Source organism: Schistosoma haematobium, chromosome 4, assembly GCF_000699445.3.
Source record: "Schistosoma haematobium chromosome 4, whole genome shotgun sequence".
NCBI lineage: Eukaryota > Metazoa > Platyhelminthes > Trematoda > Strigeidida > Schistosomatidae > Schistosoma > Schistosoma haematobium.
This window is the reverse complement of record NC_067199.1, coordinates 12,526,213-12,585,536: the sequence shown is the minus strand read 5'-3', so window position 1 is coordinate 12,585,536 and position 59,324 is coordinate 12,526,213. Positions and strand designations below refer to the sequence as shown.

The 59,324-nt window shown below is 35.7% G+C and overlaps 1 protein-coding gene across 1 annotated transcript; it reads right to left on the bottom strand.

Annotated features, from left to right (window-relative positions):
- Positions 1-10,874: 10,874 nt before the first annotated feature.
- On the bottom strand, positions 10,875-51,584 carry WC2_13 (blue light receptor). The gene is made up of 6 exons (XM_051215686.1): positions 49,333-51,584; positions 31,910-31,962; positions 29,005-30,437; positions 15,835-20,666; positions 14,281-14,426; positions 10,875-13,279 (listed from the first exon to the last, which is right to left on the bottom strand). Exons 1-3 carry the CDS (start codon positions 51,125-51,127, stop codon positions 30,207-30,209), a joined length of 2,079 nt encoding a protein of 692 aa, XP_051066216.1. The 5' UTR covers positions 51,128-51,584; the 3' UTR covers positions 10,875-13,279; positions 14,281-14,426; positions 15,835-20,666; positions 29,005-30,206.
- Positions 51,585-59,324: the final 7,740 nt, after the last annotated feature.

The following is a 59,324-nucleotide window of genomic DNA, read 5'->3' as shown; positions in this document are numbered from 1 at the left end:
GCTAAATTACCTTTCCATGTATGGTACTAGTTAACTGATAAATTAGTGTTGAGTGATCAAACTTTTTGATTGAAAAAAGACAATAGAAACGTTGATACTTACCGACTGGCAATCAAAGTACACATTGACACAGATTTTATCTATCAAGGTGTAAATCAGTTAAACTATCAGAGGTCACACGAAATCAGTCGACAACAGAACTGAAAGAACAAATGAATACAACAAAAACTATTAAAACAACTTGTTTTAAACAGAGCAATCCAAACGAACTGGTTTAACACTTCTGGAATAACTGGAAAGTTCATCTCTATATTAAGCATACTCTGACGATATTGCCCAAAACGACAATTAAAGCTAAGCGATTAAACTATATGACCCATAAAACACAAACCTATCGGAATTTCAAACGAAGTATTCCCATTGAACTTTCTATTTTTCTGAATGATGTATTTAGCTAAATACTAGACTTATTTCATCATCAATATGCGCCAATGTAACAAATACTCATTTATCCTCAGGTTCGAATGTCAATTTGTAAATGTTTTTCAGTGAAATAAAAAGCCATTTAAGACTTTCGTTGACTTTGACAATAACAGAAAATACGCTTTGTTTGTAAGATGTGAAGAACGAAAATATCAAGTCCCACAATTCTGTTAGCTCCTTACATTAGGTATAATATAACAAAATACCTAGTCACTAAACGGAAATAAAATCCAATTAGCCTCAGTAACTGGGTATTAACTAATATCTGAATTCGCAACCAAATGATTCTAACGAGTAGTTACCAAACACAAATCTCATGAAAACCTTCGATTTCTACTCAAAGAAACTTCCTGAAACATTTAGATACTGAGCAGTGTGTTTTTGTTGTGAAATGAAGTCATATTATTCGGGATAAAGAAATTGGAATTAAGTAAAGATATATCTTTAAAGTTGGTTTTGACTATATATTCATATCTGCTGCCAGGTCATCATAAATCAGTGAACATTGTACAGATAAGACTCGTTATCAGTATGCATTCTCACTACCAGACACTGAACCCTGAACATTCATATTTCATAACGAGTGTAATACATTTAGATTAATTCGACCATTTCTTGATTTGATGACACATCATTTAATAATATTAGAAAACTACTCAATCACTCCCAACTTTTGTCGAACTTCACAGTAAAATTGAGTCCATAAAATTCAATTCCTGAGAAGGAAACAATTGTATGACACAACAAAAAAGCTCGTTGGAAATTATCGTAAACCAGAGCGACTAGTGGGATGAAGAACAAGTACAAACAGACTGGAAAGAAGGACACCTCATCAAGATACAAATGAAAGGCAATCTCAGCAACTGTGATAACTACAGAGGCATCACTCTTCTCTCAATACCAGGAAAAGTTCTCCACATGGTATTGTTAAACAGAATGAAGGACGCTGTAGACACCCAACTTCGAGACTAACAGGCTGGATTAGGTAAGGATAGATCGTGTACAGACCAAATCGCAACCCTATGGATCATTGTGGAACCATTAATTCAATGGAATTCATCACTCTACATCAACTTCATTAACTACGAGAAAGCATTTGATAGCGTGGACTGGACAACATTATGGAGGCTTCTTCGACACTACGGCGTGCCTCAGAAGATAGAAAATATTCATACAGAATTCCTATGATGGATTAAACTCCAAAATTGTGCATGAAGGATAGCTGACAGACTCGTTAGAAGTAAAGATCGGTGTCAGGCAAGGTCGCTTACTCTCACCCTTTCTCTTTCTCCTGGTGATCGACTGTATCATGAAGACGTCGACATCTGAGGGGAAGCATGGGATACAGTGGACAGCTAGGTTACAGCTTGACCATCTAGACTTCTCAGATGATCTGGCTCTTCTATCGCACACGCGACAACAAATTCAGGAGAAGGCGACCAGTGTAGCAGCAGCCTTAGCAGCAGTAGACCTCAACATACAGAAAGGGAGAAGCAAGCATCCAACAATCGAATCACACTTAACGGAGAAGATTTGGAAGATGTAAAATCCTTTACATATCTGGGCAGCATCATTGACGAGCGCGGTGGATCTGATGCAGATGTGAAGGCGTGGATCGGCAAAGCAAGAGCACCATATCTACAACTGAAGAACATCTGGAACTCAAAACATCTGTTAACCAACACCATGGTCAGGATTTTCTACACAAATGTCAAGACATTTCTACTTTATGGGGCGGAAGATACAAGTGTTTATTAAAAGCTGTCTACGTAAAACACTTGGGATCCGTTGGCCAGACACTATCAGCAACAACCTAATATGGGAGAAAACAAACCAGATCCCAGTGGAGGAAAAAATCAGGAAGAAGTGAGGAAAGCATCCAACTGCGTCACATGGCAAGCCCCTCACTTGGAATCCTCAAGGCCAAAGGAAAAGGGGAAGACTGAAGAACACATTACTCCGAGAAATGGAGAGGGACATGACAAAAATGAACAAGAATCGGATGGAATTAGAAAAGAAGGCCCAGGACAGAGTAGGTTGGAGAATGCTGGTCGGAGGCCTATTCTCTATTGGGAGTAACAGGCCTAAATAGTAAAAGTAGTAAATTGACCACTGTCAATTGTCAAATGTTTACTTATAAGTAGTATAATAATTTTCTTTTCAGTTTCCCTTGCACTAAAAAGTTGAAAAATTAGAATTTTGTGAGTTAGTGTATTATATTTTCCGTTGCGTAATAATATACAAATGATTGAAAACCCGCCTGGTTTATTTTTAATTGGTAAAGAATTGGATTTCATCAAACATTGTATTATTAAACATATACTATAACAAAGTGACGTTCACTACAGTTCACATGATAAGATGATTTGAAAATGTATGAAGAGTCCACAACAAAGGATAAATTCTTATTTAAACTCGTAACAAAGTTTTTTTAAGATCGAAGCTTCGAAAGTAAGAGAATATCATAAGAGAAGAAGAGTAAAGTCTATATGATAATAATGTAAGGAACAATTGAATTCACCTACATTGTTGCAAACATAAATTGGGATAAAAATATTCCGCTGAACAAAATGAATATTTGTTTTTTTTTCATATAGGAGTCGGGTACAAAACGTATACATGTCTTTACCTGACATTGCATAGTGATATAACACAGAAATATTTATACTATATCGTTGGTATTAAGCCATGAAAACCACTTGTTTCTAACATTAATTTTTTTCTGAATTATATGGATTTTATGCTCATTGGACGAAGTGAAGCTTCGAAGTCACAAGATCATTTTGAAATCACTATTAACATATTTCTACATTACAGTTGTACCGGGTTTACCCCTTCATTGCATTTACTACTTTTTATCAAAGCATATTACTTATAAGTAAGTAAACGTTTATTAAAAAATATTCTCGATCGGCATCTAAGTAGTCAATCGGTCAATTGATTATAAATAGGACTAGATCAGCTATATTAAACTGCACACTTTCTTATTTTTCACCGTTCTCATAAAGTGACTTCTGTTGATCTTATCAAATCGAATGTGAGTTTTTGATTTGAACAAATCTTTTACGTTTACGTAAATAAACAGACGGAATCTCTCATCATTATTCAACATCCAGTATGAGTTTATTCGAAAAAAAATTGACAGGAATTGGCTGTTATGAAATTCAAAAAATTTCTCAGTCATCTTGAGCGGATAGTGATAAATGCAATCGTTCACATATGTCCAATAATGTAAAAATCTAGAGTCACCGTTTTTAAATCAACGTACATTACATTCTTCGGTCAAAACAGAAGAAGCTGATTCTTTTGTAAAGGTAATCTAATCCAACAAACAATAATGAAAAAAAAAAGAATATTATTTAAATACTGGGTGAAGTGTACTCATAGAAATTAGTTAAACAACATTTATTGAAGTTTAAAGCTCTTCTAAGTGGTATACACTCGGAATATGGATAGACAGATATTCATTGATCACTGACTTTCAATTACGTTCCAGTTGGCATCTGTCAGTGACGAAAGCTACTTACAACACTCACTTTTTATCTCGTAAAGAGGATGTTTTGATCAACGGAATCTTCTTTAAACAAGGTGGTAGTAAAGCAATTACATTACCCAACATTCTTTGTACAGTTTGTACTACTTAATCATAAATTAATATAAAGTATTTAATTGACATACAAAGGAATAAATAAATCTGGATTTTCCATAGTTGGCTGTAAAACACTATTCTCCACATTATCAATAATAAAAAAGTTGGTAAAAAATACAAAATTCTCACAGCCAACCAAATTTTCTCTTTAGAAACTCATTATATTATCATAAGTACAATCGTTTAAAAAATCCTAAAACATTGAACGCTCGTTTCGTCCCAATGTGAGACTCCTCAGCAGTGAGCATTTACGACTCCACACGCGAGATTTGAACCCAGGACTTTCGATTTCATGCCCGAACGCTTAATCTATAGACCACTGGGCCGGTATCCTACGATGTTAATGTCTATCTTCAATCGGCCGATGATATCACGCCACCCTTCATCAATTGTCTGAAGTGGATAATTATCGCCACCCGACACTGATTGGACTCTACTGTTCACAACTTCTCACTAGAACTTCAAGAAATTCATCTTGAAGCTAGCTACTAATGAGCACATGATAATTATCAGAACGGGGATTTGTGGAGATTGTTAAACTATCTAAAGTTGAAATTTCATGAAATACTTTTGAACTGATAATACTGTAACATTTTAAAAAAAAAAAGAATAAACATACCAAGAGAAAAATGCATTCTATCACCTATTGTACAACACAGAAAAACATTAATAACCTTGCTTGTAATAATTTTTTACTTGTTGAAAAATAGTGTGATTATTACATTTTTTTCGTTACATACTCTACATATTTACCTTTTATGTTTAAAATAGATATCATTGGATCATTTGTGTTATTAATACTTAAAAATCATGTAATGGACTATAATTACAAGTAATTAATGACTGGTACTAATCATAAAGTCGAATACCTGATCAACCTTTTACATATAAAAGGTAATCGTTTAAATTAATTTGTATATATGTATATGATAATGGTGGCGGAAATTAGTTTTAATGAGAAAAACTCTAAATGTTATTCATTTTATGACCCCAGTTAATACTCTAATCCATTAAAAAGAGTATAAATTACAATAGGGATTTGAATGAAAAGATTACAAATGAACATTTCCAATAGTCTTTTTTCTTCTCTGCTTCTTTTTATTTAGTCATATACTTTATCGTATAGATGACTTAACATATCACTGTGTGTATTAGACTAATTACATTGAGTACTCGTTCTTATCTATAATGAGTTAATTATCATACTTAAATGGCTCGTGTCGTTAATAACAGTTTAATAAATAATGTTTGTTAGAAAACACTTTCTTGAGGTTTAACACTTCTAATTATTGAATTATTAAAAGAAAGGTTTAAATAATTAACATTAGGTTTTTATAGTTTACATCACAAACTTCATTTAGTTGGATAATAATTGAAAACTACCAACGGAATCGAAAGATAGTTGTGAGATATCGTTCATTAAAGTTAGGCAAGTAAACCACTGGATCCCGGGTCAGCAGTTTAAGGATTGACCTCTCTGAGACTTAAAGTCCTAGGTTCGACCGCTGAGGAAGTCGTGGATTCGCATTGCTGAAGAGTCCCACACTAGGATGAAATAGTTATCCAGTGCTTCCTGGTTGTTAATATTTGTCTAATTAGGATCAGTTCCTTATGTAAACCATGAAATTCAACAGTTTTTAAAAAGCCCCTAGAATTGTAGGCTTTCATATATTATGTTCAATATTGTCTCCACTTAGATAGGTTTCAAAATTTAGATAGCGTCGTTAGTTGTAATACAATAATTTTAATGTAAAGGTTAATAATTATCAAAATCCAAGACTAGAATTTGTACAACGTGATTCATCCAATCAGTCATAACCAACGTACAAACTGACACAAATGTACATTGCCTCAATTCGCTATACTATATGAGCACAACATGATATGTTAACGTATGACTATCGGTTGCACTAGTTGTTTAATAAATGCCCTTTCAATCTGTGGTTACATATTTGACATTTATTAAGTAAAACGCGATCATGTTGTTTTAGTAATATTAAAGGTTTATTTGATTAAGATTATGGACATTCAGTTAATTGATACATTTTTGACATTCACTTGATTAGAGGTGATGGTGTTTGACTGAATAAACGTCGGTCTAGTTGATCATATCAGTCAAGTAATTATAAATCATCAGCAATATAAGTACTTAATTGAGAAATAGCTTCGTCAGAAAAAGATAAATTGCATAGGAAAGCCATCCAAATATACTACTTTAAAAAAGTTGGCCAGTTAACTCAAAGTACATGAGATACAGAACAGTGAAACCAAAACGATTTGATTCAAGTAGGGTAATAAGTACTGATACACTGCTAACGATGAAGTAGACTAAACAAAATTGATGACCACCATTTATTGACATAAGTAAGGCTGAACTATTGACATTATTCAGTAATAGAGCTTCTTCATTTTTATTTATACTTTGAGTCATTTATACCATAAGATAGGGAAATTATTTGATATTTGTTAGATTGTTTAAGAGATTAAAACTAACTCAAATTAATTCATCAATCAAAACCGAATAGCCTCAATTTCCTCAGCTTATACCTAGTTCTAAAGATAATAATACGATTAAAATATATCGAATAACATAATTTGATGATGTAGAGTAGTGCATAATCAAGTGGAAAGAAAACACCAGATAATTCAAGAAGGATGTCAGTCAGTCAGTCAGTAACAACGTAGAACTTCGTACGTACGTGCATCAGTTCGAGTTGCCACACCACATTAGCATAGAGATGCAGTGGTCGATTTAAATCTCGTAGTAGTAGAAGTAATAAGAGTATAAGCAGTAATCGGGAAGATTAGTGTTTGGAGATGTTATTCAAAGAGTATAATCCAGTGAAATAAATCTGAGAAGAGAAAAAAACGAGACAAGGAGGAATAAGGAGATCAAAATTTGGGAGAACACAAAGAGTGTATGCACCTGCGCCATTGCAAACGATTTTGAGCCATGTCATTCAGGGTCTCTAACCATCGGTTGCTATTGTCTCGCGGTCCCCGACCAGGTAGTCTACACCTACCAACATGACTCAGACCACTTGTCAGTGTCTTCATGGACTTGTGCCATGTTTTGGTCTGGCCGCCCCTAGCTTACTTCCAATCTACTCTTATACAACAAAACATCGCACATCGAGGCAGTCGGTGGTTGGGCATACGTAACACATGTCCAAGCCATCTCAACTGATGAAGTTTCACTACGTCATCAATTGATTTGCCATCCTTACCTAGTACCCGTTTCCTAACAACTGCATTACTTACTCGATGGTCCCACGATATACGAGCAATATTTCGAAGACACCTATGATCAAATACTAGTAACCTACGAATATCCTCTACTCTAACCGACCATGTTTCACAGCCAATAAGTAGGACGGAACGAACTGCTGCGCAGTAAACCCGTCCTTTGGTTGATAGACGGATATCTCGCCTACACCATAAATGACGCAAGTTGGTAAAAGCTAGTCGAGCCTTCTGTATCCGTGCTGAGATTTCGTCACACACCAGACCACAGGGGCTGATGAGACTTCCAAGATAAGTGAAGCGATCGACACGCTCAATTACTTCACTCCCTATCATTAGTTCGGGTGTCGATGCAACCCAATCCTGAAGCAACATTTTGCATTTCGAGGGGGAGAATCGCATCCCGAACATGCTTGCACTGTTGCTTAGAATGGTCAGAAGACTCTGCATTTTGTCAGCGTCTTCACCAAATAAAACTATGTCATCTGCATATTCCAAGTCAACAAGTGAATCTCCTGGTAGAAGTTCAACCCTTGGAAATTTAGATGAGGAGAGTGTTATCTCTAAAAGTACGTCAACGACAAAGTTAAGCAAGAGTAGAGAGAGTGGACAGCCCTGACGAACACCACTTGAGGTAATCAATTCTGATGACAGTTCCCCATAAGCTCTCATTCTACCAGTTGTGTTCGAGTAGAGAACCTTTATAAGGTTAATGTACTTCTTTGGTACTCCTTTCAGTGACAAACACTGCCATAGAACCTTACGATCAACAGAGTCAAATGCCGCCTTAAGGTCGAGAAATACTACCATTAAGGGGCGTCTGAAAGTATGTCTGTGTTCTAGAACCTGACGTAGTGTGAATATCTGATCTATACAACCACGTCCAGGTCGAAAACCAGCCTGATTTTCTCTAGTCTGCTCTTCACGAGCTTTCGTTAGGCGTCGAAGTATTATTGAAGCTAATATTTTAGACACTATATTAGTCAAACTGATTCCTCTGTGATTGTCACAAGAGGACTTTTGTCCTTTCTTAAAAACTGGCACAATCAGTGATTAAGACCAGTCAGATGGGATTACGTCCAGTTCCCAAATTCTACCTAAGACCTCAGTTAATCTCACTGCTAATACTGAACCACCATCCTTAAAAATCTCAGGAGTAAACCTGTCAGAGCCTGCTGCTCTCCCTCGCTTCAGATTTCCTATGGCTTTTTCAACTTCGTAAAGGGACGGAGGACCTACATTAACTTGCCATTCAGGTTGACTGGAGATCGTGGGAAACCGAAGTGTGGCTGAGGGCCAGTTGAACTGATCACTGAAGTGTTCTGCCCATCGATCCAATCTCCTCGATTGAGAATGTATAATATGTCCACCTTTCTCTGAGATTGTTTCGCTAACGGTCGGGTTCCTAATTCCGGTTTTCTTAACGAGTCTGAACAATTGTCTGCTATTACCTATTGCCGCTGCCTTTTCCATCTCTCTTGCTTTCGCTACCCACCACTGTTCACGATCATTGCGTAGACTTCTTGTCAGCTTGCGCTTAAGCTGACTCCGCTCTTCATTATGTTCAGAGCCAGGTGGAATGAGTTTCCGAGCATCAATCAGTGCGATAGATGCTGCTGAGATCCAGTGTTGCTCCTTAACCTTACGGGTTACCTTACTGGCAGATATCACTGCTGTTTCCACAGCTTTTCGGATATCATTCCATGCTGCCTCGGGGTGGGCATCACATACATGGCTGCCTAACTGTTTGCCTAGTTGTTCCTGAAATATACTCTTAGCTTGACTATCATTAAGTAGGGCCCTAAGAGGTTTCCTTGCAGCGTCTTTCCTACGTCCAGTAAGACGCAGACAGATACGCGCTCGTACTAGAGCATGATCTGAATCTAGGCATGTGCTCCAGAATGAGCGACAGTCTTCTATCGAGCCCCTCCATCGGTGGCTGATAGCGATGTGATCTATTTGGGTCCAACGTTGGGACGAATTAGGGGGTCGCCATGTTAAAAGATGTTTTTCCTTATGCTTAAAGTTAGTATTTGCAAGGAACAGGCGGTTATCTGAGCATAGCTGCAACAGACGGTCGCCATTATCTGTTCTTTGAGCCACGACACCATAAGATCCACCCAGGTGTCTTTCCCTATAGCTTAGTTTACCTACTTGAGCATTAAAGTCACCGGCCATTATTACTACATCCGAACGCCTAGCTTTAAGGAGGAGGTCGAAGAGCTTTCTGTAAAACTCATCTTTTACATCATCTGCGCTGCAGTCAGTGGGAAAATAGGCAGAGTCGACGAAGAGGCAACCACGAGTGTCCCTATCTTTCCGGATTCTTACTGTTCCGTCCAGTCGGACAGCGCACAAACGACTGTCTACTGGGATCCACTCTAAGAGAGCTAGTTCTGCCCTAGGACTCAATGCTATACCTACGCCGGCGAGGCCGCGGGAAGCAGAATCTGGGCTTCCAGATACACGAAGTGTGAATCGAGTCGGTTCTTTCTTTTGGCATGGTGAGGTCAAATAGATGACGCTACTCGGATCCTGTATGCGCGTTTCGGAGACGCAACACACATCGATGGCGCGGGATTCTAAAGTCCTAGCTAAGGAAGCCTGTCGTCCTAATTGGTACAGTGTTCGGACGTTAAAAGCTCCTACGTGTAGTTTAGAGCGTGGTTTCAGGAGACCAGGAATAGCGTTCCACGTACTCGAGTCGTTTGCCCTAGCGGTGCGAGATAATAAAGAGGCGTGAGAAGGGTTAGTCGTGGAGATAAGAGAGGTATTAGGAGGTGTAGGAAGGATTCGAATGTGACCAACTTGTTCTCTTGTGCTGTTACGGGTATGAGGGCTGATATCACTTCCCGGCTGCCCACACTGTGGAAGGGTATTTCTTGAGGAACCTGAAAAGGAAATTGGATTAGTGTTGGTCTTAACGACCTGGGAGCGTGACCGCAGTGCCCAAGGGACAACTGCTTGAGGCCGGTCGCGCACGGCCTTTTCGTGGAAGGTTTTTAATGTGTTAGCTCCGTTCTTCAAAGGGCCTTACCGCCGGAGACGGAAATCCGTGAGGTAAGGTGAGGTGTGACACTTTTTGGGGTCGACCTTTTCTAACCCCACCCCTCCTTGTGGAAGGCAGCATCGCTGTCATGCTGGTTGTCCGAGGGAAACATCTTACTGTTGTCACACCCCTCTACAGTCAGCAGTACGACTTCGCCCTCAGACCTTGAGTTGCTGCTTTTAGTCTTACCGTTCTCCAATCGACCTGCCTGGCATGGTAGGACCTACAGAAACATATGTTCCAGCCAATATAGCTCGGTTGGGTCATCACGATAGGCAAGCACGACCACCGCGTCAAGGTAGCAGCTTCGGTCGGGTCAAGAAGGATGACTGCTGAAAAACTGAGATACAAGAAAAGATATATCGTGGTCAGAGCGTAACTCTTGACAAAAGTAGAAATAATTCCTAATATGAATTATACAAATAAGCGCATGACTTAAAAACAAAATTTCAGACGTTGAATTAATTGTACAATACAACCGATAGCCAATATATCAGTCACTTATTTTTAAATTCCATTAAACTATGAATATATCCTAGTTTCGTCATTAAATATGCTCATATTTTTGTTTTCTACTGTGAATTCTCAAGCAACGATTGATTAAAGTGATTTACTCTTGTGTTACGATCAAAATTCTCATTAGTTGTAAGTGTATGCTACTCATTTTGACAGATATAAGTAATATGCAACACCAATCAGAAGTGGAATGACTGATAGGAGATCGAATTAAAGAGAACAGGAAGGAAAACAGAGAGCGATTGTAATAACAACAGAATTGAAATAATTATGAAGCATGTAAAAAACAACTGATGGGAGATGTGCAAATAATGTATCTAATGTATGATTTTCATATTTTAGGGAAGCGCTCTAATTCTGCATTAAAAAAAGAGACTGGTTATCCCCACCAAGTCTTCGTTCACTACAGTTATTATATTCTGCCGCCTAATTAGTCAATTCGGATCGTTGCATTATAAAACTTTCTGCTCAATGATAACTTGTTTACATCCTCATGAGATTGATTCAAAGCTATTCTCAAAATTCTAAAATAAAGTGAAGAGAACTTTTCAGTTCCTCAATAGTTCACCAACGAATCCAAAGCCCATATCCCAAAACTGGAAAAAAAATACTGGAAACCCCATTATTTCATTTTGAAAATATTGGAAAAACAATACTTGTCTCATAAAATATTTATTTGCTTCCTAGATTTTTTTCAAGGTGAAATAGAGAAATAAGATCAAATTTCAACACAACAAACAAATAAACAATTTAAGGTATTCTTAAAACAGGACAATAAAAAGCGAACAGCATTATAAGAGAAAAAAATGTATGTATGCATTTGTAAAGGGTACAGCATTATTCTTTTCCCACAGAAAAAAAGGATTGTACACAGGTAAAATGTCTCGTGTATTGTGCATTTCAGCCTATAATATGGATAAATAATGTATTAAACAGGTTAAAATCAGTAGTATGTGAACAATTCACGCACGTACTATCAACTCTTACAAGTATGATTCACAAGTTTCTAAAACGTGTACAAAAAGATGATCACTTGTTTTTATGTAACAACAGAAAGAAGCATACACGAACACGGATGCACACACACACATACATACATACACAAATAAACAAACATACACAATAAATGTGAATGAAGGTTTTTTTTCTAAGGGGAATCAAAAATCAAATTGATACTATATGCCCTACTAGTATTGTTTTCAGAAAAAGAACAAAAAATTATGCAAAAAGCTAAGAAAGGCAAATTTATTTACAATCTCTAATCACTGATAATAATAATAATAATAATAATAATAATAATAATAATAATAATAATAATAATAATTTCAATGGCAACAAAATTCAACTAGGGTAGTTCAAAGGTAACGACGAACTCTGTTATCCATTAGCCAAACAAACACGACCAACTAGTCACAGTTACTCACACTTTGCAAGTTCAGCACAAAATAAAAATACGCTTGTTTTTATTTCTCGAAAAAAACAATGTCAAACATTTACCACCATGAAATACACACACCGCACACAGAAATAGAACGATACACTCAAAACTAATTAAGGTTGTGCATACATGAGAAGTAGGAAAAAATATGTAGTAACAAATTATTCAAACAGAAAACGTATTGAAAAAGCAAGTCGAATAAGTGAATTAGATTTCTGTTAACAAAGAGTGATGGTAATAATAATAATAAACAGGTGGGGATATATACTACTGACAGTACACACACAGTTGATTAATTATAGTAAATAATCGTACTGATAGTGGTATTCATAGAAAAAAGTTTCACTAAACCCATTGAACAATAAAGTGAAATCACTAAGATAAGGGAATATAGAATGAATAAAAATACTGAATCCAAATATGATGATTGATGTGAATTTCTTTTCTGAAATTATCATCAATATAGAAACTCTCATCAATTCATAAGTGAAAAGGGATACACCTAAATGATTACAAATTAAAACGACTATAGTTAATGAGAACAATGACAATTACAATGTCCACTAGGTAACTGATTATCTTCAGTAGTTTGTTCCAGTGCATATGGATGTGAATGTGAATAGTATCTTGAATAGATAGGTCCATTAGCAGTGGTATTAGTAGTAGGAGTAGTAGTATTACTGTCTACTGGTGAAAAAACCCCAGTAACTTCGTTTGACTCATGAAAATGAGAGTGGTGATGATGATGAACGTGATTCGTAATTACTAATTGTTTCATACGTTGTTCTAGTTGATTACGCAACAAATTATATTGATATAGAATAGCATTACGATATTCACATTCCTCTTTATCAAGTATACGTAGGAAATTTGTTAATTCTGCTGTCGTAAAGTCTTTCCACTGTAAAAGGGTAAGAGAAATGAGAATTAAATAACAGGCATATATATATATATATTCAGGGGCCAGATATGCAAATAGACCAATGAGAACATGTCAATAGGATCCGTTCTATACTATCATGATTTATTACATAAGCTGTAGTTCAAACTTAAGAGGTTACAGAGTTCTAGAAATCAATCTAGATGATATACCTTTGGATCCCGAAGAGATATCTAATATTTATGGAATTATCTTATCCAACTTAGTTCAAGTAATGACTGATTGTTTGAAATCAAATACAACATTCATTAATTTTATTTAAAATAAAATTCAAAATACTCTTTACCGTATGAAGTACTTTACAAGCAAGCTGAATTTTTTACAGTAACTGATCATTTGATAATGATCAACATCGTATTTGTTTAATTCATAGAGCGATCGATCAAGATGCAAAATAGCTATTAAATTGAACGACATAAGACATTGTGATACACATTATTTGATATTATGTGGTTACGCGTCACGTAATTACATAATTAGCATTAATTGGTTAATACTAGTTATTTGAAATCTTGAATTCTATTAACAAGAAACTTATCTAATTAAGAACCCATATTTAGTATGAGAAATACAACAAATTGAGGTTCATATACTCGGCTTCTCTCTGAAATGATCAATAACATTACTCAGTTAGTGAGACTGAAGTAAGTGGAGCAAGATTGGAATCTATAATCTAATGAATAACATTCCAGGGTTAGAAGAATGAAACAATTCATAATTGTAGAGATTTGTAGCTCAGAGGGATAATTTTGGTGAAACTTCGTTCTCTGAGCTGAATGTTTTATTCGTGAACCTTTCATTGTTTTCCTGAACTCCTACCTGAATTTTGTGCTGCTATTGTTCAGAAGAACAATGAAAGTTTAAAGAATGAACCATCCAGCTCTGAGAAAGAAAATTCACCAAAAAAAATAATGGTAAAAGTTTAAAAAAAGGTGAATCGAATAATAAAATAAACCACTTACCTCTATATCACAAGCATCATTTTCTTGTAGTACAATACGTTTTTGTTTCAACAACTCTAAGAATTGTTCACGATTTGTACTTATACGTACCCAATTTAATAATAATAGAAGAGGACATTCAGTTGTAGTAAGTTTTCGAGCGCTAACTACAAAAATTAACAAAATAGAAAAATATCTATACATTTAAAAAGAGATCCCTTCTCCTAAATCAAAAATGTCTAATAAGTTTAAATCTGAAATTCCTTTTAAACAAAAATATTTCAATAGTTATTGAAGATAAGGATGTTGAAAACAAAGAAAAATCGTATCGTATGGAATCATCTAACCATTTTTCTCTCAGCGTACAAATTTGACAGTTGAAATGATTAAAGTTATTCAAAGCTGTTTAATTGTTATAGATTAATAAATACAATGTGATAATTTCAATAGTCTCACTGTCTGAGCTGGATAGGGGTTTAGTCATGGAGCATTCATTGTTCTTCTGAACAACATCATCAGGTGAAGTATTTGAATTTCTTCACATAATGTTGTGAACGAGGACACCGTTGGGGACAGCCAACACATTTTAAATACAAAATTACAGAATATCTTGGTAAAATATAAGAACCACACATTGAATACTTCATTTTCGAATTTCCACCACATGTTCTTCACAGTTTGTATGATTCTTCCAGTTCACAGTCCTTATCTATTTTTTTCAACTCGATCTTCTTAGTCTTCTGCTGCCAGGTTTTCCACTTCCAATCGGTGTTACATACTACCTATGTCGCAAGTAGCATACATCAAAATATGACTAACAGATTGTTCTGTTGACCTAGATCTTGATTAGTTATTGTTGACCTTTAATTTGTCTGCGTTTGCATTTTTAATTTTGATCATCTCTCCATATGATCTCATATTCTTGATCCTATATTTGCTTATGATGTTATTCAGAAGAACAATGAAAACTCGACGACTAAACAATCTAGCTCAGAGAACGAAACTCAACGAAAATCACCCAACTCCGTTAAAATTCATGAATCACAGCTAGTTGTCATAAGAATATAGACAGGTAGATTAATACTAGGTATTGACTGTCTGAACTATGTTAAAAGATTTAGATTTCCTTATCAGAGCTCACGCAACAGGTGATGAGATGTAAAATTAGTCATAGTGGTGGAGTTCCATTCATTCGCTATCTTTATATAAATCTCCAGTTTAATATTATTGACCAATGCTTTTGATTCTTTGTCCATTCACTAACCTCAGATCTCGCATGTTTAGCTGTTCTCACGGTAGTTGATATTATTTACTCTTATTTGTTTCTCTTTTTGTTAATTCCCTTTACCTCTGTAATATGTAAGGTAAAAACAACTTAGAGTGAAATAAATTTATGTCAGAACCTGTAGAGACAATATTGAAAGATCAAAAGACAATTTTCGATTATAGTTCTATATTTAAAAAGTATCATAGAAGAAAACTTTTTAGATCATTGGAAAATCAATTAGGAAAATCACTACATACAGAAACGAAGTATTAAAAAAACCATTTAAAAATATATATCACTCAACTCACTTGAACTATCTTCTAAAGTATGTTCATACAAGGCGAATTTACGAGCAGATTCTTGTATATGAAATCGATCTAACAACGATTGAATAGCATTAGCTGAAGTCGTAGAACTGAAACAAATAAATAATGAGTAAATGTGTTCACAGTTTAAACCAAGAGGTAAATGTAATTAAACAATCATTGAAAACAGGAAAAAATCAAACAATTGGTCTTGTTGTAATATAAAGCATCACCTTATCAATCATCGTCCTTAAATCAACCATAAGTCCAACCCACGACATCCAAGTCTCACATTTGTACCAAGCTCTGTGGTGACCGTGTTTTTTAATTAATTATTTAAACACATAAACATTGGGACAAGGAAACAACAAATATATATGCGACACACAAATCATTCGATTCGTTTGAAGGCTGGAATACTGATCAGGTGCACAAATCGAAGCAGGTCGTTCTCTTACAGCACCACATCCACAGCCTTACATCTAAAGGTCTAATCCATAAGGCTGTGGAACAACGTTCGAAGATGAAGTCTCATGGTAGTAGTCAGTGACCAACAATAGGTTCATCATACACGGTTTGTTCCCCCCTCTGGATTATGGAATCCATATGAACCACAGGTTTGGAATTAGGGTTTTCCAACTCCTCTAGGTGGATCCTCCATATCCACCAACACAGTTAAAGCGTCAGACATTGGCTTTTCGTTCGATTGATTTCGTAACACCCTCGTCGTGAGAAGTCAGTGAGTAAGACTTCCCTGAGAGTGGCTGTATCTGTGTGGCCATGTGAGAGCGTTTGGAGAGGGATATGTGACTTTCCCCACCCTCAGCCGTACCAGGACATTTGGGGGCATGACTGAGTCAATCGATGCAATATATGATGTAATTACAACATATATCATGTTTGTATTATAGGCAACAGTAAACACACTAAAATTCAAAAGTAGCTGAAAAGTATACACATAAACCATTTTAAATCATCTTTAATGACAAGACAAAATATTTTCTTAAAGATATTAATTGAATTTTTAATATGGTTGCTACAGTAATCAAGAATTTATACATATATATATATATATATCATAAAATATGTATGTACTATAGTCTACTAATTACACCCTTTTGTGCATTGAAAGAAGACAGATTGTGTACAATTACAACTCAGCTGTTCGCTAATGCAGTGTCAATAAGAATATGTCAAAGATTAGCTTTAACAATCCTAAGAAAAGTTTTAATAATTAGTCTACACATCGTATTGAAAGTAGAATATAATGACTATAAAGTCAAACTAGTTGAAATTTATCAGTCATAACATTTTATGATTATTGTTAAGAAGACTTCAACCATGAATAGGAAGATTCAGTTTTAAAACTAGACGACGTTAGAAAATTGAGGTTTAAAAATAAGCAAATCATTCGGCAATAAGTTAAGTCTATCATTAAAATCTTGTTTAACGAAGGTGATACAAATCAAAAGTACTGATGAACTATTAATGAGTTCACCAGAGCAAAAACGTGGAACCTTTCCTGAGTATCTTGTATATGCATATACTCAAATGCAGATATCAAAGACACGTACATTTCAATTATATACATATAGTCATAGATGGTCGCGGTTGCTAATATGAGTTACATGCAATCATAGAATGGGCGAACGAGTCCACTCATCCCACAAGTACATATAGGCATATAGGATTTCGCTCGCAAGTATACGATACATGTACATATAGAACGCATAAACCGAGGCTCATACACTCCTTAAGATACATGTAGGTATAGATGTGATCACCTCAGAGCGTATCCCCGAAGTATTTTCCCTGAATGAATATCAAGTACTCAAATCAGTACGTAAATAAGTTATCATAGACAATGTGTTCAATTCACGCTCATACTACAAGCAAGTTTAATGTCAACCCCTGGACAGTTGTTGTGGCACATTTTATGGCCTACGCTCTGGCCAGCCCTTATTAGCCCTTCCAGACAAAGTCAGTCCAAGCACTAAAAGGAAGTTTCACTCAGTGCCGCAATCGCGCTCTCAATTTAAAATCAACCTCTCTCCTCTTGTAATCCAAAATTAAGACGGAGTGGATGATTAGCCTGATTTCCATATTTGATAGAGTAGGTGATGAGCCCGGTCTCCACCTGACTTGTACAGACTGGGTAATCAGTTCCGTCTCTGCTGTGTCGCTTGCGTTAGTTCATGAGGAGAAAGATCACCCTCAATCCAGGAAGCACCACGCGGAAGTGAAAGTCAGACTTCGTCTTCGGAGTAAACGAGTACATGAAATAATTCCATCCAACTCAATCTGTATTTGGCTTCTTGTTACCGCTGTCGCACAAACGAGGTTAGCTTAGGTGTAATATACAGAGTTAAAATGGTAGATTTATGCTCATGACATATCCATTCGTTCCTCTAAATTGAAGTCAGATCAACGGGCCACAATCCTTTCCACTTTCGTGGCACAAGTACCTGAGGTTCCATAATTTAAAGTTTGTTCCTTGGTGATTAACAACCACAATCGACGTATAGAATGAATTATTCTTTCTCATAGCCCACCTCTGTGACTAAATGATGGTACGTTAAAATGTCATTGGATTTACTTTAAGGGTAATTTTTTATTTATATTCCACTGTTGTTCGAACTGATATAGTTCAAAGATTGCTCCCACAAAGTTTAACTTGTTGTTACTTGGTATCTTGGATGTCCTTCTCCTCTGAATGACATGTAGCAATTCCATAATGAACAAATATGTGGTTAGACTCCACGTCATTCCAATAGGCGCAGTTCGTGTTTGAAAGCACGTGAACAGGAATCTGTATCCCTTTTCTAATAAATCTCCCCGCCGAACTACAGAAGGATCAAAGTAGTTGAGCTTACCTTTAAGCATTCGACAGTTTCGCTTTATTATTTATTCTTAATCTAAACTGTAGGAGGATTTAATCATTCTAGTCGAAGCTCACATTATAGCTGCAACCTGAGGCTGAGTGATATAGTTGGAAATCCATAATAGCATTCGTTAATTATCTAAATCTTGCATTATTTTCATCTTACACATTTCATTCTTAATTCTCATTCGTTGCTTTTGGAACTACATTTTCTGATATTCAACTTATCAATAAACACATTATTATTATTACTTTCATTTTTTTCCTTTTCATCTTATTAATCGTCAGACCTCCAGTACGTTATCCCAAGACTGATCAGCCATTGAGTTCGTTCAGACATATCTGAACTCTTGTTGATGAAAATGTACTTTCCATATTAGACAGTCGGTTCAATAGACTACTTCATGTTCTCACCATTAAACGAATGATATTCGATGTGAAATGCTTTTTTGTGAAAAGTTGAAAAGATGCAGTAAATTCATTGGATGTAAATGATAAATCTTTTGACTGGACGCTTGAATCAGTTTCCTAAGCTCTTCCAATAACCAATCTACACGACAAACTGAACATGAGAGAAAAGGCACGAAATATGGAAGGAACGATTTCCTCTAAAATTAGTTGATGTACAGGAAAGTGAGGGTATTTATGGCATTTCAGATGATCTTTGGTTTTTGGAAGGTTCTGGAACCCTATTAAACATAGTAGCGGGATAGGTAACCATCAAATCAGAAATGGGACAGGTGACTTTACTTTATAGATGTTTCTGACAAACTCCCATTCAATGCTGATTGAATAAAATGCTTCCCAGCACTTTTCAGGGCACCTTTGGGCTCTTTTCGTGGGCTATTGTGGGTCTCCTCAACAAAAAACAAATGAAAAAAGTTCGGTAATTTCATGCCATGCATAAAAAATTTCAACTGTTCAACTTTTAAATTGTAAGCACCATATGTTTTATGTAATTGATTAATTAACCACAAGAAATTTCAGAAATATAACTGAAATAATTTGGGCATAATCGGTTTCCACTTGAAGCAAACAATTTACCATATATATTGCGTGCATAAAGATTAATCCAAGGATCCGTAACTTTGTGTATTTCTTTCTAAATCAATGAGAACAAAGACTAACCATCTGTATAAAATTAGTAATATCAACAACCAGCTGACCAAATTGGAGTAGGTGGGGTCGATTTCGAACATGAGGCTTATGTGTTAAAAGTCAAGTGTAAACTTTAGAAAAGCACTAAGGATAGATAAATGATTTTCGTAAATTGAATTATGAACCGACCTTATCTAAACCACCATTCCAAAACTAGAGGCACTGGACAGACGATTCGTCCCAGTATGGGACTACTACTTAAGTCTCTATCCCCCCCAGCCGGTGACTGGTCTCGCACGAAAACGTTTAATATCTAAACCACTGAACCAATGCTTCCTTGTTTAACTTCAACTAATTCATGATATCGCGCAATCATCTTTCAGTGCACTTAATGGATACCTCTTCACGCTCAACATGGATACAAATTCTCACTAGAACTCCTGAAATTGTCTCTTGAGATAAGTCACTAGCGAGTACATGATTAACTACTCTAGGGGTTTATGGAGATTGATTTCGGCTTTATAGATAATACCGCATAGACGTGTACTACTGAGGAGTCTCATAATAGGTCGAAACGGCCGTCTAGTGCAAAAGAAAAATGCACTTACCTTGTCACATAAACTACTTTTGAAGTACCTCTTGGTAGAAAAAATGAAACTAAACGTGGTGGTGTTGGTACAGCATTATTCTCATCCCCATTCTCATTTAAATTCAATTTAGTTGGACTATTTGGTTCAGGTGACGCTGTTGCACTTGATGGAAACATATCCAATGTACGTCTTAAAGACATTTTCACCGGTTTAATAAGATTAATATAAATGCGTAGAGTGCCAGCAAGTCGACAAGAATCATCCACCTTTAGGTATAACACAGTGAAGTGTAAAATTATCAAAATATAAGTTAATTCAAAAATAGTTGCGAAAAATACCAACTGGTCGTACGTAAAAAAAAGTCTAAGAAAGTTTGTAGAGTATGACACCATCTAATAATCGAACTCATCAAAAGCTCAGATACTTTATCACTTTTACGATACTTCAATCAAATTTGTAGCACTTTATGGACGATTGTATTAGATGTGAATCCAATGACTGCCATGCTCATGACTAAAATTAATACTCAACGTAAACTACACACATTTAAACCATTTATCAGTAGTAATAAATGGAGAAATTACTAAATGTTTCTTGGACGCGCAACCTTAAAATCATCCACGGTGATAAATAAATGGTCAAATCCCAGCCTTCTGAAGTATGATGAAGCTATGGCTATTAAGTGTCAGAAACTTGATTTATATGTTCCAAAGGAGATAGTTGTTAATCCCTCTATCTTCGATCACATAAAAGTTCCCTTATTACATAGTGAAATTTAATATAATTCTTTTTTTCAATTATTCACATTACGTACTTTTTAGAATGTTTTCTAGATTGGTAATTTTATTTTAATTAACTAAACTTTACTCATTTTATCCTTAAGTATTATCAGTGTCTACTCATTATGTAACCACATGTTTGTAGTTCTGTGGACCTTTGTTACTATCAATGCGATAGAATTTTCTTATATATAAGATACATCTTACAATATTTTATTCAATCTATTGAAAATTGTTTACATCTTTGCTATACTACACTGATATGTCTTCAAAGTAACTTTCAAATAAACTCTTTCCTATAAACAATTGAAACCTATTCTGTAACTATAGTTTTTAAATATTACAAGTTGTAAGCAACTGATGAGAACCAAATAAAATAAAATGTGAATTTATATTATTCTGCTTAAATGCTTGTTCTTACTGTTTTCAATAGTAATCACTGCAACTATTTACATGAATAAAACAAGTTTCCAAATAACATTCATAAATTAAAATATTAATTATTGTCAGGAGGTGATCAAATTAATTAATCAATTTAAATGGACGGCAATAATTAGTTAGAATAAATGTAAAGAATAACCTTTATGCAAATAAATGTATTCCAAAAAAAAAACTTGTAAAAAGCCTCTTATACAATCACTAGTCGGAGAGAAAAAATTACTAGAAATTCATATGTATAATTCTACAAGTCTACAATTAAAGTAAATATCGTGAGATTCTCGTCAGTAGTACTGTAGGTTACAAAAAACTAGTATTTTTTTAAAATTACACTCAATGAATGAAAATAAACTATCTGATTATCAGTTCGAATCTTGTATCACTGTGATTTGGCAATAAATCAACCAGATTAGTTTGAATTTGACAAGATGACGATTATACACAGTCTAATAATAGATTAAATTCCTTTAGCAATTTATTGTGGCATATCTTTGAAACTGGAGCAAAAGCAGAGTCACACCTCTGAAAAGTTCCCCGTGGATAGTGGAACTTTATTTCATGAATTAACACAAGCCGCTAGAAATAGATCGGGGTGCACTTCCACTCTGCCTACACTGATGAAGACTGGACCAATCCTCCCATCCTATCGTAAACATTAACTGTCTTAAAAGACAGTCAGATACAGAAAAATGTAACGTGAATAATTGGGGTAAGAAATTTTTCTATTGGTGCTTGACTGGATTATCTTTAAGAAGGCCTATGGGGTCTGATATAAACCTGAGCGGCTATAAACTGTCAAGTAACCAGTAAACAAGGGTTGACACGGGATTTATTTGCGATATCAACGTGAAAGAGTTGATTGTCAGTAGACGACTTTACAACCAAAGATTTGAAGGCAAGTAATTCATTCAGTTAATAATGCTACTGGAACCCAGTAAGGGGAAACAAGACTACGTCGCATCAATATCTCTGTGTACACCATTGAGTGTATATACCTTGGTCTATTCATAAATCCATGTGATTTATATTTGGGACAGCGCGCACCTGTGTTTGTGTGTACTGTAAGGTGTATTGGTCCTTATATGTGTGTTTTTTATTGATCACAATGCTCCCAAATGCTCTGGTACGGCTAAAGGTGGGGAAACTCACATATCCCTCTCGAAACGCTCTCACATGGCCACGAAGATACAGCCACTCTCAGGGAAGTCTTACTCACTGACTTCTCACGACGAGGGTGTTATTTACGAAATCAATCGAACGAAAAGCCAATGTCTGACGCTTTAACTGTGTTGGTGGATATGGAGGATCTACCTAGACGAGTTGGAAAACCCTAATTCCAAACCTGTGGTTCATATGGATTCCATAATCCAGAGGGGGGAACAAACCGTGTATGATGAACCTATTGTTGGTCACTGACTACTACCATGAGACTTCATCTTCGAACGTTGTTCCACAGCCTTATGGATTAGACCTTTAGATGTAAGGCTGTGGATGTGGTGCTGTAAGAGAACGACCTGCTTCGATTTGTGCACCTGATCAGTATTCCAGCCTTCAAACGAATCGAATGATTTGTGTGTCGCATATATATTTGTTGTTTCCTTGTCCCAATGTTTATGTGTTTAAATAAATTAAATAGATCGCAATGCATTTGGGTCATTACAATGTTTGGGCATAGAAAAGTGCAACGGTTAACGAGTCATTCTGCTTCACATAAAATATAGTTAAATCGAAATCCCCACTGATACACGAATTGTATCAAATTAAACTGGCTAACGTGTCCGTTTAGTTCGACTTCCTCAGTGATCCCAGTTATACATATCTTTATCAAAGCTCTTTTTTTCCCGAAAAGTCAATCAACTTTCCTAATTAGTTGGTTGGGTAGGCTAAACAAACGTGTTGTTTTTGAAAAAGATTATCTCCAATATTCATAATACAAAAATTCTAAATTCATTAATGAGACAATTTTCATGAATTGACCAAAACAAAATGAATCATGTCTTTACAAGAGAATAAAAAGGGACATGAACATAACAATGACTCATTTAGCTTATGATTCATAAGCATATGAGATAGATGAATCTATTGTAAGATAATAAAAAAAGTACGAACTTTTTGCAAGTAATTCATGTTGACTATCAAATAGTTTACGTGTTATGGGACGTAAACTAAATTACTTTTTTCCTTATGTCTAATGTGAATTATTAGAAGGGGGTTTTGTGGAGATTTTACTAATTTTATAATTGAATTCATGAAGCCAGACCACCATGGAAAACCTGGATGCAATGGACGGCCGTTTCGTCCTAGTATGGGACTCCTCCTTAACAGTGCTCATCCACAATCCCGCCCCGCAAGATTCGAAGACAATGGTGAACGATGGCTCAATTTCGTGGATTCGTTGAAGTTAGACATTAACACCGTTGGATGCCGACTTAGTGGTCTAGAGGTTAAGCGTTCGTGTGCGAGACTGATTGGTTCTGGGTTCAAATCTCACGGGGGCGGGGTCGTGGATGAGAACTGTTGAGGAGTCCCATACTAGGATGGAACGGCCGTGCATTGCATCCAGGTTTTCCATGGTGGTCTAGCTTCAATAGACTCATGAATTCATCTAATATGAATAATATATATTTAATGTATGAGAAGAGAATCACAACCGGTTTACCAAATCGTAGACATTCTACAGATTAGAAGTATAATCTCCTAGTTCCATTGGATCTACTTCTAAGAAAATGTTTGTAAATACAATTAAGAACTACATTCTTAAATAGACATGGGAGAACTCTCTTGTAAACATAAGATAATAGGTTCATATTTAGTGCAACGGTCAAAAAAAGTCTATTTTTATCGGATATATTGATGACATTCAATCTTATATTGGATTGAACATATGTGACTAGATATGTAATTCAGTTATATTATCTTGATTACAATCTTTTTGAAGCTTACCATGGTACTGTAAGTGCTTGTAGAGCTCTAAATTCAAGAGATGAAACCAAATAACAGGACTGAATAATAATCGACATCTGCCACAGTTCCATATTACAAGACGATACTCTGATAGAGACCTTATCGCTCGGTGACGTGGTTGTATGAGAAGGCTCTCCTCAGTGGTTATGAGTTCACAACCACTTAGATCTTGTCTGAAGGGTGGGTAAATATTCTTACAGCTATCTGTTCGAGAATACTGCCTAGTCATTGCACTTCTTTCTAACTTCTATCGTATAATTAGGTCTTACTAAATGAGACTTCTTAGAGCAACATGGGGGCTAATGATAACTACCCGGTTGCAAAAACAGAAGTGAAGAGTTTGAACTTGGAAATTAGTGGCTGAAAGTTGAACAATTTAATCACACTAAGCTGCATCTCTAACATAAATTAATAGTCAGAAGAAAACTACGTGACAATTAAATGTCACTTTTGCTAGACGATGACTATACCAGAAAAAAAACAAGACATTTAAAATATTGTTTCCCTCGGACAAATTTAGTCAAAGAATAACAATACTTATTAAATACAATAAACTCATTGTATTTCATGGCTTTCCCTTCAGATATATACAATCAATCAGTTAGTTATGATGAACGTAGCATCTGACCCACGTTACCATATCACAATACTACAAACAGATGAAATTAACAAAGATGAACAGCAAATGAGTTGAAATCATCATAGTGGCAATTATAGAAGAAAAAAAAGAAAGAAGGACAGGATATTGAGAATATGATTGGAAAAGAGAGTATCTATGAAAAGATACTGAAAGATAACAAGTGGATGCATCTATGCCACTGTGATCAATTCTGGGCTATATCACCCAACATCTACAACCACTGATTGTGACTATCGAGCAGACACCATAACCAAGTATTTAGCATCTACCAACATTGATTAAAATAGGTATTATCAATTTCAAATCTAAATTAACTGAAATTATAAATATCTATAAAACTGAGAAAACAACGTAATACAGTAAATTCATAGTATTCTACATGACGTATGCAACAGGGACTATTATTGTGTTGAATAAAAGTTTCTATTATACCAACTTTTCCAGATATAGAAGTTCATCAAAAAATCGATCTGTTTATAAATCATGTTTATTTTGTAATTCAATCAACCACATGTTATGGAAATAAAGCAACATACATATCAATAAATCGTCGATAGTTGCTAAGATACACACTAGATGTTATTGTGAGTTTAAACATGTACGCAAAGTGTTTTTTTTGTAAGTTAACAAAAACACTTTTTTGTAATTGATCATCACACATACTTATTAGCGTTGTCGGGATTCAACCTGAAATGGCAACCATCATGATTTGAAGATAATTTTCCATGACAAGCTCAAGCCAGTTAAGGGAAGTTTTAGAAAAATAAACTATTATTTCACCTTAGTTCGAAATATATTTTATAATAAAAATCAATTTCATTATCTAATATACAGAAATTAAGTTTAACACGGATACTTCTATAACAACTTATCCACTAGTAAGTTTTCATTTGTGTAGATTGCATGACGAAAAACTTTAGTTAGAAAATGAAAGAGTACTGGAAAACGATTTTATCCTAGTTTGAGAGCCCTGAGCAGTGTGTATCCACGCCTCCCCTTTGGGGATCGAAAGCTAGAACCTACTGGTCTCGTAGGGATAACCTGACATTTAGGTTACCAGGTCAGGATTCAATGGTTTACATTTCTAACTTCAGTTAAATAATCATATTACGCAACCGTCTTCTAATATCATTGGTGAGTAACTGTCTCATCCGACATATTTGAACTACAATGGTCACAGTAGTTCACTGAAACTCCAGTAATTATCGCTCAAAATTAATAACTAGTGAACACATGGTTATCATTAGCGCAAGAGATTCATGGAGATCGCTGAATTGTATAGTTTACATTCCGAACTAATTTGCGACTGTTTATATTCCAAGTTGTGATGTTATGATACAGTTTCAAAAAATTTGCTCCGAACCACAGTGTAAGTATTTGAAGATGAAATTATTCGAGTTCACAGTTTCATAGATTTGACTGTATTAGAAAGTTATTCATTACAAGCCTTTGACATCAGTCAAAGAACAGTTATTAAGAGAGTAATAGGTAGATGTTGTAGAAGAATAAACTGATATGACAAACAAAACTACGCAGTGAACGTCAGGACTTAAATTTATTGGTAACTCAGTTAAATCACAGTCGCTTTTATACTGTCAGACTTATGATCATGTATATAAGTTATTATTTATGTAATCGGACAAAAAATTACTAGTTAGATATATGGTCTTTGGATATTCATTTAGTGACATCGTATTTAGCAAGTATATGTTTAATTACGCAAATTTGGCCACATTTCATATGTGAGGACTAACGATACTACTAAAGTACATTGAATGATGTTTAAATGTTTGAACCATTAAACTAGTGAGATTTTCGAGCAATCATCGATCAACCACCTTATTTATTAATTTATTTAAACACATAAACATTGGGACAAGGAAACAACAAATATATATGCGACACACAAATCATTCGATTCGTTTGAAGGCTGGAATACTGATCAGGTGCACAAATCGAAGCAGGTCGTTCTCTTACAGCACCACATCCACAGCCTTACATCTAAAGGTCTAATCCATAAGGCTGTGGAACAACGTTCGAAGATGAAGTCTCATGGTAGTAGTCAGTGACCAACAATAGGTTCATCATACACGGTTTGTTCCCCCCTCTGGATTATGGAATCCATATGAACCACAGGTTTGGAATTAGGGTTTTCCAACTCGTCTAGGTAGATCCTCCATATCCACCAACACAGTTAAAGCGTCAGACATTGGCTTTTCGTTCGATTGATTTCGTAAATAACACCCTCGTCGTGAGAAGTCAGTGAGTAAGACTTCCCTGAGAGTGGCTGTATCTTCGTGGCCATGTGAGAGCGTTTCGAGAGGGATAGCTGAGGTTCCCCATCCTCAGCCGTACCAGGGCATTAGGGGATATCTATCCGTCGTCACCGCGTTCATTATTGAACATAAATGAAAGACATAGAACTGACCTACAAACTACACATGTGGTAGTGTAAAAAAATATTTGAAAACGAATTCACTTGGATTTGTTGGGGCCTTAAAATTAAGAAAAGTTCAAATCACTTTGTGTATTCACAATGAAAAACAGTTTACATTTACAATAAACCTACGCTCGTAATATCAATTTTAATCTTTCATATTAAGTAAAGTGTGTTGTTATTATTTAAATATTAAGAAAATCTAAATTATATATTCATAACTCATTATTACTAGCTGTACAGAACGAATATAAGATGACTCGAACTTATACCCATAGAAGATTCAGTTACATGATTAATAACTACTGTCCTATATATTTGCGACAACCGTCCAGTGATTTAGTCACCTTATACAATACCTGAATTAGAGTAGTTTGCCTAACACCAAACTATATTAATCTGTAAGCACAAAAACGATTATCAACATGTCTGTATTACTTACTGATATGATGTCCTATATATGAAAAAACTAACTCCAACTGCCGAATATATGACTAGAATATCATAAGGGAAACCAGTAATTTAGTGTACAAACAACGAGTTTATAGACATAACTTTGTGGTTCAATGGGAAAGACCAATTGTTTCTAATCAACCATACCTACCCTATCAGATGATAATTATTTAATTTTATGACTATCTTCTTACACTCATATCCAAAAAAAACAAATACACATGCAGTAGACTGTTAAAAAAAACAATATAAAACATCTCTGTACTATGTAAGTGTAAGTGACATTAAAGAGACTTGGGTCATCTACTGGACCAATCTCATGAGAAGGATCTTTCAATTAGACATAAGGAACAAGACAGAGAATCAGTGTAAATGGGTTAGTTTAAGTTACTTTAATATAAATTAGCCTAACCAGAGAGAAAATTAACAAAATAAAAAGCTAGTCAGTGGAAATAATGGTAATAATAAATATGCTAAACTAAGTATAGATAAATGCAGCTTTAAAAAAGAACGAGCGACATTGAAGAACGAAAACTATGAAAATAACATCAAACTCAAAATTCAGAGAAAAATAAAATGCGTAAATATAAAAGTGGTATTCTATGCGAACTATTAATTACTTTGTACGTGATTGCCCACTGATTACGGATTTCAAATACAATACGTTCATTTGTACTCATCTAGTTCTACCTGTCTTAAATTGCACTATTTCGGGAATTCTTAATTACCACATTAATTCGAATACTTCTAATTATCATAGTAAACCATATCATTGTAATTGACATTCAGCCAACAACATCACCCACTATCTCTTTAATTATTTCAGTATTTCATTAAATCAATATTTTCACCATATTACATAGGAAACATATGGAATAAAACACAAAACTTACAAAATTTAATCGTAAACCTAAAGGATTCGAGTTGAATATATCCACCCAATGATGAACACATGGTCGAGATAATGTATCCAAATTAGGTAATTGTAATTCTGATGAATTATTCATATCTTCATTTGTATTATTTGTTACATCATGTACAGTTAAACGCATCCATGCTAGACAATCTGAATCGAATGTACTAAAAGCATATGTATTACTATTAGTCATTTCAGAAATTTCAAAACTATCAAAATTCAAATGATGACTTGGTGATAATAATCCAAGTGGTTTATTATCATAATTCGGATAATTATGATGAGTGTTGCATGAATTATTTAAAAAGTTTATGTCATCTGAAAGGAGTGAATCTTTACTTCGACATCTCGAATGATTATTATTATCGACATTTTTACAAGCATGTTGTTGTGTAGTATCACCATTAAATAAACCATCATTAAATTTATATCCAATATCTATTTTACCTTGATAATAATCATTTCTTAAAATCATATCATTACTATTATTAACAAATAAACTTGGTGTTGTTTCATTCACTTCAGATGTTGTTAAATCCAAATTCCATGGAACAGGTGGAGGTAATAAGAGAGAGCTACAACATGTTGGAGAAACTGATCTACTATTCTGGTGTTGTTCATCTGCTCTATGAATTGGATCAACATCTGAATTATTCGAAGAAGTAGTTGTAGATGGAGGTATAATAGGAGAAGCGATTACATCTTGATGACTGTCCAACAAAGATGGTGGTATCGTGGTATTGTTATTGTCTGAACGATCACTAACAGATGAAGAGAAAATTATGGGTGATGGTGTAAGCCGTGAAGAAGAGAAATGCTCTTGAGCATTGTTATTATTATTATTATTATTATTATTATTATTATTATCACCAATTAATTGAGATGATCCAGTAATCAGTGATAACTTTCTACAATCAGAATTTGGTTGTGAATAGTTTTCTTCACATGAATGATGACGAAGATAGTGAACATGAGAAATTTGATCGTCATTTACAGTAGTTTCCAAAGGTAAACTTGGTCGACTTATTAAAAAGTTCGATCTTAGATTAGCTGGTGATAAATTAATTGGACGTACTGTATCATAACTGGAGTTAGTTTGAATTGACTCTGATTGTGCATTGGAATATATAACACCAGAATGGTTGAAATGAGAATTTCGTGTGTTGAGGCAATGATTAATTAGTTCATTTGAAGAAAAACTTCATCAACTGACTTCACAGGTGCATAGTTATTATTATTATTATTATTATTATTATTATTATTATTATTATTATTATTATTATTATTATTATGACATTTCTGACTTGAACGAGGTTCTTTGGCTAGTTCCGCTAGATGGCAACCAAGTGGTGCACCACTGGTAGGAGTTGTAGCTTCACTAGCCACAAGTCCAGTAGAGGACGTCACAACCTAAAATAAACAAAAACAAATCGATGAACAAGCAAATGGAACACTTTATTTTATATAAAAAAAGCTAAGTTAATAATAAAATGCAGTTTAAATTTGAATGGAAAATACACTTGTTCGAAAAAAGTCGAAGACAAAATAAAAATTTCCGAAGGTTGTATGCATTTACTTTTGATGTCGATAGCCTTTCTCGAAGCCATCATTTATGTAGAAAAAAATCACCAGCAATCGTGAACTGACTATAACATAATACACACATTCCTTAAAAGAATAACAAATGACTGTAAGTGACCAGTTTGGGATCGAAAAAAAGAACTAATCACACTAAGTATTAATTTAAACCCTGTAAAACAATGAGAAACGAATGATCGATAATATATACAGATATAGGAGGCCTAAACTGAAATAATAGTTTTCATTACCTCATCAACTGATTGTCGTTCCGCATGAAATTAAACCAGAAACATAGTTGAAACGAATCAGTCAGATTTATCACCCACTACTCCATGATAATGATCTACAGACAAGTGTGTTTACAGAAAACTCAAATTATCCATAATACTTATTAGTAAAATATGCCTAGACTACCACTTGCTCTTCCCAAATTTCTTTATAACAACTGTATTATATCACTAAACTAGGTAACAGGCCGTTTTTTAAAGTCCTATTAACTGACGTTTTAAAGATCCCCATTGTATTTTGACTCGCAGCTTTACCTTTATGTATGATCCTAGTCAAACAGGGAGACGATGAAGTTTTCAAACAGGTATACGCACTAGCTTAGGAAACCTCCCAATACAGCCTAACGCGTTTAATTAGACGTAAATTTACCAGTATAGGGGTTGTGGAGATTATTAAGTTTTTGACTGAGATCATGAACCGATTGATGTTAGACCACCACCTTTGGAAACCTGGAAGCACTGGACGGCCATTTCGTCCTATTGTGAAACTCCTCAGCAGTGTGCACCCGCGATCCCGCACGCGGGATCATTGGATGCCGGCTCAGTGGTCCAGTTGGTTAAGCGTTCGCGCGCGAAACCGAGGGCTCTGGGTTCGAATCCTGCGTGCAGGGTCGTGGATGCACACTGCTGAGGAGTTCCACAATAGGATGAAACGGCCGTCCAGTGCTTCCAGGTATCTAAAGGTGGTGGTCTAACATCAATCGGTTCATGATCTCAATCAAAGACGTAAATTTGTTGACTGGAATTTCTGTATTGACATAAATCAGTAGTTGAATTATGTAGTGAAAAATACGAGATTTACTATTTGTTCCAAATTATCTAAAATTGACATGAAATTGTTCTAGTCGATGGGATGAACCATTAGCTTAATGGAAGGCTAACATAAATGTGCCAAACTAATATCATAATTCTAAGTGAGCATTATGGACATTAAAAAAATATTCTAAATATTCATAATCCAAGGAAAATATGATACCTGTATAAAGAGAGGAAATCATAGTCATAGTAACTCACTGGAGCATTTTGATGATAATATCTTGAAGAGTTTCGTGGGTGCACAGGTGGAGCTAAAGAAAAATTAAATAAGAAAAAGATTAGCATAAGTACAATATCGAATTATTGCTCTTAGTTTATCCAATATTATCTAGTGAATACAAAATACGAATACGTGATTTTATACATGTCTCTGCGTTTCCCTTGTACGGGCAAAAGTGCAGACTCTGTTCTCTTTTCGAAACACATCTACAGAGCCATGAGTTCCCAACCTTTGCCAGGAATCGCCTACTGATTGTCTTCACGTGACGGTGATGTTGTTTACGTAAGTAAAAGGACGGAAAGTAAACATCCAGTGCTGAAAACAGATTGTTGAGTATGAAAACCGATTCTAAACCAATTGTGTAAATGAACTCAAGGATCTTGATGGAACGAACGATATATACTATGGTGGTTGGGGGGTAGTCTACAAGAAAGCTTGAATCTAAGTTTTGTGTTATTTGGTACGCTTCAGTAAGGTGTACCTGTAATCTTGAGGGAATCGATGAGCCCTGATGGACTTGACATACGTGACATTGGTCACTAATCATTGATTAAACAGTTATAAAGAGTATATAAACCTATTTTGGTCACCAACTAACTTGGGGATTGCATCTCCTTTGAATAAAAGAAGTCTTTTTAGATTTGACTTTATTGTATATTATACTTATTCACTTATTTTGTGTTTTATGATTGTACTTTCTTTCTGTCCTTGGTTTTTTTAGAATGTTATGTCTTTATTTTATGTAGCGCATACTTTTTTGGTGCCCAGTTATACCGCATTTGTGTATTAAATAAGTCAGTAAATAAAAAATAAATATAAACCAATTTTTAAATTAAAGGTTGTCAATCACCAACGAATTATTTAAACATCTATGATAAAGAAAAAGGTATTTTCAAAGCCGAAACAATCCAATGATAAGATTGCGTAAATTTATTAAAATTTAACAACTTAGAATAGATAGATACTTTTTATATTAGGAAACGTTCAACTCAACCAGTTGTATAGACTATAGAGATAAACATTCAGCTATTCACTCATAGTGATTCCACGTTTTCAAGGGTGGTCTAACTTAATTCGGTTCATAATTTAAATTAAATTCAACAATCTCCACAACCCCTTACTGATAATCATCATGTGCTCACTAGTGACTAGTTTCAACAGAAAATTTACGGAGTTCTAGTGGGAAGCCGTGACCAGTGGAGCTAATACATGTGCGATGGAACAGTTAGCCACCAAAAACAATAGAAAGTACTCGCAAAATGTCGTGGATTGATTGGATCTAAACATCAACACCTTTGGATCCTGAGTTAGTGATCTAGAGACTAGGCGTTCAAGCGCTATATTGAAGGCCCTGAGTTTGATTCCCGTGTGTGGAGTCACGGATGCTCATTGCTGAGAAGTTCCATGTTAAAATGAAACGGCTGTCCAGTTTCCAGGTTTTTAATGATAGTCTAGTTTAGATCGGATCATGATTTCATTGATAACCCCATCGCATAAGTTGGAAAATGAGACAAAGACTTGGTGAGTCAACGTTCCAAAGGAATGTAGTAAAACCAATGACGAAGTGAAATGTGAAATAAAAATGAGATTAACAAAGACATTCAATTGACGAACGTTGGGACTTATTAAATGAAAAAAAGATATCGTTGAAAACGCGGACCGATCTAAATTAACGCACCACTGGAAACCTGGAAGCACTGGACAGCAGTTTCGTCCTGGTATGGGGCTCCACAGTAGTGGGCATCCGTGATCCCGAACAAGGAAATCGAACCCAGATATAACATCGATCTTTGAAAATCGACCTAAACATGTTGAGAGGTATACACTTTCCAGCTAGATTCTGGGAGACAATCATAATAAATAGTTGTAGAAATCAGGTGACACAAATCAAAGTTGGCTACAATGGTGCAGATGTAAATCACAAACAATGGGGAGCTTAGGACAAATATGTATTGACACTAGTTGCCATACCATATTAATACTAGGAGACAAAATTAACAAGAGGAATAGTGAAGTCGAAATACTCATTGTAGCAACGACGATGAGAAAGATCATAAATTAAGAATATGGTTCGAGAAGACGAAATCAAAATGTAGATATGAAGGAACATCAACTAACTCAGTCGATACCCACATAGGAACTCATCAAACAGGCCTGCTTTCCTTATGTTACGACTTAAATAAAGCCCCGTTGTTGACTAGTCAACTATTTCACCACCCAGGTACACACGAAACACATTTCAAGTGGTTTCATGGTCTAATATCAAGACAGTAATCACTACCAAACCCATTATTTCATCTTGAAATAATTCGACTTGGTAGAGTCTCAAACTAAGATAAATTGAACATCTTGAGCTCATTAGTCTCGAGAAACTCTTTATGTAATGTTCTCCGATAAAAACTTTGCGCCGTAATTAGCAAAACTAAAAACTACCTAATTATAATCAAACTTGTGATATTAAGAAAACCGGTCTGACAACAGTATAAACAACAGTGATTTGGTTTATACAAAAAATCTAGAGTATATACGGTAAGAATTATGTAAAAATTAAAATATCTGTCACAACAAATATACCATATTGAGTAATCTAGGACTACGCTGTCAAATAATCAGTATTTATTCCATAACAGATGGATACTGGTATTTCATTAGCTAACTCAAGTTCACATAACAATGAAGACATGCTTATTGTAAAATCAACTAATGGGTTTTATGCAAAGATGGATAGTGACCAGTAGTGGAATCCAGGACGCGCGTTTCGTCCCATTTAGGACTCGTCAGCTGGATGTACCTGCATCCTAGAGTTGATGTTCACTTCGGGAATAGAACCCATTACCGTTCGCTTCAAACACCATCGCGTTCTCCACTTAACGACTGAGTCCTTATAGTCACCTGTTTGTACAATAGGGGGAAGTTTAAATTCACTTGGTGTTGTTTTACTTGTATCTTTCCACTGTTATTTAGGACTGCAATTGATCAGTCTCATGTTGGCATATGTGCATCCTGTGCGGATTGCCTCGATATAGCCTTAGGTCACAGTCTTTTTGGGTTTTAATATCCAATTCCTAAAAGTTAAACCTGACATTTTCCACTATTCATTCATATGACCATTGAATTTAATAATTATAATCATAATAAATTATTGGTCGACATTCAAACAAAGATACCTGGTTTAATCAATATGAACCAGTAGTTAGTCCTTGGGATTAGTAACAAACGAAGGATGAAATAGTATAACAACAAAAATATGATACATAATAACAATAATATAACGTATAAACAAACTTTGTTCTTTTTTTTTATTTATTTCATCAACATCAATAATTCGGATTATTTTACATACACCGATAAATCAAGGCATAAAATGACATGTATCTTCAACTGGAAAGTAGAATAATCATAAGCATAAACAACCACATATGACTCATCATCAGTTCACTGTATATTGATTAAATGCCTAGTGTATTATATGGAATAAAGAATGAAGAGAGAATCTTAAAAAAGAAAAGTATGTTATTGGACAAGTGGCAACCTGAACGCACAAAGGTTACAGTCAACAAAAATAAAGGTCATTGTTTTACTTTGATGTAACTGAATTATAGTCATTTATTCATTTTGTAATAAAACTGATAGTAACATTTAGTTAACAAAAAATAGTTTCAAATAGACAAGACTTTGATCTATAATCTGCTCACTAGTGACTGACTTCAAGAGATACTCCTGGAGTTCTACTGAGAAGCCGTTACCAGTGGAGTTCAACCAGGTCTGTTGTGAGATATCAGCTCACTGAAGACAGTAGTATACGGTAGCGCAACTTCGTGGATTGGTTGAAGTTAGACATTAACACCAATGGATGCCGGCTCAGTGGTCTAGTTGTTTAAGCGCTTGTCGCGAAACTGACAGGTCCTGGGTTCGAATCTCGCGGGGTGTGGGATCGTGGGTGCGCACTGCTGAAGAGTCCCATACTAGGACGAAACGGCCGTCCAGTGCTTTCAGGTTTTCCATGTTGGTCTAGCTTCAATTGACTCATAATTTCAATCTGTGAAATTTCTAAACTCTCCATAAACCCCTTCTGATTATAATGGTATAATAAATGATTCTTCTCCTTAAAAAATAATCTGAGAAAATTGATCAGATCAGTTAAGAATATAAGATTGTCAATTAACTATAAGATAATAGGAGACCTAAGATGTTATGATATTAGTGAAAGTCAATGGATATTGGATCATTGTTGCGTTGTCGTTTGATAATGATTTAAAATGAAAATTAAGTTTAGATTTTTGAAATATTTCAACAAACCATCTCATACTAATATAATCATACATGTACAGGTGACTACCTTGAAGAAGAATTTCGCATAATTCTGTTGGAAGTAACCGTTAACAATAGAGGCGACCATGTCAAAAATGAGTTACTTGTCAATCCCATAACATAAGGGTCAAGATACAACACGGGGAACAGTGGATCTACGGTGCTGTGCTAGTTGTATTTTTAATAGAACTGTTCCTCCTATTATATACTACTTTCGTTTACTTATTGTTATTCGTTTATTTATTTTTCGTAATATTCCCCCTCCTTCCTACATTTCTCCACAGTTTCATTTTCTTGCTTGCGTGATGTATATTTATTTTGGGACCTAGTTGTACCAGGCATTTGTGTATTAAATAAACGAATGTAAATAATAGTTTCAACTATGTGCGAGGATGTGGGTATGCAATATTGAAGAATGTAAAACTCAGAAGATACAACCATCTAGTACTCATTTGGCTTTCCAGTTACTGTGATCATGATATAAATTATCCTTAATTTTTTTTATTGAGATCATGAATCGATCAATGTTAGACCACCATTTAAAAGCTGAAATTAATGGACAGTCATTTCTTCCTAGTATGGGACTCATCAGTAGTGAGTATCCACGATCCCACACGCAGGGTTCGAACTCAGAACCTCCGCTCTCCCGAGCGAACGTTCAACCTCTTCAAATTTTATACATTAAACCAATTAAAAAAATAACAAGGAGGAGAAGTTTGCTTAGTAAAATGTAAAAATTGATTTAAACAAAGTAGGTTAAATGTTTTTAGTCAATCATTCATAATTAACGTAGAGACTGACACAAATGTACGTTAACCTAAGTTACCATATTGCATTAATATAACGAGATTGAATTAGCAATACGAATAGCAAGGGAGTTGAAATAATGATAGTATCATTAATAATGAAAACAACTAAACGCTTAAAATATCGTTCGAAAAGACGAAATGAAAAGGCATGTATTAAGGATTAGTGGAAACTAAGATCTCGAAGATAAATATTAAGTGCATATACGACCGATTCTGAACAATATCACCCAACATCTCTGACCACTGATTGTGGCTATCAAACGGACCCCATTTAAATAGTCTCTCTGTAACATCACTCCATACAACAGTTAATGATTTTATGCACTGGTGTCGTGTCTCAATTTAAATTTAAACAAGTTATGTGATGCAAGAAGGTGGAGTTACACCATTATGAGTTAGAAATAAAATGATCAGTGTGATTAATCCAAAGTACTTAGAGATTGAATCGAAACAGTGAATATATATTATTCAAGTCGAGGAAGGTGGGGGATGGCAAAGCTAAAACCAGAAACCTATTAGTCAACTGGTGAATGATCTATACTACAGAAGCCCCTTATAGTAACTAATAAAATTCTATAATACACTTAGTTTAAATAGTCAAGTGCTTCGGTACAATTCTCAATTTATTTTAGTCTTAATCATAACCCGTCAACCTAGGGTAGGTGGGTGAACTAGTAGGGAGTTCGTTTATTATATATATATATATATATATATATATATATATATATATATTCTGGCCACTAACTTCTTGAAATGCTGTCAATAGGCTATAAAAATATCCCCAAATCAACTAAAGCACTTAACCAACCATTCATGAAAGTAGTTAACAATATGTAACCTATCACACTTTATAGATTCTTCCCATTTTGAAACTTGCATTTCCCATCCTCCATTTATGATTATTTTTAAATAAATCTGAAAAACGGACCGTTTTATTCGTTATTATATGTTAACTTTATGAAGTAGGTGGCTCAGTAATTAAGGTGTTCGATTTACAAGCACTAGATCGTAGTTTCGAACGCCGCTCGGGAAACTGAGTAGTGCCATGAGCCCCACAATTAAAATGTAGTTCAAAGCCAGGCATTCGAATCTGTACTTCGTAAATGAATAGATAAATTATAAGAAAAACTTCATACTCTGACTTCAATTCGTTGATTTGTTTTGAATTTTGTAAATCCTCATCAAATAATTCCATGACTGAATGCTTTGATTTTTAGGAGACTGAACAAATGTATTAACCAGCAGTAATTTACTAATATGTGACTATACCAACAACACTTTTAACGCAGATGAATACTGACATATAATCAAAGAAGATCCACACTTTCTTCATAATCACTCTTAACTATCAAACAATAATTACAGTATAATGTGGACATCCCGCGGCTGATTGGTCACATCGTAAACCAGGTCGATAAATTATAATCAATAAGATACAGCAAAATCTATCAATCATCCTGGAACGACCGATTAATGTGCAAAAGATACAACTAGTTTCATCAACATAGCAGATATACTATGTTGTAAACGAATATAGAGCATAATATTGCATGTAACAGATACAAGATCATGTATGTAATTACTGTGTGACACTATATAGTGTAATAAAAGTGTTTAAATTGATAGGTTCCTCCACTTCGTATTGACGAAATTCTATTTATTCCCCCATTTTTTGTAGTAAGTCCTTTGTATTTATTTGAAAATCGTCACTATACAAAGTTAAAATATCCGATCAAATAAACTAAAAACCAATAGTCGTTCAGGAGATGATAACTTGATACACAATCTTAAGACAAATTTATTTTTAATAAATATTATTTCAATGCTTAATTTCCGAACTTTTTTTTATGACAATCTAACTGAAAACAATGTTGTTCGAATTAACAATACAGGGACTTTGTGAAGATTGTAATATTTTCAATAGTGGTCGAGCTAAGATCGGTTCATGACTTCAAATATGAATAATTTTTATTATATAACTTAATAATAAGTCCCATATAAAATATAGCAAGTATTATTACTGGCATAACAACGCAAATTAAAACCAAGTTTACCTATACCAATCTTTACGATCACTTCAGTTGATAAAAATATCTGGTCACCCACACCTAAGTATGTAGCTCATTTATCAAAAGCTCAATGCTTAGATCAGTTGGTCACAGGTCCCATTATAATAAATCATTATATCTTGTCATTTGTTCAGTTCGGCTTACAGTAAATCTTACTGATAAACGATCAGAATTGGGTTTTATTAGGATCGGAGCATGGTTGCTTTCTTTTTAAGTAATCTGTTACATGAGAGTGCAAATGGAAAAAGTGAACAACCCACCAAGTAAATCCTCAAAAATGGTAGGGTGGGTGAGACTATAATTCATGGATAACCTTTGAGCGACTCTAAAGTGACCTTGAAAACATCTACCTGCTAATTAGAACTAAATTACGGTTATAAAGCAGTGTGATGAATTAGAATTGCGATTTACAGTTGACGATTAGGGTTAGGAACTAGATTCAAGGTTCTCATTACGAACTGACATCAATTAAAATGACGAAACGCCAAATGGATGAACGAATTTCGCGCCAAAATCCGAGAACTGTTACCTTACACTTGATTGGTTCGTTCATAAATAATAGTCTCGCCGGTGGGATGTTACAAAGAGGTAAATATTGGGAAAGTGGTGACTTTCGGAATTATTTTATGAAAAACTAATGTCGATACTTTTCTAGTATGACTATTATACAATTCGGACCATTGTATCCTTATACTCTATTATTTGCAAATTATCGTTTGATGCACGAGCTATTGTTATATGTTTTACCTTCCTAAAGTTGCTATTAATCAATTACGAACCTACAGCTTAGTTCCCTTCCAGCTATGACCTAGATATGCGTAATTCCCCATTTGTGTGGACATATGGTTAGGAAATTATTCTATATTACTGAATGAGATTTAGTCATAACTAACAAGTGAATAATAGAAAACGAAGCTGGTTACAGATTTCTTCTGATTGGACACTGGAGTGGAAGGATCTTGAGGACTAATAGGTGTTAAGTTTTCAATCCATATTCATTGATCACTGTGTTGTTGATAAAATAGATCATCGATCTTACAGGCAATTTAGGAAAGTAAATAATACGACTAGACAGTACAACTGCTCTCATAATAAACGGCCAGATAATATGGGTCCTGATATAGATCTAGTTTCTTTTTCTTTTCGGAAACAACAAAATGTGCATATTAAATTCGTGTATTATGTGGACACTATTTGATCACATTTCATAATATTTCTACTACCAATTATAAATTCTAGGGCAAGAAATGTCTTAATTTATTTGACCAAGTTGTTAACAGACTTCTCGGTTTGTTCAATAAACAGAAAGGAAAAGTCCATCCAGTGAAAATCATGTCAGAAAACCAAGTTTATTGTTATCATCGACAAATGCGCCAAAACAACTACGTGTTTTACAGAGTTTTTCGCAGAGGAATTAAACTTTTTCACAGTTAATGGAAAAATCCCAAGACAATCGACGTCTAAAATATTTTTATCGAGCTTCAGTTCATACAATACTGACCGTCACTCAGCCGACATTATATCATCGGTTTGTAAAAATATAAATTAATTAGCGTTGATTACCTTATAAATAGCTTGGTTCATATACCCTGAGCAAAAAGCGTTTGTATATTCAATCTAGGCACTTTATTCTGCGTTTAAAAGTGAACTTTTCATCAGGATTTACAACTAAACTGAGAAGTCTGCCAAATATGCTTAAGCTATTTCTGATTAACTAAAATGAAACCCAGAATCAAAGAACTTATGGTCTTAGATATTGTCATATATATTGAGATTGGTTGTAAAACGTCATGTAATTATGATGCATGGAAATTTGTGTGCCAAAGGTAATTAGACAGAAATTAATTTATACGAGATATCATGATTAACTGAGCTAATTAACAATTCTTATATGAAACTCTAGAAACAGTTGCTACGTAATTTTTTTAAAAATAACTAATTGACCATTTAAATACGTATGTACCCGGCCTTAAATCACAACTTTATTATGAGTCAACTATACTGCACGGGTGTCAAAACTAAAGCATAAGGATTGGGCATTGTAACTGCAACCTAATGACTGAAACCTGAATGCTTCAGCTACTAAATTATGGGTATCTTATTAGGACAAGAAATATCAGGACACAAAAATATACCTAAAACTCTAACTGAAATGCAAAGCTTGGTAAAAAAACAGTTTACAAAATCAACTACATGCACTAATAACACCTTTTTCCTTTGCGTAGGCTTTAGATATAATGTAGGCTGCAACATAATCGAATGAATCTTTCATATTGAATTCAGTAAAACAATGTAGAGATTCAATAATAGAGGGAAATTTACAAAGGTTGAGAGTGGAGAAAAACGCATGTGAAATCAATAATTATTTTAATCCAGACATTCAATGTTCGCTTTCTAGATTTTTTGCTGTTATTTGAACATGCGATGTTAATTTAAAGTGATATTTGATGGAGACAGTGCTTTGGAAATTATGAAAACACTGAATCCCTGTAGAAAAATAGGGGAGTAATTCAAGTAGGAGGTTCGTAAAGAATTGATAATATGACAGATTTTATCATACATCCAGTAGTATTGGATTGGTGCTTGATGCTAGTTTAATATTCATCATAAAGGTAGACAGATAAATCCATACATAATAGAAATTGAGACACAAGTTTGATGATTCACTCATCTCGTACTAATTAGGCATTGAGCAAGGATGAATTTATTCGACCAATAAATTCTAACTATATAATTTGTGATACTTCGTAACTGTGTTTTAGTGTCACATGTGTGAAACAGCTGAGGAGTCCCACACTGGGACGAAACGGCCGTTCAGTGCTTCTAGGTTTTCCATGGTGGTCTAGCTTCGATTGACTCGTGAATTCAACAATTAAGTTATTATAATATCCACAAAACCCCTCTCTGAATATATATACATATCAAAATTCACCGAACTGTTGTGTTTATTACGAAATTGATTTTGGTTTAACACTACACTATATTGATTTGGAACAAGTTTAATTGGAATTATTTGTTGTTGTTTTTTCTTAGATGCAATTATTACGCAAAATAAAAAAAAATCAGGCAAGTCACATTTCTACATAAACACACACCGAAAAGCAATAACAAATAGGTGTATGTGCAAATGCATTAGTATCATGTGTCGATCAAACATGAAGGTCATTATCATTGGAATATGCATGGAATATGGACGATTCTAGTATATTATAATAGTGAATAAAATGAATCTTAATATGATATAATAATCATGTACCGATTGGTATGTATTAAGGGGTATGAACAACGCCGACTATGTGAGAACTAAGGGTTCCACTCTGATATTCAAACTTTAGTGAATGAAACGCAGTTCAAATCTATGACTTGTTGGTCATAAATTAGGTGCTTAAACAAATGAACAACAATTTCATCCGTATTATCCACTATCCTACTAATTTGGGATTGAATTACAACTCCATAGTTATGTGGCCACGGTCAGAACACTAGTGTATATTACCTAGATAGTGAGGATTATCACTGTATAAAGTAGTTTACTATTCAAAGAAGCTGAGAACCTCAAATTTTTTAATTACTTAATATAACAAGAGTGAAACAATTGTTAAGCATCAATTGACTGTACGGTATTTATCCCAAATTATTTGTTGGTTAACAAACTTAAAACATTGCCTTGAACTTTATTCTACTTTTTTATTATCATTAGGATTCTAACTGATTAACATGCAGTTTGATCAGGTATCACGGAAATATCCTACAACAGTTGGGATATTACTTATTTTTCTGCTACGCAATAAACAAGAAACTAAATGATTGATAAACAAGCATCCAATAAATGGTATTTACAAAAAGTACTTTAAGATGGTGACATTTGGCCAAAGTTTATAGATCCAACAAATAATGATGAACACAGTTTAGTAACCAAAAATAAGAAACTTGGGAGCTTAGTAATTGAGTCAATTGTCTTCTGACCACCAAGGTTACAGCATCGAACATCAATTAGTCTTCTCTGGTTCAAATGGTCGGACAGGCTTCGAAAATTATTTACCTTCTCAAGTCATTGACAAACAAGTAGAATTCGCTTGGGCTAGAATCCTGACTCGACAATTGAACGGCTTAGTAACATGTAGTTTAATCAAACACATCGAGCATAGTCACTAACACCCTACAATTCCAATGTAACTCAAAGACATGTTTATGAATATTGAATTGTAAATGCAGATTAACTTTGCTATCTAATGGTCAGCGAGGTTATCGTCAAAAACACTAGATGTGAACTTCCATAATCATTTGTGTAAAAAAGATCATATGTACCTAGATTTTGAAAAAATCCATTATTAATCGATTTTAATAAATTAATAATATATTCTGAAAGATGTTATATCGTTTATCTTAGTGTTCTGATGAACGGAAAACTTGCTATGAATATATAACCAATACTGATCATTTGTGACTTACTAATAACATTGAGATCAATCTATTTTCTATATATTGTATGAACTGTTCAACATAGTTTAATAGCTCCATATAGAATTTAGGTTACAACTAGACAATGATAATATTAATTGTAGATTAATTACAGTTGAGATAATAGTGGGAACTAGGGAGCACTGAATAGCTGTTTCATATTAGTATGGGACTCCTCAGTAGTGTCTACTGATGATCCCGTCAGGAATCTAACCAAAGTCTTACAGGTTTCATGGTGAAAGTTTAACTGTTATAACCACTGAGTTTGTTTCTAGTGGTATACATTTCTAACGAATTAATTTAAAATACAGTTCCACGATCAACGAATACTATTGGGGGAGATTGTTTCATTCTACCTATATCTGAATTCTGCTAATTACGAATTCCCACTATGGCTTTAGGAAATCACATCGAAGTCACCACTGACTTGACTATTGTACTTTAAATTAAATGAGTAATAATAATTATTAAACATAGTTCTGTCATTGATACATGTGAGTCTTAAAACTGTTAAAGTAACCTGTACACAACAAAAGAATTTCAGCTTTTCGTAGCTAACGTTGTAAATGAACCTTCGAAATAGATAACTCCAACAATCCTACATCAAAGGCTATGAGCCTCTAAAAAAAGGCAACGAAATGAAAAATAAAAATGCCAGTCATGAAACAGCAAATACAACTACTAAGAAAAATAGTGGTAAAAGTCTCTCAGACGCCCCCTCACCAAGAAATATGTTTCAGAATTACAAACTAAGCGCAGAGACATTCTTAAAAGATTTTCAACTTTAGTTCAGAAAATATTCACAGTTGTTCATGTGATTTTACAAGACTAGTACTTAAAAAACGTTTCACTTTTAGAAAATCACTTATTATTCATTCTATAAGGATTTATTTATCAAGTATGAATTATTCAAGTTAGAGAACAACAAACAGTACATTTAAGGAAGTCATAACAGTTAGAAGTAAGATTTTATGACAAATTCCTTCAATGGTACAAATTATTTTAGATTTAATAAAAAAACTGGGGCTAGATCTTGAATTGAACTTGCTAATAATCCAGTATCACTGAAACATTGACTCAGTCAATTTTTGAATCCACTTAAAAATTACGTCTTGGGAGACAAATAGAACTACCTTTTTTGAGGATCTATTCAAATGTTAAGAAAGTTGAACTGCGTAAACATTTAGTTCAATGACAAGGTTAATTCAAGATAAATAGAATGGCTGTCTAGTGCGCACAACACATTAATTTTAATCATAGGTGTTGCTTACTCAGGTATGAGCCATCTCTAATTGTGAGGGCTAATGATAGTGCCTGATCCCCCAAACCGAAGTAGGCCAAGTGGGTTTCGAACCCGGGACTTGGTGACTGAAAGTTGGAGGCTATAATCACTAAGCCACAGACGTAATTGGTTAGAAAGTAACCGATGCCTTTAGCTGTTTGTAATATGATATTTAGCTTCCTTGTCTTATTGCAAATAAAGCCCGGTAGTTTAATACTACAAAGGTAATCTAGGTACGGTCAGTTACCGTTCTCTTTTTTTGAAACAACTCAAGTGTTAAATTTTCCCAAATATAACCGCCAGATATACTCATAAAAATGGTTACTCATAAACTGTTTTCCATGTATGTACTCAACATCATTTTATGACTATTAAGTCATAAACCCACTGTCAACTTTTCTGAACTGTTATCGTCTACGAATCGGGTCAAGTATCAACTTCGATGAATACAGACTGCAGATATTGAAATTTGTCTTATGGACTGTTAGTAGTATGTTTATATATGCGACTATTTAGTAAAAACCTTTAACATATATACGATAAGTGTTCATTAAAAAATGAACACAGAAAAACACAGGTAAAAAGGAGTAGGTATTCTTATCTTCACACATCAATGTTACATGAATGAAGAGACTACATAGGATGTAAGTGCTGTGGTTATAACTTATTTTACTGAAATGACAAGAATAAAATTTCCTACAACGAAATCTAACCGTGAACTTGTCAAACAGTCCACAATGACGAAATCTACTTCTAATCAATATTATATGAGAAAATTAATAGTTCTGGAATGTTGATGTGGTATAGTTATATGATATAGAAACGGGGTAAATTACGATGGGGTTATATATTTATATATATATATATATATATATATATATATATATATATATATATATATATATATATATATATATATATATATATATATATATAATATATATAGGCACAATATTTCCACACAAGCGTATACACAAGGCTACATGGATCTCACCGGACCACACTACAGAGAACCAAATAGATCATATTTGCATCAACAAAAAATTCCGAAGGACAATGGAAGATGTGAGAACCAGGAGAGGTGCTGACGTAGCTTCAGATCACCACCTAATTGTAGCCAATTTAAAACTGAAGCTAAAAAAGAACTGGACAAGTGGACAAACAGCAATACAAAGGTTCAATACAGCCTTCCTTCGAGATACTGACAAACTCAATGAATTCAAGATAGCTCTCAACAACAGGTTCCAAGCCTTACAAGATCTACTGAAAGAAGAAGAAACTACTATGGAGGACAACTGGAAAGGCATCAAGGAAGCATTAACTTCAACGTGTCAAGAGGTTCTCGGTCTAAAGAAATACCATCATAAGGAATGGATCTCTACAGAAACACTGGACAAGATCAAAGAAAGGAAGAACAAGAAGGCAGCGATAAACAACAGCCGAACACGAGCAGAGAAAGTCCAAGCACAAGCTGAATACATAGAAGCAAACAAGCAAGTGAAGAGGAGCATTAGAGCCGACAAGAAGAAATACGTGGAAGAACTAGCAACGACGGCAGAAAAAGCTGCTAGAGAAGGAAATATGAAACAGCTTTACGATACAACGAAGAAACTATCAGGGAAATACAGTAAACCAGAGAGGCCGGTCAAAAACAAAGAAGGCAAGCCAATCACCGAAATTCAACAACAGCGTAACAGATGAGTAGAATACTTCGAAGAGCTCCTGAATAGGCCGGCTCCAATGAATCCACCGAACATCGAAGCAGCACACATAGATCTTCCTATAGATGTCAATCCACCAACTACGGAAGAAATTAGAATGGCCGTCAGACAAATCAAGAACGGGAAAGCAGCAGGACCCGACAACATACCAGCTGAAGCACTGAAATCAGACATCGAAGCAACCACAAGCATGCTTTATCTTCTATTCAAAAAGATTTGGGAGGAGGAACAAGTGCCGATGGACTGGAAAGAAGGACACCTCGTCAAGATTCCAAAGAAAGGAGATCTGAGCAAATGTGAAAACTACAGAGGCATTACACTACTGTCAATACCAGGGAAAGTCTTCAACAGAGTGTTGCTGAACCGGATGAAGGATGCAGTAGACGCCCAACTTCGAGGTCAACAAGCTGGATTCTGTAAGGATCGGTCGTGCACAGACCAAATTGCAACACTACGGATCATCGTCGAACAATCAGTTGAGTGGACCTCATCACTATACATCAACTTCATTGATTATGAAAAGGCATTCGATAGTGTAGATAGGAGGACATTATGGAAACTTCTTCGACACTACGGAGCTCCTGAGAAGATTGTCAATATTATCCGGAACTCATACGACGGACTACAGTGCAAAGTAGTGCATGGAGGACACCTGACAGATGCATTCCAAGTAAGGACCGGAGTCAGACAAGGCTGTTTACTCTCTCCCTTCCTCTTTCTTCTGGTGGTCGACTGGATTATGAAGACCTCAACATCTGAAGGAAAACACGGAATACAATGGACAGCTCAGAATCAATTAGACGATTTGGACTTCGCAGATGACCTAGCCCTCCTATCACGTACACACGAACAGATGCAGATGAAGACAGCCAGTGTAGCAGCAGTCTCTGCATCAGTAGGCCTCAGCATACACAAAGAGAAAACTAAGGTCCTCAAATTCAAAGCGGAAAACAGCAATCCAATCACACTTGATGGTGAAACTCTGGAAGATGTACAGTCCTTCACATACCTGGGAAGCATCATCGATGAACAAGGAGGTTCAGATGCAGACGTAAAGGCGAGGATCGGCAAAGCAAGGGTCGCATTCCGACAATTGAAGAACATATGGAACTCAAAACAACTTTCAATCAATATCAAAGTGAGAATCTTCAATACGAACGTCAAGGCAGTTCTACTGTACGGAGCAGAAACTTGGAGAACTACAACAACCACAATCAAGAAAGTACAAGTATTTATAAATAGTTGTCTATGCAAGATACTCAACATCCATTGGCCGGATACCATCAGCAATAGCCTTCTGTGGGAGAGAACAAACCAACTTCCAGCTGAAGAAGAAATTAGGAAAAGACGATGGAAATGGATAGGACATACATTACGCAAATCGTCAAACTGCATCACGAGGCAAGCCCTAACTTGTAATCCTGAAGGGAAGCGAAAAAGAGGAAGGCCAAAGAACACATTGCGTCGGATAATAGAAGCAGATATGAAAACGATGAATTACAACTGGACGGAGCTAGAAAGGATTGCCCAGGACAGGGTTGGATGGAGAATGCTGGTGAGCGGCCTATGCTCCTTCACGAGGAGTTACAGGCGTAAGTAAGTATATATATACAATACTCAAAATTCTTGTTTGTGTAGAAAAACAGAAGGGGTTTGTTGGATATCATAGAAATTTTAATAGTTGAGATCATGAGTTAATTGAAGCTAGACCACCATGGAAAACCTGGAAGCACTGAACAGCCGTTCCATCCAATTATGGGACCCCTCGGCAATGAGCATCCACGGGATTCGAACTTAGGACCTATAGGTCTCGCGCACGAACGCTTAACCTCTAGACCACTGGGCCGGCATCATACCAACTAGTGAGAATGGAAAGGTTTGAAACACATTATCTGAAAAGTAATGCAGGACACAAAATTAAACAGAATTCCTTTAGTTTTAAAAACTGCATTTAAACAATTTGACGAAATGAAACAACTTTAAACTCATAAGTTGAACTAATCAAGGAATCTTTCAATAAGAAATCATCCCAAACCATATCTTGGAAAAACTACCCAATGATTTTGAACACTGTACGGAAATTCAGCAACAAAATACTATGAAAAAAATTATCCAGAGAAATAATAGTAAACTCCTATTCCAAATCAAATAACCAGTGAAATCTAGCACCACTCAACGGATACCATACAGCATTAGGATAGATAATTGAATTGCTTCTAAATGAAAACTTTATAGAAAGCAATTTTGAATGATTGCATCAGGTTTTGAATAGTATTGAGAGTGTAAACTAACGAAGACCCAATGCGTTTAGTGGAAAATGAAGTGATGAAAAATCACTGGGTAATGGACCCTGTAATCATGTTCGTATAAAAGTGCCATGACATATAGCAATGGGACGGATTTAAGGACCAAAAAAAAGAAACCACAAACAGGAATTATCACTCGTATTTTCATAGTGACCATCACACTTTCACGACAAAAAATTCCGCAAGACAAGGTTTTCTGACAATCTGTAAAGCCTTTTAACATAAACCAGAAGACCAAGTTCGAACCTAAATATATAAAACTATGCTTTACAATGGTTAGTTTGGTAGTTTCTCCAATACAGTTTGAATAAAAGCTACCAACTTTACGGTCATAAATATAGGAAGAATTTACGAATTAGATGCGTGGTCCTCCAACTAATAGATTAGTCAATACACTAGAATAAACAGGTATATCAAGCATCAGAAATTTAACGAAACTTACTATAATAGGGAACATTCCTTATCCTTCTAAGATCCGTATGGTTCTGAGATAGTAATTGGGAAGTATCTGATGAGGAGGAAGAAGAGAAAGATGAAGACACAGTAGACGCTGGAGAACTAGAATGTGAATCATCTACCGGGTTATTTTCATCTCGTGGTTGGTCGAAATCTAGACACCATGACTGAGGACGTTGAGAAGGTTGACAATGACTGAAAATTTGTTCTTCATACAATTTTAAACTATCTGTCATTGCAAATCCCTTAGGTCGAGATATTGCACGTGTGCTAGGTATTTGTATCCGGAAATAATTTTGGCTATTAGTCCCAGAAAAACTAGAACGGATATTTTTCAGTTGATCTGAAGTATTAGATCCTGAAATTTTATTCCCAGTAGGTGGAATATTCCGGTGTACAGGTGAGTTGTTATTTCTTGGGTTTCGAGAGTTTAGCAGAGTCCTTAAATCATCGTTCCGTCCTTGGGTATTGAAGTCGGTAGTGCTATTAATCATGGTAGGCTTTGCTAATCGAGCCTGTGGGACACAATTAGTTTTTATATCTTCGATCCCCATAGACTGAGCATTGGGCATCGCTTTGACGTAATGATCACAAGATGAATGGAAAAGCCTCTGAGACGAATTAGGGGATAAGACGTTCGTTAAAACACTTCGATATCGCAGCTTAGCACGTTCAGGATTTTGGTCAATTAAGCTAAAACGCCTAGCCCCATTAGATAGTAAGTTTTCATAAGAACTATAGGAATGTAATGGCTCCGGAGGATTTCGAACACTGATAACGTTGGTGGGATTCTTAGGAGGTAAGTTGCTCACTACTCTTGTTGAATTAGTAGCGGAAATACGCACTACAGCAACACCACTTTTTTTAACACTGATGTCTGAATGAGGTAGTGGTGGTCGGTCGTTTAAAGCAACATTTTTATTGTGTAAACTTGTTATTGTAGTCTGTCCACTAGTTGATTTTGGAGAAAATGAATAAGAATTGTCATTATTCCCGTTCAATAATAAAGCAGCATTACCGTTAACGGAAATGGAAATTGAATGTGAATTTGAGACAGGACAACGTACAATAGGCTTTGTAGTTATAGACAAACATGGTAGGGCAGAAAAATTAAGACTAGAATTGTCAGTCTGACTAGTAGAGAGAGAAACTAAACTGCTATCGACCGGTATGCCAAGGTCGTATAATCCTGGCTCTCCAATACGGCCTAATGGCGAGACTGAATTTAAATTAAATGAGTCATCTCTTAACAACTTTCTGTCTGGTGTTTCATTGGAAGCTGAGTTAGTTGCGCCAATCACTATTGAAATACCATTAGCATGTGGGGTGAGAGCTGTATGGCGAATTGATTTTTCATATTGGTTGTTTACTATCTGTAAATTATTTGTACGCGTCACATTTATGTCTGTTTCGAGTCCATTTGTAGGGGTGTTTTTTTTATTTTGTTGATATATGCTAATCCTGTCGTATGAATTTGTAATGGGACTTGGAGATTTTCTTTGTATCACTAAGCTGTGTCGACGTTGCACACAGTTTATTTGAGATGCTGTATTGTCCTTGCAATTGGATTCAATCTTTCGTGGCGGAGACACAGATCCGTATCGAAAATATGACAAATTAATCTTTCCTTGTGGTGACTGAGACCTTTGGATTCGAACTCGTGATCTACCACGTACACTGACACTTATATTCTTCTGCCTTAAACTAGGGTTGTTCATTTTAACCGTTCGATTGATAAATGTGGTTATGTGACTTCTAGTGACATGGATACACCGTTTCATAGGATCATGAGAGTGGTAATAATAAATGAGTTGCTTTTGGAAACATACTGATTAATAGTGTGTAAATGATTTAAATTCATGATGCAATAAACCACCTACGTACTGCTTTCAGTTCACAGTTCTTTCAAGGTCGTTTAGATATCCACCCACTGTTGGTAATTACTATTTGGTTCAATATCTCGCCAATCGAGAATCGATTAGGCAAATCCGTTTTATTGATACAGTGACATGATAGGAATAATTGTCTGTCATTGTGCAGTTGAGATTTTATAGGTAAGAGAATAATGGAACGTCAATCTCCACATGAATGCGGAATTAAATATTGAACGTATTGGTTGTATAGAATTTAGAAGGCACAAAACTAGATCTGTCCTACCATATCAGTCTTTTTATAAACTGACCTGTAATCATTTTATTTAATTAATATGGGTAGGGATGGGTGAATTTTAGAATTAAGACACAATGATTATCTGCATTCAAACCTAAATAAAAATTAGAAATTATATTATATAAAATAACTATTTTTATTCAGTAAGTTTCATCTTGTTTTTTAGGAAATGGGAATTTTTAAACATGCGCACAGTATTCACATATGACGATAACAGATTGATCAATTGCAGTCTTAAACCTCAATGGGAAGATACAAGCCAAATAATACCAAGTGAATTGAAATTCACTCCATTGCACAAGCAAGTGGCTATCAGGACTCAGTAGGTAAGTGGATAATTCGATGGCGTTTGAAGCGAATGGTACTGGGTTCGAGTCCCAGAGTGAACATCAACTCTAAGATGCAGGTACATCCAGCTGACGAGTCCCAAACAGTACGAAACGGGCGTCCTGGATTCCACTACTGGTCATCATTGCTTACATTCTAAGTTTAGTTTAATATTATTTCAAACTCCATGTATTTGTCTACGAAATGATACCGGTCAAGAAATTTCACTTTATGGTAGAAAATTTAAAACGTTTATTGGGTTACAGTAATCTTTTTTTTTTCTTCATTTAATGTTTTAAAAAAATAATGGGTGGACAGTGTAACTGTCTTACTTTGATTGATGACATCGGGTGGGTTATGAGACATTGTGTATTGGTCTGAAGATAATTATGTTTCTATGATATTTTCTAGTTCGAGATCTGAACTCAGGAAATTAAAATCTCTTGAAGTAAATAAAGTGGTTTTCTAGTGAAATATAGTAGGAATTATTGTAACAATAAATAATCTAAGATCTTTCATGCAATTGGTTCCCTTTATGAATTTAAATAGAGCAAGAACAAACATTGATGCAGAATAGTATGAATTCATAATATTTCGAGGTTTCTCGTCATCTGATTACAAACCAAAAATGTGATAGAATTTTTTACATTGAGATAGTGTGAAAACAATTGACATAGATGAGTGTAAATAACTGGGTTACAATAATAATAATAATATGCTAGAACAGGTCAGAGGTTAAAAAAGGAATTAATTCACCCACCCTGAATTGATTCAGGGTCAATTGTTTCACACTATCTCAATGTAAAAAATTCTATCACATTTTTGGTTTGTAATCAGCTGACGAGAATCCTCGAAATATTATGAATTCATACTATTCTGCATCAATGTTTGCTCTTGCTCTATTTAAATCTAAGATTTGTCTAACTCAAGAATTATCATCGATTAATCAATAGCGTAATTAGTTTACTATTTTTGATGTTAAATTTTTGATCTTAGTGATTTACAACTTTATTCTTTTTTTTCATATTTACTTTTCTGATTGTATCAGCTGACACATTGAATAAGGACTTGACAAAGATAGAAGTAAATATTGCTCGCAGAAAATTTGAAGTTGATGAATTAACAAAAGACATTGAGTTCCAGTTTATGGAGTAAGTCACAAAGATAACTAAGGAAAGATCAAACAAGAAACATATCCAACTTCTCAAAAGCCTCGAAATTTAACCGGTTGAAAATGAATTTTCTGATTGTATTGAAATTTGAACAGTGTTAACTGTTGTCGACGATTATCGGATATTTAAGCTAATTATATTCATTCTTTATGGTTATTAAGTAAATGTTTCACACATAATCTAGTTCATCTACTTTTTAGATTTGCATTCCATTTAAATGAGAATCAACTGTCACTCCCTAATCAATACAATCTTTACTTGAAAACAGTGACATACTCTTACTTACTTACTTACTTACGCCTGTTACTCCCAATGGAGCATAGGCCGCTGACCAGCATTCTCCAACCCACTCTATCCTGGGCCTTCTTTTCTAGTTCCATCCAATTCTTGTTCATTTTTCTCATGTCTATCACCATTTCCCGGCGTAATGTGTTCTTTGGTCTTCCTCTTTTCCTTTGACCTTCAGGATTCCATGTGAGGGCTTGTCTTGTGACACAGTTGGGTGCTTTCCTCAATGTGTGTCCTATCCACTTCCAGCGCTTCTTCCTGATTTCTTCCTCCACTGGGATCTGGTTTGTTCTCTCCCACAGTACGTTGTTGCTAATAGTGTCCGGCCAATGGATCTGAAGTATTTTGCGTAGACAATTGTTAATAAACACCTGTATTTTCTGGATGATGGCTTTTGTAGTTCTCCAGGTTTCTGCCCCATACAGTAGAACTGTCTTGACATTTGTATTGAAAATCCTGACCTTGGTGTTGGTTGACAGTTGCTTTGAGTTCCAGATGTTCCTCAGTTGTAAATATACTGCTCTTGCTTTTCCGATCCGCGCCTTCACATCTGCATCAGATCCACCCTGTTCATCAATGATGCTGCCCAAATACGTAAAGGTTTTTACATCTTCCAAATCTTCTCCGTCAATTGTGATTGGATTGGTGCATTCTGTGTTGTATCGGAGAATCCTGCTTTTCCCTTTGTGTATATTGAGACCTATTGCTGCTGAGGCTGCTGCCACACTGTTCGTCTTCTCCTGCATCTGTTGTTGCGTTTGGGATAGAAGGGCCAGATCGTCTGCGAAGTCTAGATCATCCAACTGCATCTTAGATGTCCATTGTATCCCGCGCTTTCCTTCGGACGTTGACGTTTTCATGATCCAGTCGATCACCAGGAGAAAGAGAAAGGGTGAGAGTAAGCAACCTTGCCTAACACCGGTCTTCACTTTGAACGACTTTGTCAACTGTCCTCCATGCACGATTTTGCAGTGTAATCCATCATATGAGTTCTGTATGATATTGACTATCTTCTGAGGCACGCCGTAGTGTCGAAGAAGTTTCCATAGTGTTGTTCTGTCCACGCTATCAAATGCCTTTTCGTAGTCAATGAAGTTGATGTAGAGTGATGAATTCCATTCAATTGATTGTTCCACAATTATCCGTAGAGTTGCGATTTGGTCTGTACACGATCTATCCTTACGGAATCCTGCCTGTTGGTCACGAAGTTGGGCGTCTACGCAGTCCTTCATCCTGTTTAACAATACCCTGTTGAAGACTTTTCCCGGTATTGAGAGAAGAGTGATGCCCCTGTAGTTATCACACTTGCTGAGATCGCCTTTCTTTGGTATTTTGATCAGTAGTCCTTCTTTCCAGTCTGTTGGTACTTAGTGACATACTCACAGACTGAATATACCTATCATGAGTGATAACTGCCATTATATTTGTGAAAAATTGTTTTAATAAAGTGATTAACATGAATATTTTGTGTAGTTCAAGGTAATTTTCATTATGAACTAAAGTAATCTGAAGAACTAATGACTATGAAAATATTCTACACTCGTCTGGACATCACTAGACTATTAATTCAGAATTTAATAGTCTAAATTTTCAATTTCAATCAGTTCCTGATATTACATGATTCATACCCAATGTATATGATGTAACAGCTACTTCACTTTTGATATAATGAACTTCATGAGTGACATATTCCCACTAGAGATTTTAAAAAGACAACTAAAGGAGAATCGATGAACCTTGCTCTCTTTAAAACTAGTTGTCATTGTTGGATGTTGATAATAACGACTATGTACTAGAGTTTCCGGTTGGCCGGTAATACTGAAGAATTAAACAATGATTGGTCCATTCTAATGGGGACTGTCCTATTGCGGCTCAATAACGGTAGCTGATAAATAATACTTCAACAACTAGCCTCTAACACAGGAAGAAGACGAAGTGTAAGGAAAGTTGGTATTCAATCAGAACAACTTAAAGCGGTACAACTCACTACATATTTAGTAATAAAAGCATGAGTATCAAGATAATCAAAATATTAGCTGACTAGAAGTTAAGGCAACCAGGTGGAAAAGCGACAAAGGTAATGTGAGAACTTCAATTTCAAAAAACACTTAGGGTTACCGTTTCTAGTAGGATATTAGCATTACTTACTTACTTACTTACGCCTGTAACTCCTCGTGAAGGAGCATAGGCCGCTCACCAGCATTCTCCATCCAACCCTGTCCTGGGCAATCCTTTCTAGCTCCGTCCAGTTGTAATTCATCGTTTTCATATCTGCTTCTATTATCCGACGCAATGTGTTCTTTGGCCTTCCTCTTTTTCGCTTCCCTTCAGGATTACAAGTTAGGGCTTGCCTCGTGATGCAGTTTGACGATTTGCGTAATGTATGTCCTATCCATTTCCATCGTCTTTTCCTAATTTCTTCTTCAGCTGGAAGTTGGTTTGTTCTCTCCCACAGAAGGCTATTGCTGATGGTATCCGGCCAATGGATGTTGAGTATCTTGCGTAGACAGTTATTTATAAATACTTGTACTTTCTTGATTGTGGTTGTTGTAGTTCTCCAAGTTTCAGCTCCATACAGTAGAACTGCCTTGACGTTCGTATTGAAGATTCTCACTTTGATATTGATTGAAAGTTGTTTTGAGTTCCATATGTTCTTCAATTGTCGGAATGCGACCCTTGCTTTGCCGATCCTCGCCTTTACGTCTGCATCTGAACCTCCTTGTTCATCGATGATGCTTCCCAGGTATGTGAAGGACTGTACATCTTCCAGAGTTTCACCATCAAGTGTGATTGGATTGCTGTTTTCCGCTTTGAATTTGAGGACCTTAGTTTTCTCTTTGTGTATGCTGAGGCCTACTGATGCAGAGACTGCTGCTACACTGGCTGTCTTCATCTGCATCTGTTCGTGTGTACGTGATAGGAGGGCTAGGTCATCTGCGAAGTCCAAATCGTCTAATTGATTCTGAGCTGTCCATTGTATTCCGTGTTTTCCTTCAGATGTTGAGGTCTTCATAATCCAGTCGACCACCAGAAGAAAGAGGAAGGGAGAGAGTAAACAGCCTTGTCTGACTCCGGTCCTTACTTGGAATGCATCTGTCAGGTGTCCTCCATGCACTACTTTGCACTGTAGTCCGTCGTATGAGTTCCGGATAATATTGACAATCTTCTCAGGAGCTCCGTAGTGTCGAAGAAGTTTCCATAATGTCCTCCTATCTACACTATCGAATGCCTTTTCATAATCAATGAAGTTGATGTATAGTGATGAGGTCCACTCAACTGATTGTTCGACGATGATCCGTAGTGTTGCAATTTGGTCTGTGCACGACCGATCCTTACAGAATCCAGCTTGTTGACCTCGAAGTTGGGCGTCTACTGCATCCTTCATCCGGTTCAGCAACACTCTGTTGAAGACTTTCCCTGGTATTGACAGTAGTGTAATGCCTCTGTAGTTTTCACATTTGCTCAGATCTCCTTTCTTTGGAATCTTGACGAGGTGTCCTTCTTTCCAGTCCATCGGCACTTGTTCCTCCTCCCAAATCTTTTGAATAGAAGATAAAGCATGCTTGTGGTTGCTTCGATGTCTGATTTCAGTGCTTCAGCTGGTATGTTGTCGGGTCCTGCTGCTTTCCCGTTCTTGATTTGTCTGACGGCCATTCTAATTTCTTCCGTAGTTGGTGGATTGACATCTATAGGAAGATCTATGTGTGCTGCTTCGATGTTCGGTGGATTCATTGGAGCCGGCCTATTCAGGAGCTCTTCGAAGTATTCTACTCATCTGTTACGCTGTTGTTGAATTTCGGTGATTGGCTTGCCTTCTTTGTTTTTGACCGGCCTCTCTGGTTTACTGTATTTCCCTGATAGTTTCTTCGTTGTATCGTAAAGCTGTTTCATATTTCCTTCTCTAGCAGCTTTTTCTGCCGTCGTTGCTAGTTCTTCCACGTATTTCTTCTTGTCGGCTCTAATGCTCCTCTTCACTTGCTTGTTTGCTTCTATGTATTCAGCTTGTGCTTGGACTTTCTCTGCTCGTGTTCGGCTGTTGTTTATCGCTGCCTTCTTGTTCTTCCTTTCTTTGATCTTGTCCAGTGTTTCTGTAGAGATCCATTCCTTATGATGGTATTTCTTTAGACCGAGAACCTCTTGACACGTTGAAGTTAATGCTTCCTTGATGCCTTTCCAGTTGTCCTCCATAGTAGTTTCTTCTTCTTTCAGTAGATCTTGTAAGGCTTGGAACCTGTTGTTGAGAGCTATCTTGAATTCATTGAGTTTGTCAGTATCTCGAAGGAAGGCTGTATTGAACCTTTGTATTGCTGTTTGTCCACTTGTCCAGTTCTTTTTTAGCTTCAGTTTTAAATTGGCTACAATTAGGTGGTGATCTGAAGCTACGTCAGCACCTCTCCTGGTTCTCACATCTTCCATTGTCCTTCGGAATTTTTGTTGATGCAAATATGATCTATTTGGTTCTCTGTAGTGTGGTCCGGTGAGATCCATGTAGCCTTGTGTATATGCTTGTGTGGAAATATTGTGCCTCCTATGACCAATTTGTTGAATGCACATAGATTTGCAAATCTTTCTCCATTTTCGTTTCTTTCTCCGAGTCCATGTCGTCCCATAATATCTTTATATCCAGTGTTGTCTATTCCGACTTTGGCATTTAGATCTCCCATCAGAATAGTTAGGTCCTTCCTTGGGCATTTCTCAATGATTGACTGCAGCCGCTCGTAGAACTGATCTTTAATGTCGTCGTCGCTATCATTGGTGGGTGCATAACATTGGATAATATTCATTAAGATCCCCTCCTTCTTTGTTTTGAATGATGCTTTGATGATTCTGGATCCGTGAGATTCCCATCCTACAAGTGCATTTCGTGCTACTTTGGACAGCATAAGAGCGACTCCCTGAGTGTGTGGAGCATTGTCCTCTTCGTGACCGGAGTATAGCAGCATCTCTCCCGTAGCTAGCCTTTTCTGTCCAGCTTGGGTCCAGTGGGTTTCGCTGATTCCCAGTACTGTCAAGTTGTATCTCCTCATTTCCGTTGCTATTTGACTGGTCTTCCCGGTTTCCCACATTGTTCGAACGTTCCATGTACCTATAAAAATTTTTGCTCTGGTTGTTAGAAGGGGCATCGGCCTCGTGGCTTCCGAAGGAACTCGGCTTTCACCATGAAGCGTCATAATTCTTCTAAATGAAGACCTTCTAACTCCCAGGGCAGAGTTAAAATGGTTTGGATTATTTTTTCTGGTAAGCGTTTTTTAGCGAGTTAGTTTTCTACGGGATGGGGACGCTAACCCCATGCCCAACCCTCCTCCTTTACCCGGGCTTGGGACCGGCAGTAGCCCAGTGATCGTCTTAGAAGTTAATTCGTGACCACAACTTTCCTCCGACTGTTACGTCAATTATCAATAAAATAGATTTTTAAAATACTGATTAAGACTATTTAACTCCGCCTGTAGCTCTTATAGGATTGCTGCCGGTCCCAAGCCCGGGTAAAGGAGGAGGGTTGGGCATGGGGTTAGCGTCCCCATCCCGTAGAAAACTAACTCGCTAAAAAACGCTTACCAGAAAAAATAATCCAAACCATTTTAACTCTGCCCTGGGAGTTAGAAGGTCTTCATTTAGAAGAATTATGACGCTTCATGGTGAAAGCCGAGTTCCTTCGGAAGCCACGAGGCCGATGCCCCTTCTAACAACCAGAGCAAAATTTTTATAGGTACATGGAACGTTCGAACAATGTGGGAAACCGGGAAGACCAGTCAAATAGCAACGGAAATGAGGAGATACAACTTGACAGTACTGGGAATCAGCGAAACCCACTGGACCCAAGCTGGACAGAAAAGGCTAGCTACGGGAGAGATGCTGCTATACTCCGGTCACGAAGAGGACAATGCTCCACACACTCAGGAGTCGCTCTTATGCTGTCCAAAGTAGCACGAAATGCACTTGTAGGATGGGAATCTCACGGATCCAGAATCATCAAAGCATCATTCAAAACAAAGAAGGAGGGGATCTTAATGAATATTATCCA

What these genes read in the sequence shown, in the direction of transcription:
- WC2_13 (XM_051215686.1), bottom strand. Translation starts at nt 51,127, where the DNA reads ATGAAACGGTGTATCCATGTCACTAGAAGTCACATAACCACATTTATC. An exon ending in AAGGAATGTTCCCTATTATA is followed by an intron (nt 31,963 to 49,332) that starts GTAAGTTTCGTT and finishes ATTTTTCTTTAG; the next exon opens with CTCCACCTGTGCACCCACGA. An exon ending in ATTATCATCAAAATGCTCCA is followed by an intron (nt 30,438 to 31,909) that starts GTGAGTTACTAT and finishes TGTTTATTTTAG; the next exon opens with GTTGTGACGTCCTCTACTGG.